Source organism: Peromyscus maniculatus, chromosome 3, assembly GCF_049852395.1.
Source record: "Peromyscus maniculatus bairdii isolate BWxNUB_F1_BW_parent chromosome 3, HU_Pman_BW_mat_3.1, whole genome shotgun sequence".
Taxonomy (NCBI): Eukaryota; Metazoa; Chordata; class Mammalia; order Rodentia; family Cricetidae; genus Peromyscus; species Peromyscus maniculatus.
Genome location: NC_134854.1, coordinates 92,213,064 through 92,285,152, shown reverse-complemented (window position 1 = coordinate 92,285,152; position 72,089 = coordinate 92,213,064). Strand labels below are relative to the sequence as shown.

At 39.4% G+C, this 72,089-nt stretch overlaps 4 pseudogenes across 3 annotated transcripts; 3 read left to right on the top strand and 1 right to left on the bottom strand.

The window, feature by feature from the left end:
- Positions 1-1,175: 1,175 nt before the first annotated feature.
- Positions 1,176-1,913, top strand: LOC143272235 (immunoglobulin kappa variable 4-1 pseudogene; annotated as a pseudogene). The gene is made up of 2 exons (XR_013049654.1): positions 1,176-1,240; positions 1,444-1,913. The product of XR_013049654.1 is annotated as an immunoglobulin kappa variable 4-1 pseudogene (transcript).
- Positions 1,914-6,671: 4,758 nt separating this feature from the next.
- Positions 6,672-7,339, top strand: LOC121826756 (immunoglobulin kappa variable 4-1 pseudogene; annotated as a pseudogene).
- A 46,017-nt stretch (positions 7,340-53,356) lies between these two features.
- Positions 53,357-54,052, top strand: LOC102926201 (immunoglobulin kappa variable 4-1 pseudogene; annotated as a pseudogene). Its single transcript, XR_013049653.1, has 2 exons — positions 53,357-53,415; positions 53,616-54,052. The product of XR_013049653.1 is annotated as an immunoglobulin kappa variable 4-1 pseudogene (transcript).
- A 14,491-nt stretch (positions 54,053-68,543) lies between these two features.
- Positions 68,544-69,235, bottom strand: LOC143272234 (immunoglobulin kappa variable 4-1 pseudogene; annotated as a pseudogene). The gene is made up of 2 exons (XR_013049652.1): positions 69,169-69,235; positions 68,544-68,968 (listed from the first exon to the last, which is right to left on the bottom strand). The product of XR_013049652.1 is annotated as an immunoglobulin kappa variable 4-1 pseudogene (transcript).
- Between the last annotated feature and the right edge of the window lie 2,854 nt (positions 69,236-72,089).

Genomic DNA, 72,089 nt, shown 5'->3' with positions numbered 1-72,089 from the left:
AGTACCTTTATGTAATGTGTTTAGCATGTTGTTGGTCCAGGAGATGTTTGCCTGAGAATCTGACCTATCACCATTACAGGTGACTGTAATGGATATTAGTTTGCACTCAGTGTATGCCCACATGGCAGTTGCTAGTTAGAAGCCGCAATGCTAATCTCATTTAGGACACTGTCATCTGCAATGGCTTCTTTCTGTGTAGGAGTCCTCATTTGCTCAAACACAGATCCTGGGTTGCTTTTGGGTGAGCAAAGGGAAGCTGTCAGACATGGAGAAGCCCGGCTGCTGACAGAACCAGCTCTCCACCAAACCTGGCCATCTGGGCCCACCTTGAAGCACAGCCTGGAGCAGTGAACTGTCGCAGCTCACACCCCGGGCCCCTGGCTCCCCAGTTGCCCATGATGAATGGGAACCCGAGTCCATGCTGCGCGGCTTGAGGGATGGGGTGGGCGAAATCTTGTGTCTTTCATTCCCCTTCCATTCCCCCCAATTTAGATCTATCTTTTTTTCCTGAGTTTCTGTAGGGTTTACCTTTGCTTTGAGATAAAAGTTCCTCGGATTTCGTGTTTAAATTAATGTCCTCAGGATTTCTACAAAGAGATCAGGGCCTTCTCTTTGCATCTCTGTTCAATTATTGGCCCAGAAACTGGAGCACAAATAACTGAGGCACTGTTCATTATCCTTACTATAAGAATTGCTTCGGAGATGGGAGATAATGAAAATAATTAGCATTAATTCTCTCGATTTTGGCTTTCTTCTTTTCTTCCTTCCATCCTTCCTTTCAATAATTGCACATTTTCTTTACTGTATGTTTCCTAATTTGTTGTTGTAATTTTTTGAATGTATCATTTCCCTAGAACTGTCAATCTACAATAGCTCTCCTAATGTCTCTGCATAAGTCACCTGAATTAAATATGTCTTAGATTTAAACCAAAGCATCTATTAGAGATCCCAGTAGATTTCTGTTGGAGAGCTGCAAGCCAATATCTTTCAGTGATTTCTTATGCTCTCTGTTATGGTATTTTTGGCTGTTGATTGACAGCAGCCTCTCTCACACACACTGCCCAGGCATCTGCCTTTGTATTTGCTGACTGCTTTGCATGAGATCCTCCAGCCTAGACCAGCTGCTCAGAATGTATAAACCAGGCCTTTTCAGTGAGAACAGAGCTGCATCAGACAAGCAGGGGGAGCAGGATGGACTCACGGACCCAGGTCCTCATGTCCCTGCTGCTCTGGGTGTCTGGTGAGAAATTTTAAAATATTACCATCTTTTCAGAATCACTTCTTTGAATATAAGAAATTTATAATGTGAGCCAGGGTTTAATGTTTTATTATTCAATAATACTCTGACAATATGGCACTACAAGGACTTTAAATGACAAATTTCATATGTATTGAGTTCTGTATTTTCTTGTTATACGTGATCTTTGCTCTTCCATATTGCAGGAGCCTGTGCAGATATTGTGATGACCCAGTCTCCATCCTCCCTGGCTGTGTCAGCAGGAGAGAAGGTCACCATCAGCTGCAAGTCCAGTCAGAGTCTCACTTCAGGCTCCAGTCACTACTTGGCCTGGTACCAGCAGAAAACAGGGCAGTTTCCTAAACTGCTGATCTACTTAGCATCCACTCGGAACACTGGGGTCCCTGATCGCTTCACAGGCAGTGGATCTGGGACAGATTACACTCTCACCATCAGCAGTGTCCAGGATGAAGACCTGGCAGATTACTACTGTCAGCAGGGTTATAGTAATCCTCCCACAGTGCTTCAGCCTCCAACAAAAACCTCCTCTGAGATTCACCAGCTGCCTGCACTACACATAGCCCTGGACATGCACACTTCCACTTCCCCCTTTAGGCTGAGAGCCAATGTGCCTGAAATATTGATGAAAATGTTTACAGAGCCCAGCAAAATATAATGGTTTTAATGTCTCTTATGTCTTTTGGTATGAAAAACCTTTAATAAAAATGAGCAGGAGAACTCAGCATTATCTTTCTATTTTTTCTGTAACCTATTACCCCAAACTCTGTTGCTTGACTATGAAGGATTTATCTTTTATAGTTCTGGAATTTGGTGTCCATCTTAAGAGTTTATGGAATGAAGTCATAATGATGATGATGGCAAATTGCATATCTGTTGGAGGCTGTGGAAAGAATGTTTCCTGCTCTTTCTAGATTCTGGATTTCTTACTTCCTGCTTCCTTACTGGTGCCATTTTTTTTTTTTTGGTTTTTCAAGACAGGATTTCTGTTTGTAGCTTTGCGCCTTTCCTGGAACTCGATTTGTAGACCAGGCTGTCCTTGGACTCACAAAGGTCTGCCTCCCAAGTGCTGGCATTAAAAGCGTGCATCACCATCACCTGGCTTTTTTTTTTCTTTTCCTTTTCTTAAATTCTTTTAACTTTTATTACACTTCATTAATAAATTACCTCTGTGTGTATGTGTGTGCATGTTTCTAGGTGCACATGTGACATGGCATAGCTGTGGAAATCAGAGGACATTTAGATTTGTGGGTTTTTTTTAATCTTTTATTCTTTGGTCTTTGGGGGACCAAAGAATACAAGAATACATGGAAGCTGATTTGTGCTTATGAATGCCTAGCTTTAGCCTAGCTTCTTTCTAACCAGCTTAATTATCCTGTTTATCTTTTGCCTCTGGACTTTTATCTTTCTCTGTTTCTGTATACCTTTTCTTTAAACTTCTTTCTCCATGGCTTGTTGTGTAGCTGCGTGGCTGGCCCCTGGAGTCTTCCTCTCCCCCTCTCTCTTATTTCTCTATCTTCTCCCAGATTTCTTCTCCTATTTATTCTCTCTGCATGCCAGCAACACGTATCTTTTCTCCTACCTCACTATTGGCCATTCAGGTCTTTATTAGACTAACAAGGTGTTTTAGACAGGCAAAGTAACATAGCTTTACAGAGTCAAACAGTCAAACAAATGCAACATAAAAGAATGCACCACATCTTTGTGTCATTAAAGAAATACTCCACAGCATAAACAAATGTAACACATCTTTAATTAATATCCTACAGCAGACTTTTCTCTTTGTCATTTGGATTCTGAGGATCAAACTCAGTTTTGACATCAAGCTTGGTGGCAAGTGTCTTTGTCTTCAGATCCATCTTTCTTCCCTTTAAAATATTTTATTGATATAAATTCATTGGATACAATTTTCTTAAAAGCAATGTTTTCCCAGTATATCATATATTTTGATCATATGTACTACCCTTCCCTGTTTCTCCTTTTCTCTCCTGCTACCTTTTCTTCCCTAGTCTCTCTTCTTCTTTTATCTGTATTTCTCATACACACCCACACCCACCCATCCAACACATACATATACATAAACATATATGCACATATGCATCATATATATATATATATACATATATAGATACATGCATATCAACGTACATACACATATATACGCAATCAATTCATATATACACACATGAACTTATATACACATACATACACACATGATCCTTATATATTTAAAATCTGCAAAGGCAGGAAAATGTGATCATTCTTGCCCTTGTTTCTGGGGTCACATCTCCCTCTGAAATCTCTGTATCCAATTTCCAATTGTGGAAACTGAAAAATATCCCTCCATTCTAATGGTGGATATAATTCTGTGTCAGCAGATGCTTCCTTCCAGTCTTTATATTTAATATCAATTAATAAAGCTTAATGTTTTTAGAGGAGACTATTTTGTGATCCTGTGTAAAAATATGCTAACTAATCATGTTCATATTCTATTTAATATGGTATATGTTCATATATAAGTAGACATTAGCCACTAAACAAATGATAACCAAGCTACAATCTAAGAAAGTAGCTAAAAAGTAGAGGTCTAGGGTGAGTACATGGATCTCTTTGGTAGTGGGAAATAGAGTGAATTCTATGGGCAGATGGGCAAGTGGGGACAGGAGCAGGGGAGTCAATTGTGGCAGAGATGAGGTGAAGGGAGAGATGGTGGGGAGACATAGCTGGGATTGGGGGCCACTTTGGGATTGTTGAAAACCTACTACAGTGGAAACTTCCTGGAATCTATGGAGGTGAGACTAATGAGGACTGTTGTATTGGGGGATATGTCCATCACTTGCAGCCAAGTGAGGCTTCCAGTGGTAGGACTAGGTTGCATTCAATCGAGCTTTTGGCCAAGGGGTTCCCATGGAAATCCCACCCCTCCCAACCCTGGCTGTTGATAAAGCAAGATTTTGCTCTCTGCAATCTCACAGAAGGGCCCCATTGCAGAGGCTCTGTAGCTGGAAGTTTCTCAGGTCTAGCCCAGCCCTGTAGTTGGGATGAATCTCTCCCACCCACATCCCACAGCTGCTTGGTCCCAAGTAAACATACAGAGGCTTATATTATTTACAAACTGTATGACCTAAGGTTCAGGCTTTTTGTTAGCTAGATCTTATAACTTAACTCAACCCATTTCTATTAATCTATATATATTTTGCCACATGGTCATGGAGTTACTGGTCTTCTGGTATCTTGTTTTTCTTTGGGTGGCAGGCCAGCATCTCCCTCACCTTCCCCCTTCTTTGTCTCATCTTCAGTTTGAATGTACCACCTAATCTTATCCTGCCCTGCCATAGGCCAATGCAGCTTCATTTATCAACCAATCAGAGCAACACACATTCACAGCATACAGAAAGGCATCCTTCAGCACTTCCCTTTTCTGCCTAATCAAAAAAGGTTTTAATTTTAATATAGTAAAATTGTATATAATAAAACAGTTATCAAGAAAATTATAGTTATAATATCTCATCTATTTTTACTTGGCAAAATTAAAGAAAATATTTTATCATCTATCCTATATTTGTGAGTCTAAAGTTTTATATATAATTTATCTTTGGTCATAACCAAAAAAAAATTAGAGCTATCTAGTTTTCAAGTACACCAAATACCTCAGAAGGATATAATATTACCTGAATAAACAGGAAGTACATTGCAAGCAACTTCCATCATTTTAGAAATTACAGAGACATTTGGCTGCCTGGACAGTCATTCAAGTTTCCTCTGTAATGTTGGGACATCTATCTTTAGCCTATATGCCTAGACTCTCCGGCATAATTTTCAGTGAATTTCAGGAAATTTTAAGGGCTCTTCCACCCATTCTGGCAAAGTTCATCTGTCACTTCTCCCTGTGTCATGTAAAATGTCTGGCAGTTTCTTTTGCAAAGCAGAAACCTGAAGGATTATCTTGCCTTGCAAAGTTCAGTGGTCACCTTCCTATGGGTCCTGCATGTCCACTTTTTATGACATACTGTCAAGCAATCCAGGGAAGAGCAGATTATCATAAAGGAAGCAAACTTCAAATGGAGTTTCTTTGATGTGCATCATCTTATCTGAAGTAGATTGGTACTACCTGGAACAGACATATCTCAATGTCCAGAAAAGTTGAAGTTCTTAAAACATTTTAAATGCCATATTTGAAGAGTTTGAGGATTATCTATCTATCTTTCTATCTATCTATCTATCTATCTATCTATCTATCTATCTATCTATCTATCTATCTATCTATCTATCTACCACCTATCTATTTATTTACTCTTCTGGTTTTCTTTTGTGCTTTATATATAATACTGTCTTTACAATTGTCTTCTTACATATACTTTCTGTGTCCACTAAACTGAAATCCAAGCAGGTTCTGTGATTTCTGTTATTATTACTGATTTTCACTTACTCTCAAACACTTTTTTCCTTTGGATGGCAATGATCTCTGATGGTGAGGTTTATTGGTGTCTGTAAAATTGTTACTTGATTTAAGATGTCTGTGCCCCCTTCTGGGAATGATTTTTTTTCCTATTCACTGTGTCAGCAAGACCATCTTAATCCAGTTCCAATGCTGCTAATGTCTAGATTAATCTAGAATAATCATTTCTGGAATAAACAGCCATGACTTCTTGAAGAAATCTTGTTTATTTCATTCCCTGTCCATTTCCTCCAATTTAGAGCCATCTTGTTCCTGAAGTTGTAGGGAAGATACGTGTTAGTTTCTGTAGGGTTTACCTTTGCTTTGAGATAAAAGTTCCTTTGATTTCAGTTTAAATTAATGTCCTCATGATTTCTACAAAGCAATCAGGGTCTTCTTTTTGCATCTCTGTTCAAGTTTTGGCCCAGAAACTGGAGCCCAAATAACTGAGGCACTGTTCATTGTCTTTACTATAAAAATTGCTTTGGAGATGGGAGATAATGAAAATAATTAGTATTAATTCTCTCGCTTTTGGCTTTCCTCTTTTCTTCATTCCATCCTTCCTTTCATTAATTGCACATTTTCGTTACTGTATGTTTCCTAATTTGTTGTTTTAATTTTTTGAACATATCATTTCCCTAGGTCAGTCAATCTGAGATAGCTCTCCTAATGTTTCTGCACAAGTCATCTGATTTAAATATGTCTTGGATTTTAACCAAAGCATCTATTGAGATCCTAGTAGATTTCTGTTGGAGAGCTGTGAGCCAATATCTTTCAGTGATTTCTTATGCTGTCTGTTATGGTATTGTTGGCTGTTGATTGACAGCAGCCACTGTCACACACACTGCCCAGGCATCCGCCTTTGTATTTGCTGACTGCTTTGCATGGGCTCCTCCAGCCTAGACCAGCTGCTCAGAATGTATAAACCAGGCCTTTTCAGTGAGAACAGAGGTGCATCAGACAAGCAGTGGGAGCAAGATGGAGTCACAGATACAGGCCCTCATGTCCCTGCTGTTATGGGTGTCTGGTGAGAAATTTTAAAGTATTATAACCTTTTTAGAGTCACTTTTTGTATAAAAAATTTACTATGTGTGTCAGGATGTAATAATATTTATGCAATTATACTCTGACAATATAGTATTATGAGTACATTAAATGAAAAATTTAATTTGTATTGAATTCTGTAGTTTTTTTTTAATTATGCATGATCATTGATATTCCTGATTGCAGGAGCCTGTGCAGATATTGTGATGACCCAGTCTCCATCCTCCCTGGCTGTGTCAGCAGGAGAGAAGGTCACCATCAGCTGCAAGTCCAGTCATAGTCTCATTTTCAGCTCCAATCACTACTTGGCCTGGTACCAGCAGAAACCAGGACAGGCTCCTAAACTGCTGATCTACTTAGCATCCACTCGGTACACTGGGGTCCCTGATCGCTTCACAGGCAGTGGGTCTGGGACATATTACACTCTCACCATCAGCAGTGTCCAGGCTGAAGACCTGGCAGATTATTACTGTCAGCAGTATCGCAGTGATCCTCCCACAGTGCTTCAACCTCCAACAAAAACCTCCTCTGACAGTCTCACCAGCTGCCTGCACCACACACAGCCCTGGAGCTGCACTCTTCCACTTCCCCCTTTTGGCTGAGAGCCAGTGTCTCTGAAACACTGATGAACAAGTTTGCCAAGCCCAGCAAAATATAATGGTTTTAATGTCTCTTATGTCTTGTTATATGAAAATTCTTTATATGGCAATGCAAAGGAGAATGCAGTATTATCTTGCAATTCCTTCTGTAACACATTAGCAAAAACTCTGTTGCTTGACTATGAGGGATTTATCTTTTTATAGTTCTGGAATTTGGTGTCCAACATAAGAGTCTATGGGCTGAAGTGATGATTATGGCAAACTGTATTTCTGTTGGAGGAAAGAGTATTTCCTGCTCTTTCTAGAATCTGGAGTGCTTTCTTACTTCCTCACTGATGCCTATTTCTATTTTTTTCTTTTCCTTTCCATAAATTCTTTTAACTTTTATTATATTTTATTTAATATATATGTGAGTGTGCATGTTTCTAGGTGTACATGTGACATGGCATATTTCTAGAGCTCAGAGGATACTTGGACGTGATTGTCTCTTCATCATTTGGGTTCTGAGGTTCAAGCTCAGATTTGACATCAGGCTTGGTGTCAAGTGCCTTTGCCATCTGATCCATCATGCTGCTTCTTAAAATCTTTTATTGATGTAAAGTTATTCTACACAATTTTCTTGAAAGCTATGTTTTTCTAGTATATCAGGTACTTTCACCGTATGCACTAACCTTTCCCATTTCCCCTTCCCTTTCCTGCTGTCTTTTCTTCCCCAGCTTCTTTTACTTTTAACTCTCTGTCTCTGTCTTACATACAGACACACCCACACTCACCCATCCTACACTTTCATATACATAAACATATATGAACACCACACATATACATACATAGATACACACATATCCACATATATATATATATATATAGTCATGAACTTTACATACCCCAAATCCATATACTTAGGATTCAAAAAAGAGAGAAAATGTGATATTTCTTGCCCTAATTTCTCAGGCCACATCTCCCTCTAAAGTCTCCATATCTGATTTCCAACAGTGAAAACTGAGAAAGCTCCCTTCACACTAATGCTGGATATAATTCTGTGTCAGCAGATGCTACCTTACAGTCTTTACATTTTATATCAATTAATAAAGCTTAATGTTTCCAGAAAGGAATATTTTGTGCTTCCATGTAATATCAGTGTGGTAACTAATTGTGTCCATATTCTGAATAAGAAACTTATTGAGTACCTATTTTGGAGATATGGAAGGGAACAAATGTGTTACAGAGTATATAAAATTTCTGGAGAGTGCCAGATACCTTAAAGCTGAGTGATTCTTGGCAGTGAACCTTGAGTGTAGGTTGCTAAATGTAGAAAAGCCTCAAATAAACCAAAAGATGTGTGTAAACCAACAGATACAAATCATAACACAGAAACACATGATCCTTACAAACAAATAAAAAATGATGTTCCAAAGGACGATAATTCCCATATGGATTCAACTCAAAGATCTGAAATAGGTAAAATGTTGGGTGAAGATTTCAAAAACATACTCATAAAAATGGTGAATCACAATAAAAGATACTGTAGTTAGGTTTCCTGTACCCAGCCTGGCCCATGGTCAGAACAAAGCTCTCCCATCTGCAGTCACTCACTTGCTTATAAAATAGTCATTAAGAGTCTTAATATTAGTTACTAAATGCATGGCCTATGGCAGGATTCTTTTTTTTTTAAATTATTATTATTTTTTTTATTATTATTTTACAACACCATTCAGTTCAACATAATAGCCACAGATTCCCCTGTTCTCCCCCTCTCGCCCACCCCTCACCCCAGCCCACCCCCCATTCCCACCTCCTCCAGATCAAGGTCTCCCCCGAGGACCGGGGTTGACCTGGTAGACTCAGTCCAGGCAGGTCCATTCCCCCCTCCCAGACCAAGCCAAGTGTCCCTGCATAAGTCCCAGGATTTAAACAGCCAACTCATGCAACGAGCCCAGGACCCGGCACCAATGCACAGCTGCCTCCCAAACAGATCAAGCCAAATGACTGTCTCACCCATTCAGGGGGCCTGATCCAGTTGGGGGCCCCTCAGCCTTTGGTTCATAGATCCTGTGCTTCCATTCAGTTGGTTATTTGTCCCGGTGCTTTATCCAACCTTGGCTTCAACAATTCTCGCTCATATAAACCCTCTTCTTTCTCACTAATTAGACTCCCAGTGCTCCACGAGGGGCCCAGCCGTGGATGTCTGCCTTCAGATTCCTCAGTCCTTGGATGGGGTATATGGCACCACTATCTGGGTGTCTGGCCATCCCATCACCAGAGTAGGTCAGTTCCTGCCGTCTCGCGACCATTGCCAGCAGTCTTTTGCGGAGGTATCTTTGTGGATCTCCGTGGGCCTCCCTAGCTCTCTGCTTCCTCCCCTTCTCACCTTCTCATGTGGTCTTCATTTACCATGGTCTCCTATTCCTTGTTCTACCTCTCTTTTCTTGATCCAGTTAGGATCTCCCACTCTCTTTCACTCGACTGTTGCCCTTCATTGTTCCCACTCATGACCAGGCTGTTCATGTAGATCTCATCCATTTCTCCGTGTCTTTTTTTGGGGTCCCGTTTTCCAGGTAGCCTCACTGGTGATGTGAGTAGCAGTCCAGTCATCCTTGTTCCACATCTAGCATCTTCCTATGAGTGAATACATACTATATTTGTCTTTCTGAGTCTGGGTTACTCACTTAGGATGATTTTTTCTAGATCCATCCATTTCCCTGCAAACCGTGTGATGTCATTGTTTTTCTCTGCTGAGTAGTATTCCATTGTGTATATGTGCCACAATTTATTTATCCATTCTTCAGTTGAAGGGCATCTAGGTTGTTTCCAAGTTTTGGCTATTACAAACAATGCTGATATGAACATAGCTGAGCAAGTGCTCTTGTGGTATGATTGAGCATTTCTTGGGTATATGCCCAGGAGTGGTATAGCTGGATCTTGGGGGAGATTGATTCCCAATTTTCTAAGAAAGCGCCATATTGATTTCCAAAGTGATTGTACAAGCTTGCATTCCCACCAGCAGTGGAGGAGAGTTCCCCTAGTTCCACATCCTCTCCAGCATAGAGTGTCTTCAGTGTTTTTGATCTTAGCCACTCTGACAGGCATAAGGTGGTATCTCAGAGTTGTCTTGATTTGCATTTCCCTGATGATTAGGGAAGTTGAGCAATTCCTTAAATGTCTTTCAGCCATTTGGGATTCCTCTGTTGAGAATTCTCTGTTTAGTTCTAAAGCCCATTTCTCAATTGGACTGTTGGGCATTTTGATGTGTAATTTCTTGAGTTCCTTATATATTCTGGATATCAGTCCTCTGTCAGATGTGGGGTTGGTGAAGATCTTTTCCCATTCTGTATGCTGTCGCTTTGCTTTGTTGACCGTATCCTTTGCTCTACAAAAGCTTCTCAGTTTCAAGAGGTCCCATTGATTGATTGTTTGTCTCAGTGTCTGCGCTACTGGTGTTATATTTAGGAAGTGATCTCCTATGCCAAGGCGTTCAAGACTATTTCCTACTTTCTCTTCTAGCACGTTCAGAGTAGCTGGATTTATGTTGAGGTCTTTGATCCACTTGGACTTAAGTTTTGTGCACGGTGACAGATATGGATCTATTTGCAGCCTTCTACACGCTGATATCCAGTTATGCCAGCACCATTTGTTGAAGATGCTTTCTTTTTTCCATTGTACACTTTTGGCTTCTTTGTCAAAAATTATATGTCCATAGGTGTGTGGGTTAATGTCAGGGTCTTCAATTCGATTCCATTGGTCCACATGTCGGTTTTTATGCCAATACCAGGCTGTTTTTATTACTGTAGCTCTATAGTAGAGCTTGAAGTCGGGGATTGTGATACCTCCAGAAGTTGTTTTATTGTACAGGTTTCTTTTAGCTATCCTGGGTTTTTTGTTTTTCCATATGAAGTTGAGTATTGTTCTTTCCAGGTCTGTGAAGAATTGTGTTGGTATTTTGATGGGGATTGCATTGAATCTGTAAATTGCTTTTGGTTAAATTGCCATTTTTACTATGTTAACCCTGTCTATCCATGAGCATGGGAGATCTTTCCATTTTCTGAGATCTTCTTCAATTTCTTTTTTCAGGGACTTAAAGTTCTTGTCATATAGGTCCTTCACTTGCGTGGTTAGTGTTACCCCAAGGTATTTTATGTCATTTTTGGCTATTGTAATGGGTGATGTATCTCTAATTGCCTTCTCAGCTTCTTTGTCCATTGTATATAGGAGGGCTACTGATTTTTTTGAGTTGATCTTGTATCCTGCTATGTTGCTGAAGGTGTTTATAAGCTTTATCAATTCCTGGGTGGAATCTTTGGGGTCACTCAAGTATACTATCATGTCATCTGCAAATAGGGAAAACTTGACTTCTTCCTTTCCAATTTGAATCCCCTTAATCTCCTTATGTTGTCTTATTGCTCTGGCTAGAACTTCAAGTACTATATTGAATAAGTATGGGGAGAGTGGACAGCCTTGTCTCGTTCCTGATTTTAGTGGAATTGCTTTGAGTTTCTCTCCATTTAATTTGATGTGGGCTGTTGGTTTGCTGTATATTGCCTTTATTATGTTTAGGTATGTTCCCTGTATTCCTGATCGCTCCGAGACTTTTATCATGAAGGGGTGTTGCATTTTGTCAAATGCCTTTTCTGCATCTAGTGAGATGATCATGTGGTTTTTTCTTTGAGTTTGTTTATATGGTGTATTACATTGATGGACTTTCGTATGTTGAACCACCCTTGCATCCCTGGGATGAAGCCTACTTGATCATGGTGGATAATTGTTCTGATGTGTTCTTGGAGTCTGTTTGCCAGTATTTTATTGTGTATTTTTGCATCAATGTTCATGAGGGAGATCGGTCTGTAGTTCTCTTTCTTTGTTGCATCCTTGTTTGGTTTAGGAATCAGGGTAATTGTAGCCTCATAGAAGGAGTTTGGTAATGTTCCTTCTGTTTCTATTATGTGGAACAATTTAGAGAGTATTGGTATTAACACTTCTTTGAAGATCTGGTAGAATTCTGTGCTGAAACCATCTGGTCCTGGGCTTTTTTTCGTTGGGAGACCTTGAATGACTGTTTCTATTTCCTTAGGGGTTATTGGACTATTTAAATAGTTTATCTGGTCTTGATTAAACTTAGGTATGTGGTATCTATCCAGAAAAATGTCCATTTCTTTTAGGTTTTCCAGTTTTGTGGAGTAGAGGTTTTTGAAATATGACCTTATAATTCTCTGGATTTCCTCAATGTCTGTTGTTATGTCCCCCTTTTCATTTCTGATTTTGTTGATTTGGATTCTCTCTCTCTGTCTTTTGGTTAGTTTGGATAAGGGCTTGTCTATCTTGTTGATTTTCTCAAAGAACCAACTTTTTGTTTCATTAATTTTTTGTATTATTCTCTTAGTTTCTAATTTATTAATTTCACCTCTCACTTTGGTAATTTCTGGGCGTCTATTCTTCCTGGGAGACTTTGCTTCTTCTGGGTCTAGAGCTTTCAGGTGTGCTGTTAAGTCAGTAGTGTGAGATTTTTGCAACATCTTTATGTGGGCATTTAGTGCTATGAAATTCCCTCTTGGCATTGCTTTCATAGTGTCTCATAAGTTTGGGTATGTGGTGTCTTCATTTTCTTTGATCTCTAGGAAGTTGTTAATTTCTTTCTTTATTTCTTCCTTAGCCCATTGGTGATTCAGCTGAGCATTATTCAGTTTCCATGAGATTGTAGGTTTTCTGTAGTTTTTGTTGTTGTTGAAAACTAGCTTTAAACCATGGCGGTCTGATAGAACACAGGAGGTTATTCTGATTGTTTTGTATCTGTTGAGATTTGCTTTGTGGCCAAGTATGTGGTCGATTTTAGAGAAAGTTCCATGGGGTGCTGAGAAGAAAGTATATTCTTTCTTGTTAGGATGGAATGTTCTGTAGATATCTATTAGGTCCAATTGGGTCATGACATAAGTTAAGTCCTTTATTTCTCTGTTAAGTTTCCTTTTGGGAGATCTGTCCAGTGGTGAAAGTGGGGTGTTGAGATCTCCCACTATTTTTTTTTTAAGATTTTATTTATTATGTATACAGAAGAGGGTGCCAGATCTCATTATAGATGGTTGTGAGCCACCATGTGGTTGCTGGGAATTGAACTCAGGACCTCTGGAAGAGCAGTCAATGCTCTTAACCTCTGAGCCATCTCTCCAGCCCAAGAGATCTCCCACTATTAATGTGTGGGGTTTTATATGTGGTTTAAGCTTTAGTAATGTTTCTTTTACATATGTGGGTGCCCTTGTGTTTGGGGCATATATGTTCAGAATTGAAACTTCATCTTGGTCGTTCTTTCCTGTGACGAGGATGTAATGTCCTTCTTGATCTCTTTTGATTGATTTTAGTTTGAAGTCTATTTTGTTGGATATCAGGATGGCTACCTCTGCTTGTTTCTTAAGAAAATTTGATTGAAAAGTCTTTTCCCAGCCTTTTATTCTTAGGTAGTGTCTGTCTTTGAATTTGAGATGTGTTTCTTGTATGCAGCAGAAAGATGGGTCCTGCTTTCGTATCCATTCTGTAAGTCTATGTCTTTTTATAGGTGAATTAAGTCCGTTGATATTAAGGGATATTAATGACCAGTGATTCTTCATCCCTGTTATTTTTGGTGGTAATGTGTGTGTACTTCTCTTCTTTGAGGTTTACTGTTGTGGCTTTATCTATTGCCTGTGTTTTCAAGTGTGTATCTGACTTCCCTCGGTTGGAATTTTACTTCTAGTGCTTTCTGTAGGGCTGGGTTTGTGGATAGGTATTGTTTAAATCTGGCTTTGTCTTCGAATGTCTTGTTCCTTCCGTATATGATGATTGAAAGTTTTGCTGGGTATATTAGTCTGGGCTGACATCCATGGTCTCTTAGTGTCTGCATTACATCTGTCCAGGTCCTTCTGGCTTTCAAAGTCTCCATTGAGAAGTCGGGTGTTATTCTGATGGGTTTACCTTTATAGGTCACTTGGCCTTTTTTTTCTTGGCTGCTCTTAATATTCTTTCTTTATTCTGTACATTTAGTTGTTTAATTATTATGTGTCGATGGGACTTTTTTTGGGGGTCTAGTCTGTTTGGTTTTCTATAGGCTTCTTGTATGTTCATAGGCATTTCCTTCTTTAAGTTGGGAAAGTTTTCTTCTATAATTTTGTTGAATATATTTTCTGTGCCTTTGAGTTGGTATTCTTCACCTTCTTCTATCCCTATAATTTGTAGGTTTGGTCTTTTCATGGTGTCCCAGATTTCTTGGACATTTTGGTTCATGACTTTGTTGGCTTTAGTGTTTCCTTCGACTGATGAAACTATTTCTTCTACTGTGTCTTCAATGCCAGAAATCCTCTCTTCCATCTCTTGCATTCTGTTGGTTATACTTGCATCTGAAGTTCCCAATCTTTTACTCAGGTTTTCTATTTCCAGCATTCCCTCTGTTTGTGTCTTCTTTATTTTTTCAATTTCCCTTTTCAGTTCTTGGACTGTTTCCTTTGTTTGTTTCATTACTTTTTCATGATTTTCTTTCAGTGCTTTATTGTTTTCTTGCAGGACTTTATTGTTTTCTTCCAGGAATTTGTTGTTTTCTTGGAGTGCTTTATTGTTTTCTTGGAGGGCTTTATTGTTTTCTTCTAATTTGTTTGCCCTTTCCTCTAGTTGTTTACAGCGTTCTTCCAATTTTCTTGTCTTTTCCTCTACACAAGCCTCTACCTTCTTCATGAAGTTACTCATAAGGCTACTTTCTTCTGCTTCTTCCAATTTTTGGTGTTCAGGTCTAGATGTTGGAGGCGGGCTAGGTTCTGGTGATGCTGTATTGCTCTTCATTTTGTTGTATGTACTTCTGCATTGACGTCTGCCCATCTCCTTGTGGTTCCTTCTTGGTCTTATCAGTGTACTTGTTTCACAAAGACCTGACAGATTCAGGAAGACTCTCTCTCTTGTCCAAAAGGGAGTTCTCTTGTCCAACTCTCTGGTCCAGAAGGGAAGTCCGGGGCAGGCTCTGGTCCAGAATGGCAGTCGGGGACAGGTTGGGAGCTGGGGGCCGGTCTCTAAGTCTCAGGATGTGGCTGTGGTCTCAGGCAGATGGGCGTGGGGGCAGGGCGCGGAGATTGCAGGGGCTCCCGGGGGGCTTGGAAAAGGGGATCCCTCCCGGTGGGGCTAGAAGGGGAGCTGCCCAGTGGCCAGAACATGGTGCCAAGTTGGGCAGGTCTTCCAGGAGTGGCTGGTGCCCAGGGATGGGGTCCGGGTTGGACCCAGGTACTCACCCCTGGTCCAGAAGTGAAGTCGGGGGCAGGTTGGGAGCTGGGGGCCGGTCTCTACAACTATCTAGTTTTCAACCACATCAAAGACCAGACTCTTCACATGCTGCTTGTCCTGGCGGTGGCTGCAGTGTCTCCCCTCAGCCTTCCTATGGCAGGATTCTTACTAGCTAGCTCTTATAAAATGACCCATTTCTATTAATCTATATGTCGCCACATGGGCATGGCTTACTGGTACTTTTACAACTTGTTCCTCCTGGTGGCTCCTATCGTCTCCTTTTTCTCCTTTCTCCTCTCACTGTCTCTTTTGGGTTTTCTCACCTGACTCCATCCTGTCCTGCCATAGGCTAATGCAGCTTTATTTATCAACCAGAGTAACACATACTCACAGCATACAAAAAGACATCTCACAGCTCTTCCCCTTTTCTGTCTAATCAAAAAGGAAGGTTTTAACTTTAACATAGTAAAATTATATGTAACAAACAGATATTAAGCAAGAATTACAGTTACAATATCTGGTCTTCATATTTGTCAAAATTAAACATAATATTCTATCTATCCTATATTTGTGAGTCTAAGGTTTCATATCTAATTTATCTTTTATCATGACTAAGGAAAACTATAATTATAACTATCTAGTCTTCAACTACTCCAAAGACCCCAGAAGGTTATAATAATACCTGAGAAAACAGGAGATGAACGCAAGCAACTTTCAGGAATCTTGCTAGAGTAGACAGGGACAACAGACAGCCTGGAGAATTAAAGTTTCACAGCGTTGATGGTGCATTCAAATTGGCTATAGGCTTAGACTATCTGATAGACCATTTTTAGAAGCAGGAATTTTAAAAGATCATCTTACCCTGTCTTGGTAGAGTTCAGAAGTCACTTTTCCTTGTGTCCTGCTTGTCCAGAAAGGACAGTATTCATACTGTCAGCAGTTATGGCAAGCACAGTTCTTTGCCCAGTAGGCCATTTTGTGCCACAAATAAGACAAACTTCTAAATGGAAATGTCTCAGAAGTACAACATTCTCTCAAGATCAGATTGGTGCTGCCAGGAGCAATTGTGTCTCATGTCAAAAGAATTCTAAGTTATCAAAACATTTTAATGCCATATTCTGAAGGTCTATGACATGATTGAAGATTACCTATCCATCTGACATATGTTTCTGTAAATCTGGAGAACCTAACTAATATAACTATAGAAATGACAAGTATAGGTGACTATAAATCTGGAAGTCTTATCTGCCTAAACATCCTAAGGACTGACGTTTCACATAAACAAGGTAAACAGTCTGTAAGCAAATGTATGGTAAAAGGACAATGATCTCAAAATTGTGATAATACATAAAATAGCTCAAGCAGAGATGGGAATGTATAGTGCACTATTCAATATGACATAATCCTATATATGTATCAATATACAAAATATTCTAAATTGGTAGAACATACATACAGTATGACAAATATAATTTTTACATTTTTATCAATATACAAACATTTCAAATAAGAGCAGAGATATATAATTATTGCAACAAATATAGTTCTGTATTTGTATCAATATACAAATTATCTAGATACAAACAAAAATTTATTTAGTCAGAAAGCTAGTGATATATACAGGCAAACATAAGCTTGATAGATAAAACAATCAGTTATACAGCAGAAAAAGTGAGTAAGGGGAAAACACAATTGAAATGCAGGAAACTAAATTTTAATGCATTAAATACAACACACAGAACAGAGAACTCACCAACAGTCTCATTAAAACAGGAGAATGATATCCTAGATCAAGGTTGCAGTAGAAAAAAAACAGCATTGAATTATCATTGGTTAAAAAATTGTCATGACTATAATGTCAAAGAATTCTAGAACATGATGAAGAAAGCCATACCTAGAATCATCTGATATAGAAGAGCAGAGATAAAAACCAAAGACATAGAGAACATATTGAATGAAATGAGTACATGAGTACAGAAAATTTCATGTAAAGAGAAAAAAATGACAAACACAGAAAGGCATTTAGTTGTCTAATGAACAACACCAGAGAAACACCTCCCCATGTCATGGATTGTGTCTATAACGTAAAAAATACAAAGGAAAAAAATCCAAGTCCAATGATATAATGGACAAATGCCAACTCAACTCCAAAGACAGACACATCAGAATGACATCTGAACTCTCATTTGAAACTGTAAAGGCTAGAAAAGCATGGGACAGTATATTTCAGGTCTTGATAGTAAGTAATTGTTAAATAAGTTAGCCATGTCCAGTATAATTGCATTTTTATTTACTTTTTTAAATATACTTACCATAGTTTCCCCTCCCTCCCCTCCTCTCACTCCTTCTATCTTCCCTACCTCCCATCCACTCCTCAGAGAGTGTAAGGCTTCCCATGTGGAGTCAAAAAAGTCTGGAATATCAAGTTGAGGCAGGGCCAAGCCCCTAACCCCTGCATCAAAGCTGAGCAAGATATCCCTCATCAGGGAGTGATCTCCAAAAACCCAGTTCATGTGGTAAGGATAAATTCTGGTCCCACTGCCAGGGGCTCCACAAACAGATCAAGACACACAACTGTCACCCACATTCAGAGGACCTAGTTAGGTCCTGTGCAGGTTCCCTGGAGCTCCCACTAGCTTGGATCAGCTATCTCTGTGTATTTTCTCATCATGGTCTTGATCCCCCTTGCTCAAATAATCCCTCCTCCCTCTCTTAGACTGGACTCCAGGAGCTCAGCCCAGTGCTTAGCTGTGGATCTCTGCATCTTCTTCCATAAGTTAGTGGATGAAGTTTCTATGATGACAATTAGGTAGGGTAGCCATCAATGAGATTACATGGAAAGGGCAGTTCAGGCACCCACTCCACTACTGCTTGGAGTCTTAGGTGGAGTCATCTTTGTGGATACTTGGGAATTTCTCTAGCACCATTTTCTCCCCAATCCCATAACTCCCTCTGTCAAGATATCTCTTTCCTTGTTCTCCCTTTCTGTCCCTGCCCCAACTCAACAACCCTGTTCTCTCAAGATCTCATTTGCCATCTCTTCCACTTACCCATGCCCTCCCCACCATGCATGCTCCCAGTTTACCCAAGAGATCTTATCTCTTTTTCCCTCCCAGGGAGATTTATGCATGTCCCTCTTAGGGTACTCTTTGTTACCTAGCTCTCTGGGGTTGCAGATTGTAGCCTGGATATCCTTTGCTCTCATATCCACTTATGAGTGAGTACATACTGTGTTCATCTTTCCGGGTGTGGGTTATCTCACTCAGGATGGTTTTGTGTAGTTATGATAGCCAGAACCTGGAAACAACTCTATGAATGGATAAAGAAATGTGGTGCATTTACACAATGGAGTATTACTCAGTGGTTTTAAAAAAGCAAAATTGTATTATAAATTGAGGTTAAAATAAGGATATTGCAAGAGAATAACAAAATAATGTATTTCATGACCATGAAGACAGCACTGTGGAAGATACTATAAAATACTATGCACATAGGAGAAAGTGTTTCAATCATGAGAGCAAAGACAAACATTTGTGTCATGAGAGGGATGGATGAACAAGGGCTATCAGGAAAGGAGTCCAGTGTGTCCAACACTGTAAGCCAGAAAACTCCAATACAGTTGAGGAGGAGAAATGGAAAACAAACAATCTAATAAATAAAGTAACCCCAACAATATTATAAGAATTAATCAAACATTTCTTAATAGCCATATGTGACCACAATTTAGCAATAAAGATACAGATATTGTAGAACTAGGTTAAAAACTATATCCAACTGTCTGTTTTCTCCAGGAAACAAATCTAACTGGTAATGGCACACAGGTACTGTCACATGATGGACATAAATCTACCATGAGAATGGGGGCTCAAGCACAGCTCTGCTGTTATCTGGTACAGCAGAATCCAAACAAAGATTAATCAAATACATAAAAAAAGCAATACAGGGAATGAGTCACAGAACATATGCAACAATTCCAAATGCATGCACACCAACCTTTGGGGTTCAAATTTTATAAAACAAACCAGGATGCAATGGACATAGAAGGTCAGATATGTCTTGAGACAATAGCAAAGGGTATTAACCAGTGCACCACTCTTTGAACTCAAACTGAAAACCACCAAGGAAAGTTTAACATTAATCTGCATAAGAAAGAATGGACGAATCCGACATCTAAAATATATCTTATCTATCTTGTATATATGTATATAGTATCCATGTATATTATATACATGTATACATGATTAACATAAGGATCACCCCAATTTTTCAAATGAAATCTAGGATTAACTGATAGGTGTGTAACCTGTAACCAAGTTAGTTTCATTTCAGGGGTGAAAGATTGGTCTGCTTTCATACAAAATCACTAAATGTAGGTCAGCACAAAGTGCTTAAGAAGCTGAAGTCCTATCATCTTTTCCATGAGTGAAGAAAACTCCTCTAAACTCACAATAAAATCCCTGAAGGGATTAGTAATAGAGGATCGTTACTGTATATAATAAGGAATATAGGACATAGTTGGTGCCATCTTGAAGCTATGTTTGCGCTTCTGTTGGAAGAAGGTGGAACACTTGGTTTCCATCCAAGACAGACAAAGTTAACTGTTCATCTGCTTTCAATTTTGGAGCAAGTCGCCAAGGAGATAGATGTTCTTAGCTGCTCAAAAACTGACATTTTGCTGCACCATCTTCATTGAAAACATCAAAAAATTCTGCAAACAGTGCACAGACAGCTGATGGCTCACACTGTTCTGTGAATGATGTGGAGACACAGGAGCACTGTGATGGGTTCTTTGTTGAAATCTTTGCTGAGTTGGATGGAACAAAAGTTCTGGGATGTTGAGGAGATAGAGATTTGCAACAACAAGGGGGACCACCTTGTCAGAACATGTATGCCACATTTCTCCTTAAAGAGGATGCTGAGAAGACTGTGGTGGAGCTAAATTACCTTAGGTTTAATGAGCTGCTGATCAATAAACAGCTGTCTCAGAATGAATAATTTTTAAAAAGCCTGGTGCCTCCAGTAGGAAATGGGAGCTTGCACAAGAGAGGCTTCTGCAACTTCATGCATCTGGAACATCTTGATAGAGCTCCTAAAAGAGCTGCATGGGTGCCAGCTCAGGAAGCATAGATCTAGTTCCCCATCCCTGGAGCTACATTACTGATCCAGAAAACAGGAACCTGGTTAGGGCAGAGGTGGTAGAGCATGGGAGAGTGACAGATCTGGGCGATTCTGAGCCAAACCATTTTTACTGTGTGTCTACAAGACTGTGTTGTAGTTGGTTGACAAGCCAGTTTACAATGAGATTAATAAACAAAATCAAGGAAACAAAGTGGGTTTCTGAGTGAAATTTAGAGTGACAAAGCAAAAGAACAATAAACAAAAACAAAGATTATTAATGATAAAAATAACATTATAATTGTACTAAGTGGGCAAGTTATTATAAACCAGAAAACTGCTTCTCAAATCTGAAATGAGAAATGGATGCTCACTGTCTCACTCTTATTCAATGTAATGCTCAAATCTCAGTCACAGAAAGAAGGCAAGAGCAGAAATGAAAGAATATAAATAGTAAATGAAGAAATCAAATTACAAACATTCACACATAATATGTTCTTTACTTAGAACGTCTCTCAATACTCCCAGAACACTCATAGACCTGAAAATACTTTCAGCAAAGAGCAGGATATAAACAAAGAGCAGGATACAAAGTGAACATACAACAATCAGCAGCATTTGTATGTAATAGTAAAAAATGCTCTAAAAAAGAAATCAGGGGCAAATTCCATTTCTAACTTCAAAGCAAAATACCTAGGAACCAGTTTAAGCAAGAAAGTTTAAGCTGCCTACAATGGAATCACAGGGACATTGAATAATTAAGTTGAAGAAGAAAGAGGATGGAAAGATCTCCCCCACTCACTAATAGAGAAAGCTATGTAGGCTGTGGCACCAGTGTCACACAAGAATGTAATCTACATCAACATCATTGGAGTCATTGCTTACAGAGATGGACAAGCAAGTAAAAATCATCTCACTGATATTAATTGAAGCATGTGTGTCACATTATTCAGTTGTGCAATCACAGAAGCATCCCTTGCTCTGAATTACATTGAAAATTTGAAGCCCTCTGTGTCCATCACTAGAAGAAAATGACATAATGAACTTAACATTGGCTCAGTTGTGGAGGATCTTCGCCATGGGAGTAATGTCCTGTGTGAGTCTGTGGTGAGGCAGTCCATCAGGACAGGAGTGTGGAGCAAAGCTGAGCATCTTATAGCCAGGAAAGAGCAGGGGATCACAGGCACACACTTCCCCTCATGAGCACAGTGTTAGTGACTTCAAACCTTCCCAGTGGTGCTGTATTCATACACATTTCACCACCAAACAAAACAGAGTGGAGATGAAGGCTTTCACCACATGGGCCTTCTGGGGACAGTCAGATTGCAGTGTACTGCAATCCTTGATTGGGGAGTACTGGGCTTCACTCAGTCCCTTAAATTATAATGATACTATGTGAGGGTGTGAGGATCTACAACATTTCTCACTAACAAATACCAGGAAGGTGAAACATGGGACTGTTTCCTGTCATTTCATACAATATTCTCCCATTTTTAATGCCTCCAGTTCAGGTGCCAGTGAGAAGAGAAAAGCTTATTATGAATGAGCCTCACTGTTCAGCAAATCTGGGGTTTGTCTTACAGGCTGTGGTCCTGTGTGGAATAGACAGTGATTGTCCAGAGGGACACAAAGTCCAGTATCATTATCCTCCTTTTGTTTCATAGTAGAGACATTGCCAGGGTGTCTGTCACTCTGTCCACATACTGAGCTGGGGTTCCTAAGCTGGCTGCCGACTGACAGGAACTGTGGATTATGAAGAAGTGTAACTGGTTAGAAGGGGAAATGTCCCACCATTTGTGAAGGCTTCATGTGTACTCGGAATTGGATTTGGAGTGAGAAGATGGGGAAACCTACCTTATCCTCAGTGATGTCTGTTCATTCTACGTTAGGTTTCCAGCCACCTTCTTTATCCCATGCTCATGGCTCACTGCCTCTTCTGCTCCTGATGACATTCAGAATATAGTCTCTTAGTGGAGCCAATGCCCTTCTCATCTAAACATGACACCTTGTTCTTTTCCATCTTATTAAACCTGATTGTTTTCAACTCTTGGTGAGAAATATCACAATGCAAGGCAGGTTGTCATGACATATAAAATTTAATTTGGGGCTAGAGAGATGGCTCAGTGGTTATGAACCCTTCCTACTCTAGAAGAGGACATGGGTTCAGTTCTTAGCAACCCTATTGCAGTTCACAATCATCAGCCACACTAGTTTCAGAGGATCCATTTTCTGTTCTGGAACCCAAGGGCAACAACCACATATGTGGTGCACAGATATACATGGAGACAAAACACATATTCTCATAAATTACAAATAAAAATGTGCTTATGAAAAATTTAATTCTGGGGACTCACAGTGCTCCTTCAACTCAGATCCTTCACAGCAAGCAGAGCAGTGATAGTGCACTCCCCAGATGGAACCTCAAAATAACAGAATGTGATTCCACAAGGCTTGCCAAAAAAGTCACTTGGGATACACTTAAAATACTCTAGGGAATCTTTTGCTAATCCTAACTGCCATAGAGTGGCACAAGAGCAGGTGTCCTTTAAGCACCAAGTCAAGATTTTGTTGCTTGATTTGTAAATTGAGACAAGGCAGCTTACCAGTTCCCATGAGGCAGCCTTTATTCCAGCTCTCTGAGATTGGATCAGCCCCTCTCCTGCTATGGGTACTGCTACTCTGGGTTCTAGGTGAGAAGTTACAGTATTGGGAGCATCTCTTTTAGCCCTTGTCTTCCATGCTTTGGTGTCCTGATCATTGAAATGATCACCTTTAATTGGTTTAAAGTTTCCCTTTGATTTCATCGCTTCTCAGAGTGTAGCTCATAACTAACACAGATTCCACAAAAATGATTGTTTTACACTGGGTACGTACATCTGTGTCAGCAGCGTGTGCTTATCATTTTCAGTTCTGTTGGGGACATTGTGCTAACCCAGTCTGCAGCTTCATTGATTGTGTCTCTAGGGCAGAGAGCCACCAACTCTTGCAAAGCCAGTGAAAGCGTCAGTTTATTTGGTAATAGTTAAATGCACTGGTACCAACAGAAACCAGGACAGTCCCACAAACTCCTCATCTATGGAGCATCTAACGTAGCATCTGCAGTCCCTGCCAGGTTCAGTGGCAGTGGGTCAGGGACAGACTTCACCCTCACCATCCATCCTGTGGAGGCTGATGATGTTGTAAGTTGCTACTGTCAGCAGAGTAGGAAGTTTCCTCCTACAGTGCTCCAGGGCTAAACAAAACCCTCTCAGCGTTGCTCCTCACTGAGTCTCAGTTTTAGCTGTGTCTTTGCCAACACATCTCAACCATGTGATTTTAGAAATCTTGTTTGTACAAAGAATGAAGCTGTGAAACAGAGATTTCTTTTTTTTTTTTTTTTTTTTTTTTTTGGTTTTTCGAGACAGGGTTTCTCTGCGTAGCTTTGCGCCTTTCCTGGAGCTCACTTGGTAGCCCAGGCTGGCCTCGAACTCACAGAGATCCGCCTGGCTCTGCCTCCCGAGTGCTGGGATTAAAGGCGTGCGCCACCACCGCCCGGCTGAAACAGAGATTTCTTAAACTGATATGCCTGTTTGTCTAAACACAAATGCTTTAGAATTTTTCAATTTGCTTCCTTATTAAACATTTCCTTTTAAAAATATAGTATGTGTGTACACATATACATGTACATGCATGCATCTGTACGTGTATTTGTGTGCATCTGTGTGTGTATTTGTGTGTTCAATAGACTGAGTAGATGATCATTTTAAACTTACAGGAAACTTTCCTCATTCTCTGGAAATAATCAGAGCTTGAAAACTAAACTGAAGATTGTTAGTTGTCTTGCAGACACAAGTTGACGTTCTGACCTTAATGTCACATTTCCTCTTTTATTTTCTTGAGATTTCAAAGTCCCTCTTCAGCAGATCACACAGACAAGCTTCCTTCAGCTGATTTACTGCTTGTATTCTGTTCTGCATCTCCGTGTCAATCACAGATGCTCATCCATGATCTTAGACTCATTAGCTGTTATTTTCTCCTCATCCAATACTCACATCCTTCTCTATGATATCTTTCACAATGTGGTCACATTCTCTTCTTGCCTAATTCACTTTTTGCTGTCTTCTAATGTTGGAGGAGTGATATATATATATATATATATAGTGTGCACAGCCATATTCATTGAAGGTTTACTTTATACACAATCTCCACTTATACATGAGCCTTCTTTAGGCTTCTGCATCCTCCCCACGTGGAGTGAGAAAGCTCAGTGGAATGATCCCTAGCAATTTTTCTGAGACACGGGACTCTGAGTTTTTCAAGTTTATAGTGATATATATATATATATATCTCACTAGCTGACCTGGAAATTTTTATTTAGTGCCTAGTGACCCTAAACCTGCAACCCAACTGCCCTTTTTCCCTGACTGCTGGATAACATGTCACCATGTCCAGTTCCTTTTCATTTTATAAATCTACCATTGCAGACACATGAACTCTAGAGGCCCAAGTGTGCACAGCCATGGTCATTGAAGGTTTACTTTATACACACTCTCCACTTCTACATGAGCCTTCTTTGGGCTTCTGCATCCTCCCCACATGGAGTGAGAAAGCTCAATGGAATGATCCCTAGCAATTTTTCTGAGACACGAGTCTCTGAGTTTTTCAAGTTTATAGTCCTAGTTCAGGATAGTGAGACCGTGTTGTGTTAGTCCTAGTGATGCACAATAAATTAGCACAAACATAGTGACTACAATCCTAACAGGTATATTCTAGGCTACAGATAAGGTGTTGTCAAGACTGCATTCTCATGTAGGTACACAAAATAATCTCCTTCTGGGCGAGTGAGGATGATGGCACAACTTTTTTTCTTTTAATTTTGAAAGAGATTTTCACAAAGTTTCCCAAGATTATCTTGAGTTTGCAAATATTCTCACTCAACCCCTCACGTACCAGGATAGAATCCTGATCCATCTGAGTGTCACAGTGGCTTTCACAGTTACTGATATACATCCAGTAAGGAAATCATGAAGGAGGTAGAAGATTTTAAGATTACTACTAATCAGCCTCGATGAGGAGGGGTTGCATGAACTTTATCCCTAAACATAGGAAAACATATATATTTTATTCAAATTCACAAGGAGCCTTTCATGAAACAAACCCATATAGTGAATCACAGAGCAAAAGTTGTCATTGAATGCAAAAAGAAATAAAAAGTAAAGGAAAGGACATGACTACTCCTCCATATGATGGAGGGGAGTTTATTGTAGATAAGATCGAAAGCTTTGGTAGAGGATGGACAGGGACATCTGGGAGAGTTCTGAGCAGATTTGAACAAACTGAGCTGGGTCATGTGGAGAGGGGAGAGAGGGGAACCAGGTGCAGCATCCAGGAGGTCAAAGGTACAAAAAAATGGCAGGTACCCCAAATGTCTGGATTATATAGGGAAAATCCTCTGGGGGAAGGGCAGCCCTGACTCTGGGCTGGAGAGGTCAGGGTAGAGAGTATTGCATTCCAGCCATACCCTGTAACAGGTAGGGAATGAGGGATGCTGGGAGAATCTGGAGGCCAGGTCTGCTTTGATATGTTGTATGTCAGCCATTTGTCCCAGGTTTGAAACTTAACAGTCACATTTATATGATCTCTACTTTTACTATGGCTGAATAATATTCCTTGAACATATGTACCACTATTTTTTTAAATCAGTTCATCTGTTGATATCCAGTAGGTTTATTTAAATTCTTACCACTGTGAGTAGTACAGCAATGAACATGGGTGTGGGGGTTGATCTATTTAATAATGATTAGAGTTGTTCAGGAAATTATCTAGTGTAGGAGTAGCTGAATCATATGGTAGTTCCACGTTTTCTTGAGGACCCTCCACGCTGTTGTCCTTGGTTATTGTATCAGGTTGCAGTCCTTTCAGCAGCCTTTATGTCTTACTCTTCTGTTCAGCCCTCCCACCATTTCTATTCCTTTTCATGATTTCCTTTTTATTAATTTTTCATGTAGAGTGATTTTTGTGTGTTTGTGTTGGTTTCTATCTCACTATCAAAATGAGAAGACTCTACAAGCCACAAGGGTCATCTATAAATTACTAACAATTTTCAGAAGAACACAGGTTATTGGTACACTGGAACTCCCGTTACCTTCAATTATATATAATTATTTAGAAGAAATTTGGGTAATGTTTCTTTTTCTGCTTGGTATTGCCATGTTGAGTATGAAGTATCTGAATGCCCCACTAAAACTTTTTCTGGATGAAGATATATTTCCCATGGGGCACAGAACACATCTTTAACTTGTTGATATGTTCTTCCTCTCAGTCCAGTTCATGCAATCTTCTATGATGTTCCAAAGACAAGTAACACATATTGGCAGTTGGTCTACCTAAGTAGGGACGTTTTCATTTTAGGTTATAGCACTATATGAGGAGATTGTGTGCCTTTTATACTGTAGTAAATGACAACATCCTCTGCCTTCGTTCTGCTGATTTTAAGTATGAAATGAGTATGTGCCTTTACCCAGTGCCACAGAGCCTGTCAAGAACCCCAGAATCAAGTTTCAAAATATTATAAATTGGTAGCTATGGCCAGTTTCTTGTCTTGTATACAATCCATTTCAGGTAGGTTAGTTTTTAGAATACTCTGATTTGACCTGCAAGAGATGGAGGTAAGGTCTCTAATGATGACAGCCAGAGATGACAAAGTCTGAGTCATCTCAGCGTCTTCAGAGGATCCTGAAAGAATGAGAGACAAGTATGAGGTCACGCAAAATCATTAGCCATTTAAATATTTAAGTATTATTATCTGACATTTTATACTAACTACCATGTGATTTTGTTTTATACATCCTCAATATCCAATCTGAATACATACTTCAGTATTTTCATCCAATAAAATGCCCTCAGAGATTTCCTCACAGCATTTTACTCTTTGCAAATGACAATCATCACCAGAGTAGGTGCCTGTTCTTTGTGGATGCTTTCTATGACAAATGCAAAATCCCTGTCCCACTTTGCATGACGAATACTGCTCATCTCTCTTGTGCACAGAAAGCACACAGGAAGCAATGTGACCTTAGATCTCATCCTGTGCTGCTTTGCTTTCTCATCTCTGACTTCATCTGTGATCCTGAGCATTAGTACCTAAGCTATAGAGAAAGATCTTCATTCTGCAAACTCATCTAGTGGAGCCAAGCAGAACTGAGATGTCTCCCAATACTTGAATAGAAAAGTCTCCCTGGAGAGCCATATGTAAACTGCTATTGGGTAATGTGATATGGAAAGAGCTAAGAAAATGGTGGGCAGTCTATCTGGTAAGCCACTGGCATAAATTTCGTTCTATCTTTGGAAGAAAACCAAAAAAGTTCATGCTACCCACAGCAGTGAACAGAGTCAGCTCTGAAAATCTGTCCCCTTTTGAAGGACATGATGAACATGATTCTCAATGCTAATAGAGTATTAGAGACCTTGGAAATGCATATGCCGGTTTATCTCTTAAAAGGGAAAACCTAACACAGACAAAGGAAAAGCTGATATTTACAGGAACTTAAGAGTTTCTGTCATTCATACCATAGATTTCAGCTTCTTCAAGATCTGCTGCTACCAAGTAAAATAAAATAATAATGCCAAGAGATGTTAAAAGTAGTCTTTTTCTGAACATAGTGGATTAAAATTTATAAAAGCATGTTGGTGAGATTTCATGGATACAGCTTTTGATATACGAAGATACACAATCTGACAGGAAACTTCCTGATCATCTGGTCTTACAAGCTATCTTCTCCCTGTTTCTCGGTGTTTCTTGAGCCTGAGATGTGAGATTGTTTTGTAGATATATCTACTGGGGCTGGGTTCCACACATCTCTATATAGATTGGAATGGCTTTGTATAATGGTTTCCATCTGTTGCAATGAGAGTTTTCTTTGATGAGGGGTGAAGATAACCATTATATGTGGTAACAGGACAAATTATTTGCATGCAGTTATGGATTATGCAGGTTTAGTGAGATAGTTCAGAGACTCCTCCAAGACGCATGGCTATACTAGCCCTGGATAGTTGGCTAGGTTTCAAGTATATGGCATGATTTCCCCCTTGTTAAGTAAGGCTTAAGTTCAATTAGAAAGCTGTTGCTTACCATCAAGGTATACATGTCTGTACTGCCCACTTAGGTATATAGTACAATACCTATTGTTCCTTGTGGTTCATAGGTGTCATAACTGGGTAGAGCTGCTGGTTGCTTCCTTCTATTGGAAGCATGCATGGAAACTTACAGCATGGAGAATGCTAGTCATCAGGGAGAATGCATTCAGTTCCAGCTCAGAGGCCTCTGAATCCTGTCACATTTGTCTGAAGTGCAATATCATTTGTGAAATATTTACTACAACCTTAGGCATACAAGCTACATATTAGGTATAGAAGACAAAGAGTGACTGATAATAAATCATGGGGAAAAATATTTTAAAATACCTTTGGTATTATATAACTTTACTGTTTATTAAAGATGAAAGCTAATTTGTGTATTAGTGATGTTGTGTGCTGCTTATTATGACAAAGGAAGTTAATCTGTTCTAATGTTTGATTTCATATTATGTAGTACAGTATCAACATACAGCAAAGTATGTAGATAATGTAATTTATAATCATCAATGCTCAGAGTCCCAGCAGAAAATGTCAGAAATGTGTTTAGAGGCAATTCAGGAATTTTGGGAAATTTTATCACAACCAAAGCTATAATTCTTTTAACCACTTTTCATGTGACTCAAATCAGGACCTCAAACAGGAACATCTGTAGTTCAGCACTGTAATGGTATACAACCCAAAGATATAGGAAACTGATACTTATACAGTAAGGAATAATTGTTGGTAACTAAATTATTATTTTTTATGAGAGCAAAAAACCTTGTATGTATGGTGAGAACAATTCTGTGCATAACCTAATAGTCTAAAATCCAAGAAAAGACTTCATTCGCAGTGTTACATGGTATGTCGGCATGCATAATGCAAAGTGTGCATGTTGTGTGTTCAGGACCAAGGCTACAGTGAAGTCCTATGATACAAAACAGCTAAGCAACGCCAGAAACATCTCCAATTCCTTCTGCATTAGCTTTCCAATTGCTCATGGTTGATGTGCATTCAGAACTTTTATTTTTGCCAATGTTTGTTGACCTATGGGATCAGTTACATGACCCACAGATTTAGCTCTAGGACATGCATATCTCCAGTAAAGCAAACTTTGTCAGTGGTGGGCTTCAGTGTCAGATTACAACATGACTTCCAGAGGAATTCCTGCTTTTTCACTCTCTCCCTCCATTTCCTATTTTTGATAGCACATTTTCAGTCTCTAGCATTTGGAAGGGTAGTGTCAAGATTCTGTTTGGTTTATGTTTACAATGACATTAAACCCTTATCACCCTATAATTAAATGAGGATGACACATAAATCCATGGAGTGAACTCTGGGTTTGTCTTTGCTCTCTGATGGATGATCAGCTTGGAAACTGTAGTTCTGGAGTATGTAGTGTTCTCCGTTCACAGCAGGATGTAAATAACTGTGGAGCTGGGAAATTTTGCATCAGTGTTACACAAAATTCGTCCAAAATATGTCACCTTACCTTCTGCTTTTTATTTTTTACTTCTCCTGATTCTTTATCCCATTTTCTCCTTTCTCCTCCCTTGCATCACTGAATTTCCTTTTTTTTCTTTTCCTTCTCTCTCCTGCACTTTCCCTCCCTCCTTTCTTCTGTCTTTTCCTCCTTCTCTTCCCTTTCTTCTTTTTGTCCTTCAGCCTTCATTCATTTTCACTTCCTTTTCCTCCACTTCCTATTCCTCCACTTCCTTTTCCTCTACTTCCCCTTTGTTGTTTTCTGTTGTTACCCACAATGTTAATTATTTCCCAGGGATTTCTATTCTGAGTTAGCTCTACCATCATGTCTGTGAACTAATATAAGCGTGTCATTGACTGTGAATGGAAGCCTGTCATTGGAGCTTCTAGATGTTTGTGGGTGGAGAGCTCTAAGTTGGACAATTAGCTTCTATGTTGATTTCCACCCCAGTGATTGCTTATTCCCTCTGATAGTATTGGCTGTTGATTTCTTCTGTCTCTCTCACACAGACTGCCATGCTGTTTGCTTCCTCATTTGCTGACCACTTTGCATGGGCTCCTGCAGGACATGCCACCTTCTCAGGTTTTATAAAACAGGCTTTTCCAGTGAGAATTGAGCTGCATCTGACAAGCATAGGTTACAAGATGGAATCAGAGACCCAGGTATTCATGTCTCTGCCCCTCTGAGTGTCTGGTAACAAATTTAAAATTATTATAATCTTTTCAGAGTAATGCTTTTGCAGAGAAAGACCAAGCAAGCATACAATAACTAGGAGAAAAATCTGTTCTGGAACTCACTTTGTTAACCAGACTGCCCTCAAACTCACAGAAGTCCTCCTGCCTCTGCCTCCCAAGTGCAGGGATTAAAGGTGTGTAATACTATACTTGCTTAGAAAAGATATTTTTAATATCAATGTTTGTGTTACAAAGTCCTTGAATGTGAATACATGACATTTTTCTCTCATCAATTGCAGATGCCTATGGGGGCATCATGATGACCCAGTTTCCATCCTCTATGGCTGTGTGTCAGCTGGAGAGAGGGCTTCATTAATGGTAAGTCTGGCCAGAGTCTGTTTGGCAGCTATATCCAGAAGAACCCCTTTGCCTGTTTATCAGCAGAAATCAGGGCAGGTTCCTAAAGTGTGGATCTCCTGGGCATCCACTTGGAACTCTGTGGTCCCTGATGGCTTCATAGAATGCTGATCTGGGACAGATTTCACTCTCACCATCAGCAGCATCCAGGCTGAGCATTACTGCATGCAGCATTACTGCTCTCCTCCCATAGTGTTTCAGTCTCCAACACAAAACTCCTCTCTGAGTCTCACCAGCGTCCTGAACTACATGCAGGCATGGACACTTCCCTAACAGCCATTGTGCCTGGCACAGTGCTGAGAAAACTTATAAAATGTAGCAGAGAATTAATTAGCACAGTGTGTCCCATAACTTTGGAGCAAAACGCACTTAAGTTCTCTGTGTAAGTTTGGCTTGAACAAAAAAGAAATCATCATTTGGTAGTTCTAGAATCTAGAATTTCCAAACAGAACTCATTTGCCTTAAGTAAAGATTTTAGCTGCCTAATTAATTGATTAATTCAGTTGTTTTTATAAAAATGTGTGTTCTGCCCATGTGTAGGCTGTGAATCTTGTGCATGCAGCACCCACAGATGCTGGAAGATGACATTGGTTCCCCTGGAACTGGATTACAGATGGTAGTTAACTGCCATGTGGGTGTCAGGAATGGATTTTGTGTCCTCTGGAAGAGTATAACCAGTGCCCTTAACCACTGAGTCATCACTTCAGTACCTACCTTCTCATGTTTTGAGAATATGGTATACCTTTGTTTATTACAACTCCTGGAGGTTTATTACATTCTGCTGGTTAATTATTGCCTGTATACTTTTTAAAAAGTTAATATTGATTCTCTGTGGATTTCACATCATGCATCTTAATCCCAATCATCTCCAGCCCCTTCACATCTGCCCTCTGATCCCCACAGGATAAGACAAAGTAAAATTTGTCCCCCCCAACAGGATTGCTCCCCCCACAGGATAAGACAAAGTAAAATTTAAAAGAAAAGAAAAAGAAAAAAAGAAAAATCTCATCGTGGAAGCTATAGTGTGACACAATGAGTCAGACAGTATATCCTTTTGCATGTGTTCATTGCAATGAGTCATTGGTCTGGGTTAAGACCTTTGGTTTATGCTACACTATCAATACTGGGGCCTCAGTTGAAATCATCTTGGCTTATCCTCAGTGATGCCTGTTTGTTCTAAGTTTAGTTTTCCTGCCTCCTTCTTTGTCCTATGTTCACTGCTCACTGTCTCATCTGCTCCTGATGACATTTAGATTACAGCCTCTCAGAGGACTTCCCCTTCTAATCTGAACCAAGCCACCTTGTTTTTTTCTTTATCTCATTATATCCAAGTATTTTCTGTTTGTGAGAAGTATTACAGTGCAAAACACTTTGTTGTCATGAGATTTAAAAAATCAGTTAGAGGCTGGAGGGATGGCTCAGTGGTTAAGAGTCCTTCTTGCTCTTACAGATGACATGGGTTCTGATTCCAGCATTCATGTGGAGTCACAGCCATCTGTAACTGTGTTCTAGTGGATCCTTTGCCCTCTTCAGGAATTCAACCAGACCAATGAATCTTTGCAATAAATTCTTACAAGTAAAGATATATGGACTAAAGGATATACTATGTGACTCATCGGACCACACTACAGTTTCCCTGTCAAGATTTTTTTCTTTTCTTTTTCCTTTTTTTTTGTTTTTGAATCTTGGGTTTTACTTTTAAATTTTATTTTGGGGGGAGGCTGTAAGGACAGGAGGAAGCAAGGGAATGGGGATATGGATAGGATTGGGAGGCATGATGTGAAATCCACAAAGAATCAATAAAAAGATTAAAAAAATTCTGAGGGATAAAAGTGCTTCTGCATACAATATCCTCTACAGCAGAGCAGTGAGAGTGCACTCCCCACATGGAAGCTCAAAATAACAGAACGTGATTCCACAGGGCCAGCCACAAATCACTTGGGATGCACTTACAATACCCTAGGGAAATCTTTGCTAATCCTAACTGCCATAGGGTGACACAAGAGCAGGTGTCCTTTGAGCACCAAGTTAAGCTTTTCTGAGCTGATTTGCATATTGAGACTTTAGCCACAGTGCAGAATGTCCAAAGCATCTTTAAAGGCAGCTTGCCTATGCCTAAGACACAGCCTCTATTCCAGCTCACAGAGATGGAGTCAGCTTTTCTCCTGCTGTGGGTACTGTTGCTCTGGGTTCCAGGTGAGAGTTTGCATTGCTAGGAGCATCTTCTTGGCCATCATTGTTTTGTAGGCCTTGGTGTCCTCCTGATCATTGAAATTTTATTGGTTTTAATCTTCCTTTTTATTTTGTTTTTCTCAGGGTATATATCTTGATTGCTGTAACACATTTCATATATATGATTTCTTTTCCATGGGTATTTGCAGTATATCTGTGACAGCAATGTGTGCTCATCATTGCAGGTTCTGCTGGTGACATTGTGCTGACTCAGACTCCACCTTCATTGACTGTGTCTCTAGGGCAAAGGGCCACCATGTCCTGTAGGTCCAGCCAGAGTGTCACTATACGTACATTTCATTTTATGCACTGGTATCAACAGAAACCGGGACAGCCCCCCAAACTCCTCATCTATGGAGCATCTAACCTAGAATCTGGGGTCCCTGCCAGGTTCAGTGGCAGTAGGTCTGGGACAGACTTCACCCTCACCATCAATCCTGTGGAAGCTGATGATGCTGCAACCTATTACTGTCAGCAGAGTAGGGAGCTTCCTCCCACAGTGCTCCAGGGCTGAACAAAAACCTCCCAGGGTTGCTGTTCACTGAAGCTCTGTCTGAGCTGTTTTTCCCCAGTCATGCCAGCTGTGTAATTATAGAAATCTTGTTTGTAAAGACAGTGATGCTCTGATACAGATTTTTTAAAAAATAATATGTGTTTGTCCCACCATTTATGCTTTATAATTCATTTGTTTGCTTACTTAATAAAGACCTTCTTGATGCAATTTAGTGTGTTATTTGCAATAATTTTTGTTGTTGTTCAATAAACCAAGTAGACAATTATTTTAAACAAGGAACTTTCCTCAGTTGCCCAAAAGTAATCAGAGGTTGAACTTTGAAGACTGTTGTCTTGCAGACACAAGCTTACATTTTCAACCTAATGCTATATTTCCCCTTCTATTTGCTTAAAATTTCTTAAGTCCTTCTTCACAGGATCACACACAAGCTTCTCGTGGCTGATTTATTGCTCAACTTCTGATCCGCATCTGGGGCCATCATAGATCCTCAACCATAATCTTATATTCATTAGCTTTTCTTTTCTCCTTATCCAATACTCACATCTTTCTCTACAATATCTTCCATAACATGGCTACATTCTCCTCCTTCCTTCTTTCACTTTTTGCTGCCTCCTTATGTGAAGGAGTACAAAGTCACACTATATAATCGAAGCTGACCTGGAAATCACTATCTAGTTCCCAGTGACCCTGAACTTTCAGTCCACCTATCCCTTCCCAATGACTGCTCAATTGCATGACACCACACTCAACTCCTTTTCTATTTGTAGTTCTTCTACCATTGCAGGTACATGAACTCTAGAGGCCCAAGGGTGCACAGCCATGATCATGGAAGTTTTTCTTCCTAGATATCCTCCACTTGTACATGAGCCTTTTTTTGGGGGGGGGGCAGGTTTCTGCATCCTCCCTGTGTGGAGCACGAAAGCTCAACAGCATGATCCATAGCAACTTTTCAAGATGCAGGACTCTGAGATTTTCAAGTTTATAGACCTAGATCACAATATAGAATCAGTATTGTGTTAATATCTTACTGCTACACAGTAAGCTAACACAAACTCAAGGACTTACAACCACAAGAACTGTAATCTTGGCAGGGTGTATCTGGGTACTCTGTGCAGGGCTTAGAGGCTCCAATCAAGATGTTGTCAGGGCTGCACTCTCATCTGGATACTCAGAGAATCTTTTTCCAAGGCAAGTAAGGATGTTTCCAGCATCTCCTTTAGATGTGTCTTTCTGAAAAAAGGGAAGCCAGGAAACACATGGAGCTGAACACTACCTATTGTACCTACTCTGTGAGTTCTCACATCTTTCTTCTCTTTGACATTTACCTGTTACTTTGCCTCAGCTTTGACCTCTTTTCTGTTGCTGTAATTTCATACAGGAAACCAGGGATCTAACACAGAAAATACATCTATTAATTACAGCTCTGGGCTTGAGCATGTTGCCATGATTGGACCACATCTCCAAGGGCTTCTTTGGTGTTTCATAACATGGTGAAAGACATCACGTGCTTTTTTTTTCATGATCAACAGTGTGCCAGATCTTCTATTTTAGCCTCTAATTATAAGGCTAATAGTGCCTTTATGGTGCTTTTCCCCTTATGACCTCATATAACCCAATCTACTTTCCAAACCTAGTACCATCAGATTCTTTGATTCTAATTTGAGATTTGAGTTTCTACTACTTAAGTTTGTCATATTGCATTCCCTCAGATAGAGTCTTCATCTTCCTCAACCTTCTACAGTGTTGAGGCACAGATTGTGCCTTGTTCAGGTTCTGCTTTTCTACTAGTTTCTGTTGCTTTTGGTACCTTTTAGCCAGACTTTTCTTTTCCACCTACCAGTTCCTAAATAACTGACATAGAAACTCAATATTAATTACAAATATTTGGCCACTATCTCAGTCTTGTTTCTAGCCAACTTCTAAATTTAAATTAACACATATTTCTTATCTGTTCCTTGCCATGTGGTTTGGTACCTTTTCTCAGTACAGCATGCCTATCTTATTTTTCTCTGCATCTGCTCTGCTCACTACTCCATGATATTAATAGGTCTGGGTAGTTGGTGAGGCTTCTCCCTCCTACGGAGTAGATCTTCAAGTCCAGTTAGAAACCTATTGGTTATCATCTAGGCATATATACTGTTCATGCCTTCTTAGGATTATCGTGCAGTACTGCTCCTTGGGTTCACAGGTGTCATAGCTAGGTGGGACTGTTGGTTGCTTCTCTCCTTTGGATATTTGCATGATATCTTCTGTATATCATGAAATATTTTTCTCATGGAGGAGACATTCAATTAAAATCCAGTACAGAGTCCTCTGGGAAATGCGTCTCTAGTTGCGTGGTGTAATATCACCTTTGGAAGTTTTAGTGCAACATCAGGCATATAGGTTTATAAAGTAGGTATAGAAGACAAACATTAACTGATAAAAAATTATGAGAAAATACGTTTAAAAACCATTTTGTTACACTATAATATTGTTTATTAGTGATAAAATAAAATCTAGTTGTTAGTGACATGGGTGTGCTTGCTTATTTTTACAAATGAAATTGATCTTGTCTGAATATTTGATTTCATACTATGTAGCACAATTTCAACATATTTCAGAGTCAGTAGATATTGTGATTTTTATAGTCATCGGTGTTGAGATTCCCACTTCACATGAATACATTAGAGAAAGAGGCAGAAGTACACTCAGGGGCATTTTAGGAATTTTTTGTAATTCTTTTCTAATCCCAAACTAAACCATTTAACCAGTTTTCATGTAAGTCAAATCATCAACTCAAACAGCAACCGGTAGAGTTAAACATTTTAACATCATAGAACCCAAAGATGTATGAAATTGATACTTTCATGGTTAGGAATAATGGTAGGCGACTAAATTACTCTTTTTATCAGGGCAGAAAGTCTCGTATGTTCAGTGAAAAGACTGCAATGACCAGGACAACATGCAGTGGTCTGAAATCTGTGCCAGTGTCTCAATTGCAGTGTCACATGATATGTTCATGTGCATAGCATAAGTGTGCATGTTTTGTGTCCAGAATCAAGGCTACATGAAGTCCAATTATGTAACAGAGGTCTACACTGCCAGAAACATCTCAAAATCATCCTTCTTATTTTAAGTAACATTTGGTTGACATGCTTTCATAATCTTTTATCATAGGAAATATTTTATGGTCTACAAATTCAGTTACATGAACCACCAGTTTAGTACCTGAGTTCAAGGATGTGAACTCTTAGAAAAAGTGAAGAATTTGTCAGTGTTGGGCTTCACTGTTGCACTACAACATGGCTTCCTGAGGAAATCTTGCTTTTTTACTCTCTCTTCACATTTTCTATTTATCATACCATTCTTTTCAGCCTGTAACATTTGGAAGAGTAGTGTCAAGTTTCTATTTGTCTTATATTTGCAATGATATTAAAAAGTAGATATATAAATCCATGGAATGAATTCTAGGCCTGTCTTTGCCTCCTTTTTCAATGCCCAGCATAGAAACTGCAGCTCAGTAGTTTGCAGTCATTTTCAAAGCCTTGGAAAAGAAGAAATTTCAATGCTTGCAATTTTGATCGAGTGCAGTAAATAATTGGACCAAATTTTTTTACTTTTGCCTACTGATTTTCCTTTGTTATCCCTCCCTTTATTCATCCACTCTCTTCTTTCTGCTCTCTTCTCATTCTTAAATTTCCTTTTTCTCCTTTACTTCCCTCTGCTTCTTTTCTCTCTCTCCTTTCCATTTTCCTTCCTTTCTTCCAACCCTCCCCTTTCTCCTCTGTCCTTTGTCCTTTATTCCATTTTAATTTCTTTCACTTTGCTCTTTTCTGTTTTTACTCAACACGTTTATTGTTTCCCAAGGACTATTATTCTGAGGTAGTTCTACCATCACATCTGTGAACGGATATAAACATGTCTTTGGTTGTGAAATGAAGCTTGTCATTAGAGCATCTAGACATTTGTGACTTGGATGCTCATAGTTGGACCTTGAGCTTCTATGTTGCCTTTTCCCCCCCAGTGAGCACTAACACTTTCTGATGGTATTGGCTGTTGAATGACATCAGGCATTCTCACATGCAGCCATTCAGTTTGCTTCCTCATTTGCTGACAGCTTTGTGTGGGCCCCCACAGGACAGCCTTGCTACTTAGGTTTTATAAACCAGTTCTTTCCTGTGAGAACTGAGCTGCATTGGAAAGGCAGGGACACCTCAAGATGGAATCACGGGCGTAGATCCTCATATTCTTGTTGAGCTGGGTGTTTGGTGACAAATTTAAGAGTTTTACAATCTGTTCAGAACAATAGGTTTAAAATTTTTTCATTATTAAGAAATTATTTATTTATTTTACATACCAATCACATATTGTCCTCTCTTTCCTTCTCCCACTCCCCCCTAACCCACTCTCTGTTCCCTCCTCCAAAAACATAAGGCCTCCCATGGACTTTTGCATCAATGCTCATGAGGGAGATAATTCTGTAATTCTCATTCCGAGTTGTATCTTTGTGTGGTTTGAATATCAGGGTAACTGTAGTGTCATAAATAGAATTTGCCTGGCTGTGGATCTCTGCATATGTCTCCAGGCAAATGGGGATGTGGGGTGGCTTGGGAGGGAGGGCTGGCTGATGGGAGGAGGGAAGGAATTGGGATCTGTGGGTGGTATGTAGAGTGAGTAGAAAATTTCTTAATAATGAAAATTAAAAAAAAGAATTTGCCTATGTTCCTTCTGTTTCTCTTGTGTGGAACAATCTCAGGAGTATTAGTATTAGCTCTTCTTGGAAATTCTGGTAGAATTCTGTCCTGATACCATCTAATCCTGGGCTGTTTTTGGTTGTGAGTCTTTTAATGACTATTTCTATTTTCTTAGGGGTTATATGTTTATTTAAATTGTTTATCTGGTATGGATTTCACTTGATATGTGGAACCTATACAGAAAATTATCCATTTTTTTTAGATTTTCCAATTTTGTGGTGTACAGTTTTTGAAGTGTGACCTGATGATTATTTGGATTTTCTCATTGTCTGTTTATGTCTCCCTTTTCATTTCTGATTTTGTTAATTTGAATGTTCTCTCCGTCCTTTGGTTAGATTGGATAAGGTTTTGTCTATCTTGTTGATTTTCTCAAAGAACCAACTCTTTGTTTCATTGATTCTTTGTGTTGTCCTCTTTGTTTCTATTTTATTGATTTCAGCCCTCAATTTGATTATTTCCTGGCATCTACTCCTCCCTGGTGATTTTGCTTCTTGTTCTAGAGCTTTCAGGTGTGCTGTTAAGTCACTAGTGTGAAATATCTACAACTTCTTCATGTGAGTATTTAGTGCTATTAATTTTCCCCTTAGGACTGCTGTCATCATGTCCCATAAGTTTGGGTATGTGGTGTCTTCATTTTCATTGATCTCTAGGAAGTCTTTAATTTCTTTCTTTATTTCTTCCTTGATTCACTGGTAATTCAGCTGAGCATTATTCAGTTTCCATGAGTTTGTAGGCTTTCTGTAACTTGTGTTGTTATTAAATTCTAACGTTAAGCCATGGTGATCTGATAAGATACAGGGAGTTATTCCAATTTTTTGTATCTGTTGAGATTTGCTTTGTGATTAAGTTTGTTGTCAGTTTAAGAGAAGGTTCCATGTTGTGCTGAGAAGAAGGTATATTCTTTTGTATTGGGTGAAGTGTTCTATAGATATCTGTTATGTTGATTTGAATAATAACATCTCTTAGTTCCCTTATTTCTGTCAACTTTCTGTCTGGCAGACATGTCCATTGATGGGAATTGGTTGTTGATGTTTCCCACAATTAGTGTGTGGGCCTTTAAATATAATTTAAGCTATAGTAATGTTTCTTTTATGTATGTATTGCCCTTGTATTTGGGTCATAGATGTTCAGAATTGAGACTTCATCTTGATGGATTTTCCTGTGATGAATAATTAATATCCTTCTTGATCTCTTTTGATTAATTTTAGTTTGAAGTCTATTTTGTTAGATATTAGGATAGCTACACCATCTTTCTAGGTACATTTGGTTGGAAAGTCTTTTCCCAACCCTTTACTCTGAGATAATGTCTGTCTTTGAAGTTGAGGTATGTTTCTCGTATGCAGCAGAAGGATGGATCCTGTTTTCTTATCCATTTTACTATTCTATGTCTTTTTATATGCAAATTGAGTCCATTGATATTAATGGATATTAATGACCGGTGATTGTTAATTCCTATTATATTTTTGTGGTAGTATGTGTGTATTTCTCTTCTTTGGGATTTTGTGCTCTGGCTTTATCTATTCTCTGTGTTTTTGTGGGTGCATCTAACTTCCTTAGGTTGGAATTTTCCATCTTGTGCTTTCTGTGAGCTGGATTTTGGACAGGTATTGTATAATCTGGTTTTGTATTGAAATATCTTGTGTATTCCATCTATGGTGATTGAAATTTTTGCTTGGTATAATACTGTCTCCCCAGTTCTGGGAGTACAGATGTGAATCTCAACTCCTTATCATGATATATTACTTATTTTTTTCTTGTACTTTACACCGAATACTGGGTCTATAATGTACTCCTTATATATACTTTCATAATTCAGTACTCTGAATCTTGGAAGGTTCTTTGATTTCTGTTATTCCTATTGGTTTTCATCCATACACATGTTGTTGTGGTCTATTGGTCTTTGTAAAATTATTACTTGATTTGGGATGGCTATGCCCCCTTCTGGCAAGGTTTTTATCTGTTCACTTTGTCAGCAAGACCAACTTGACCCATTTCTATATAGTTAATTTCTAAATTACCATAGAATATGCATTTCTGGAATACACACTCTTGGCAATAGTTGTCTACAGCCATGACTTGTTGGAGAAATTTGGTTTCTTTTTTTTTTAAGGAGATGACACAATTTTTATTCATACCACCTGTTTCCCACTCCCATAATGCATTTGGTTTCTTTTTTTTCCCTTCCATTTCCCCAAGTATAGAGGCATCTTTCAGTTACTGAAGTTGTGGGGATGACACTTGCTAGCTTTTGCTGGGTTTATCTTTGCTTCAACATTAAAACTTCTCTGGTCATTGTCCTCAGTATAAAATGACTGTGCAGATAGATGATAACTAATTTTGACCCAGTTTTCCCCATCCCCTGTCTCTCTCCCTTTCTTTTATTGCATGTCTTCTTACTCTGTTTCCTAATTTGTTGTTGCAATTTTTGAGAGCATATCTTATGATTTCCCTAGGACTGACAATCTGAGATACCTCTCCTCACATTTCTGCAAAAGTCACCTGATTTAACTATGTTTTGGATTTTAACCCACAGCTGCTATTAGAGCACCTAGCAGATTTTTCTTGGAAATGCTGTAAATGGATCCCTATCAGTGATTGCTCATGCTCTCTGTGAAGGTATGTTTGTCTGTTGATTGACACCAGCCAATCTCACACAAACTGCCCAGTCATTTGCCTTTGTATTTGCTGATTGCTTTGCATGGGCACCTCCAGCCCATCCCAGTTGCTCAGAATTTATAAACAGGGGCTTTCCAGTGAGAACTGCATCATACAGCAGGGGAAGCAAGATGGAGTCACAGACCCAAGTTCTCATGTCCCTGCTGCTCTGGGTGTCTGGTAAGAAATTCAAAAATATTATAAATATTTCAGAGTCAGGGAATAATATTTCTTACATAATAATACTTTGACAATATGACATTATAAGGATATTAAATGACAAATTAACTGTCATAATGTGTGTTTGTGTTTCTGTGCATGTTCATTGCAATTTCATGATCACAGGTATCTTTGGGGACATCTTGATGACCCAGTCTCCATCCTCCCTGACTGTGTCAGCAGGAGAGAAGGTCACCATCAGCTGCAAGTCCAGTCAGAGTCTGTTTGGCAGCAATAGCAAGAAGAACCACTTAGCCTGGTACCAGCACAAACCTGGGCAGGCTCCTAAACGTCTGATCTCCTGGGCATCCACTCTGGACACTGGGGTTCCTGATCGCTTCACAGGCAGTGGGTCTGGGACAGATTTCACTCTCACTATCAGCAGTGTCCAGGTTGAAGATCTGGCAGATTATTACTGTATGCAGCATCACAGTTATCCTCCCACAGTGTTTCAGCCTCTAACACAAACCTCCTCTGAGAGTCTCACCAGCTGCCTGCACCACATATAGCCCTGGACCTGCACACTTCCCCCTTCTGTCTGAGAGCCAGTGTGCCTAAAACACTGATGTAAAAGTTTGCAGAACCCAGCTAAATATAATGAGTTCAATGTCTCTTATGTGTTTTGGTATGAAAAACGTATATATGGAAATGCAGGAAAGAACCCAGTATTAACTTTCTGTCTTTCTGAAACTCATTACAACAAATTCTGTTGCTTCAGTATTAGAGATTTATATTTTTATGGTTCTGGAGTTCTGGTGTCTAACATATGACTCCCTGGACTGAAGTGATAATGTAGGCAATCATCACTTCAGCTTGCTGCTCTAGGAAAGTTTCTTTCTTTTTCTAGTTTCTAGAGGACTTTCTTACTCCTTTACTGCTGAATATTTCTCAAGTTTTCTGTTTCTTTTTCATAAATTCTTTTCTTTTAAATTACATTTTATTTAATTTCATTTTTTGTGCATGAATGCATGCATACATGTATGTGTACATGTATGTAGGTGCACAAGTGCAGTCAAAGGACAACTTGGACGTAAGCCTTTCTTTTTTGTGATATGTTTCTGCGGATAAAACTTAGGTCTGAGGTCAACCTCTGTGGCAAGTGTCTTTGCCCTCTGAGCAATCTTGCTTCACATTAAGTTTATTAATATTTATTCATTGCATAAAATGTCATCAATCAATGTCTTTCAAGTATATAATATATTTTGACCACACATCAACTAACCTTTCTCATTTTTCCCTTCTCTTTTCTGATGTTATTCATTTTTACATTATCCATTAATCTCTTGTGTTTTTACAACAGACATATACATATATTCATACGTCATACACACATTTGTACACACATACCACACACATATGCATGTACACAAATGCACACATATACATGATCATGAACGCATGAAGAGATACACATACTTACACATATACACATGTACATACACAAACATAGCACACAACATATTTAGGGTTCACAAAGGAATGAAAATGTGATATTTGTTGCCCATATTTCTGGGGCTACATCTCCCCCTGAAGACCCCTCATCTGATTTCCAACTGTGGAGACCAAGAATCTTCTCTTCACTCTATTGTTGGATGTAATCCTGTGTTAGCATTTGCTGCTCTCCAGTCTTTCCATCACATATCCATTAGTAGGATTTAGAGTTTTTAGAGGGAAATCATTTGTGCACCTGTGTGAAGTATATGCAAATTAGTCTTATCAATATTTTGCTTAAGAAACATATCAAGCACCTATTTTGGAGATATAGCAGTGAACAAGTGTGTTATATACTACATAAAATTGCTGGAGATCTCTAAATACCTTAAAGCTATTTGCTTGGGAATCAGTGTGTCCAAAGTTGCATGTTGTGGTTGTGCCTGGAAACACAGCTGTGCCAGGTGTTTCCCCAGGAAAATCTTGAAGTGATGTGGACTGTGCTGAGTTTAGAGTTTTCTTCACTGTGACAAAATGTCTGAGGAAAACAACTTAAAGGGCAAAGATTTCTTCAGCTCACAGTTTCTGTTTCAGACCAAGGTAGGTTAGCATTGTTGCTGTGGACCCAAATGAGTTTGAATATCATGGAGGAAGGACATGACAAGGGAAAGATGCTTACCTCATAGCAGCTGAGAAACAAAGGGAGGCAGGATGAAGGCAGGGACTTGACCCAGTCTTTAGAAGCATTCCCCTAGTTCCACAGTTAGTACTGACTTTATACTTTCCACCACCTCCCAATAATGTCATTTAGTCAAGAATCAGCAATAGATTAATCCAGATATTGAGTCAGAGCATTCATGATCCATTCACTTTTAATAGTTGGATCCATAAGCTGGGAACCAAATATTTCACATAGGAGCCTATTGAGTTACACTGCAGAAATAAACTATAATATCAAAAAAGGACAAAAGGACAGTGGAATGAAATGTAAGTGGATTCATGATTGGAATATAGGTAGAAGTGGAGAGTAAGAATCTCCAACATGAATCATAAGAGAGATGGAAAACATACTTTACCTTAGATTAAGATAACAATCTGAACATTTTGTTGACCCACATCAAGGAAGTATCTCACTTGGGAGCTTGAAATGTTGGTAGCCTTAACCATAGGTGCAGGCATCTATGAGGTTAGGTCCACTTAGGTTGTTATTTGTTATCTCCTGTCCTTGCTCAGAGCTCTTTCAGTGGTCATGGAACATGGCCAAGAAATCAGAAGGGGCAGATCATGTTCCTACTTGTATTTTGTAGAAGAGAATTCTTTAGAGATTGGTACTATTTGAAATCTTAGGAGATGTGGCCTTGTTGGAAGAAGTATGTTGTTTTGGGTGCTTTTCCAGATTTCAAAAAGCACATTCCAAGCCCAGAATCTCTCTCTTCCTGCTGTCTGCAAATCTGGATGTAGAACTATGTCCTACTCCCCCAGCACTGTGTCTGCCTGAATCCCTCAATACTCACTGCCATGATGACCATATACTAAAGCTCTAAAATTGTAAGGAAGCCCAATTAGATGCTTTCCTTTGTAAGAGTTACCAAGGTCATGGTGTCTCTTCACAGCAATGGCACATTGATGAATACTTCTACTTTATGCTAATTTACATTTGTTGAGGAATATACCTAGTGAAGGATTAGCTGAATTGTATGTTAGTTCCATGTTTTCTTGAGGACCCTCAATAATGAATGAAGTTCACAGTGCTTGTACCAGAGTGCAGTCCCTTCAGCAGGAGATACTGCTTGCTCTTTCTGTACAGTCTTGCCTTCATTTATAGTTATTATCATGATTTCTTTTTAATTGTTAGTTAGGTGAAGTGATTTTATATTTTTTCTTTTCTTTCTATCCCACTGACAAAAAATTTGAAGAATCCACATACCACAAAAATCATGTAGAAGTCACTAACCATCTCCAGAAGAACCCAAATTATTGATATCCTGGATCATGCTTTACCTTCAATCATATGTATTTATTCAGATGTGATTTGATAATGTTTACTCTTCTGCTCCATATTGACATGCTTAGAAAGGTGGAGCTGAAAGTAATATTAAGACTTTGCCTGAATGAAGCTGTGTTTCCCATGGGATAAAGAGCTCAGCTGTAACTGGTTGACCTGTTTTCTCCCTCTCATACAAGTTTAATAATTTCCTATCATTTTTCCAAAGACAAGTGAAACATGATGGCAGTTGGACCATCTAAATAGGAGGGATTTCATTTTATGCTATAGCACTGTATGAGGATACTGTGTGCCTTGTACACAGTAATAAATAACATCATCCTCATGCTCCATTCTGCTGAATCAGGTTTGAATGTTCTGATTTTAACAACCATATTCCAGAATTAGAAACCTGATCTACACTGCATAATAACTTTATCAGTTATTGACAGAATATGTGTAGCGGGATGAAGACACAGAAGCTTCCAGTCTGAGGAAACAGGATCAGCTGAGGAACTGTCAAGGTGAGGAAGCTGTGGCTTGTTCTGCTTCTCTGATCTTCCAGCATTCACTCCAATAACTGGATTTAGGTTTGATTTTATTAATAAGACCTTTTAAGTCTCATGCTACAAATATGCACTTAGAAAGTTGTTTCATCTTCAGTCAAGACCCATTGCCACCGAGCCTGTCAGGCCCCTGAGGTTCCTGTTTGGAAATCTTATAAATCAGTAGCTTTTGGCACTATTCTGGCTTATGTCTTATCTATTTCAAGTAGGTGTTTATATCACTTAGTAGGAAGCAATGATTTCACCTATAAGAGATGGAGGTCTGGTCTCTACTGATGATGGCCAGAGATAGGAGTTTGAGTCATCTCAACATCTCCAGAGGATTTTGAGAGTATGACAGATTAGCATGAGTTTATTGGTGAAATTATTAAGGCCACTCCACGTAGTTAAATGGGAGATTTATTAATGGTGCAATTTACAAATGAAGGAATAGGTAGGTTGCAGGTTCTGTGAAGGATGCAGCGCAGTCCTGCTGTGTTGTCTGGAGAACTCCCCTCAGTCCACCTCTAGCATCCAGTCCCAGCAGGAAGAGAGGACGGCACATTCCAATCTCGGCTCTTCAAGGCCCTGCCTTGGCCCCGCCTTGTAGGCGTGATAGTTGCCGAAGCCTCAGTGGGTGTTGGAACTCCCAGAACAATGCTGGAATGGCTACCCACTACATCTCCCCCTTTTTGTCTAAATGAGAAGGTTCTAACTTAATACAAGACTATATGCAAAGGAATGGTTATCAAATATTGTCCAGGAATAATGAAGGATAATGACCTAGATAAGATGGAACTACAATCAGTGCAAACAATATCAAGCAAGAAACACATACTAAAATCCAGAGAAGTCTAGAGCATAGGTTTCAAAGATCATTCCAAAAGGTGTCCTATCCTAAAGAACCTGAATCTAATACTTAATATGTTTTGTCTAAGATATTATGTATATATACTGAGTTGTAAATATAACTGCTAGTCTTCAATCCCATCAAAGACCTGAGAAGGAATATAATGGTACCTGAGAAGTGGTAGATGGATGCAAGCAACTTTTGGGAATCTTACAAGAGTAGACCGAGACAGCTGGCAACCTGGATAGTCACCTAATGTTTCTCAGCATTGTTGGTGCATTCAAATTGGCTACAGGCCTAGAGTATCTGACAGACCATTTTCAGAATCAGGAATTCTGAAAGACCATCTTACACTGTCTTGGCAGAGTACAGTGATCGCTTTCCTTGTGTCCCATTTGTCCAGAAAGGACAGCATCCATACTGTCAGCAGTCGAGGCAGGGGCAGTTCTTTGCCCAGTAGGCCATTTTGTGCCAAGAAGACAAATTTCCAAATGGAAATATCTTAGAAGCCCAACATTCTCTAGGGATCAAATTGGTGCTGCCAGGAGCAATTGTGTCTCTCACGTTAACAGAATTCTAAGTTATTTAAATGCCACATTCTCTAGGTCTATGAAGTGTTTGAAGATTATTTGTCCATCTGATCTATGTGTCTGTAAATCTGGATATCCTAACTAATGTAACTATAGAGATGACAAGCATAGGTGACTATAAATCTGTAAGTCTTATCTACCGAAATAACCTAAGGACTAAGGCTTCATGTAAACAAGGTAAACAGTCTATAAGCAAATGTACAGTAAAGGGTGATGACTTCAAAATTGTGACAATACACAAGGTATTTGTAACAGAGGTAAAAATGTATAGTGCGATATGCAATATGACAATAATCTTAAATATATATCAATATACAGAATATCCTAAACAGAAGTAGAACATACATACAGTATGAGAGATATAAATTTTCATTTGTATCAATATACAAATATTTCAAATAAGTGTAGAAATATATGTACATTATAACAAATATAATTCTGTATTTGTATCAATATACAAATTCTCTTAAACAGGAATATAAAAATAGTTTACATTTGTGTCAACATATAAGAATCTATAACAGTGCTAATGGGAACTCCGGGGCAGGATGGAAGCTCTTATCTGGACTGGAAGTCTGGGGCAGGATGGGAGCTTTTGTCCAGATAAGAAGTCCAGGTCAGGATGTGAGCTCTTGTCCAGAAGGGAAGTCCAGGGCAAGATGGGAGCCCTCTCTTGTCCAGGAGGGAAGTCAGGGGCAGGATGGGAGTTGGGGGCTGGTCTCTAAGTCTCAGGAAGTGGCTGGGGTCTCGTGCAGATGGGTGTGGGGGCAGGGTGTGGAGATTGCAGGGGCTGCTGGAGGGGGGCTTGGAGAAGGGGATCCTTCCTGGTGGGGCTAGAAGGGGACCTGCCCAGTGGCCTGAACCTGGGGCCAAGTAGGGTAGGTCTTCTCGGAGTGGCTGGCGCCCAGGGATGGGGTCCGGGTTGGGCCCGGATACTCACCTTTGGTCCAGAAGGGAAGTCGGGGGCAGGATGTCCCATTTTGACAAGAGAGCTCCCATCTCGACAAGAGAGAGAGACTTCCTGAATCTGTCAGCTCTTTCTGAACACTGATAAGACTAAGAACAAAACACAAGGAGATGGGCAGACGTCAAGGCAGAAGTACATACAAAAAAATGAAGAGCAATACAGCATCACCAGAACCTAGCATCACCAGAACCTAGCCCGCCTCCAACATCTAGACCTGAACATCAAAAATTGGAAGAAGTAGAAGAAAGTAGCCTTATCAGTAACATCATGAAGAAGGTAGAGGCTTGTGTAGAGGAAAAGACAAGAAAATTGGAAGAACGCTGTAAACAACTAGAGGAAAGGGCAAACAAATTAGAAGAAAACAATAAAGTCCTGCAAGAAAACAATAAAGTACTGAAAGAAAATCATGAAAAAGCAATGAAACAAATAAAGGAAACAGTCCAAGACCTGAAAAGGGAAATTGAAAAAATAAAGAAGACACAAACAGAGGAAATGCTGGAAATAGAAAACCTGAGTAAAAGATTGGGAACTTCAGATGCAAGTATAACCAACAGAATGCAAGAGATGGAAGAGAGGATCTCTGGCATTGAAGATACAATAGAAGATATAGTTTCATCAGTCGAAGGAAACAGTAAAGCCAACAAAGTCATGAACCAAAATGTCCAAGAAATTTGGGACACCATGAAAAGACCAAACCTACGAATTATAGGGATAGAAGAAGGTGAAGAATACCAACTCAAAGGCACAGAAAATATATTCAACAAAATTATAGAAGAAAACTTTCCCAACTTAAAGAAGGAAATGCCTATGAAGATACAAGAAGCCTATAGAACACCAAACAGACTTGCGTGGGAGCAATGAAGGGCGAGGGTCGAGGGAAAGAGAGCAGGAGATCCTAGCTGGATCAAGAAAAGAGAGGGAGAACAAGGAATAGGAGACCATGGTAAATGAAGACCACATGAGAAAGGGAAGAAACAAAGAGCTAAAGAGGCCCACAGAAACCCACAAAGATACCCCCACAAAAGACTGCTGACAATGGTTGAGTGACAGCCGGGACTGACCTACTCTGGTGATGCAATGGCCAAACACCCTAATAGTTGGGCCAGAAACCCCATCCAAGAACTGAGGAATCTGGATGCAGACATCCACGGCTAGGCCCCGGGTGTAGCGCTGGGAGTCTTAATTAGTGAGAAAGGAGGGTTTATATGAGCGAGAATTGTTGAAACCAAGGTTGGATAAAGCACAGGGACAAATAACCAAATGAATGGAAACACATGAACTATGAACCAAAGGCTGAGGGGCCCCCAACTGGATCAGGCCCTCTCAATAGGTGAGACAGTTGATTGGCTTGATCTGTTTGGGAGGCATCTAGGCAGTGGTACAATGTCCTGGGCTCGTTGCATGAGTTAGCTGTTTGAAACCTGGGACTTATGCAGGGATGCTTGACTCAATCTGGGAGGAGGGGACTGGACCTGCCTGGACTGAGTCTATCAGGTCGATCCCAGTCCTTGGGGGAGACCTTTATCTGGAGGAGGTGGGAATGGGGGGTGGGCTGGCGGGAAGGGGAGGGGGGCAGGAAGGGAGAGAACAATGGAATCTGTGGCTATTATGTAGAACTGAATAGTATTGTAAAATAAAATTTAAAAAAAATTAAAAAAACAAGAATCCATAACAGTGCAAATTACAGTGCAAATTATCTAAGGCTGCTATTTTACTAAATTTGTTTCCTAGTACTTACAATAATCTACCATAATGTCTTATACCTATCCATTCCATTTCTTCTTTTCCCCCCTTTTTTAGAGTACCGAGTCTAATATATTTTTCCCCAACCCTATAACCATAATTCATAACCCTGAGAAATATGAAACCTTAATGAGGTCATATGAATTTATTAGCCAATCAAATATTTGTGCATTTTCTGACATTCCATACTGGGTGCTGGGTGGTTTTGTTTTGCACACCCACAATATCCAATTTCAAATATAACCCAACTTTTTTATGCAATAAAAGGTCTCCCAGGATTTTCAAATACCATTTCACCCTTTGTATATGATCACCATCACTAGAGTCCAGATCCCTGTTCTTTGTTGACTCTTTCTCTCAAAATTGCAATATCCCTGTCTTGCTCATAAATGACAAATCCTGCTCGTCTCTCATGACACAGGGTAAGTAGCATGGCCCTAAAGCTCACTCAATGCTACTTTTCTTTCTTATCTCTGAACTCACATGGGATCCTGAACTTTAGTACCCCAAGTTTGCAGAAGGAACCTCAATCTGAGAACTCAAACATTAAGCCAAGAGAAGAACTGAGATTTCTCCTAATTCTTGAAGAGAAGGCCTCCGTGGGAAGTCATATTCAAATTACCTGATGGGTGAAGTGATATGGAAAGAACTAAGGAGTGGGTATACATTTTATTAGGGGAGCCACTGGAACATCTGCTTTCTATCATTGGATCAGGAGCAATGGAATCCATGCTACCCACAGCAGTGGATAGAAGTCCATTCTGAAATTCTTGATTTGTTTGAAGGACATAATACCCACAACACTCAATTGTAACACAATATCAGATGCAGGTATCCATGTTAGAGGAGCAGCAGGTGGCAATTGAATTTCAAGGTGTCAGCTCACCAGGAGGTAAATTTCTGATGATGGACTCTGGGTCTCCATAAGCAGGGCAGATTTTGTTCATGGAATTCACCCTGTATAGAGACTTCCTAAACCTCGAATGCAGTAATAAACGCTCACATTCTCAGGTACCACCCCGCTGATATTTGCCCTGGCCTATTACCACTGAACAAGTCAGGGACTGCAGCTGGAAGCCTCATAGATCAGGATTTGGAAGACTAGACTGGTTTATATAGAAGCCAAGTTAAATAGTGGTTCCATCACTGTGTAAGGGGTTCTGACTAGAGTTGAGGACATGGAGACTGGCTCTCCAAAGATGGTCTGACAGAGTGTAGTTTGGGTCATCTCAAGATCTCCTGTGGGTCTTAAATAAGTAGGAAATAAGTTCATTGGGAAAGAAATTCAAGGTCATATGCAATATGGCAATCTATTTCATAATTTAACATTTACTGTGACTTATGAACTAAAAGTGTTCAATTTTTAAAAAGGACCAATATCTGTAAACCATTTGTTAGAATTTGCTCCTAACATCACACTCCTCCTATTTGACAATCTTCATCAGATTACAGGTCCTTCTTGTCAAATCTCTCTGAATATCACAGTTCTAAATTCCATAAGCCCTGAATTTGCATATGTTGTATGTGAACTGAACACACATGGGTGGGAGCAGCATCCCACAGATCACCATGAATCCCCATTCACTTTATTTCTCTCCTTTATCGTCAGAGATCCAGAGCATCAACAACCCCAGGAGTTGAGTAGGGAACCTTATTTGAGAAGCTGAACTAAGAATTCCAGGCCCTTCCTGTATTCCCTCCCTTGCCCCTCTCTTTCATCCCTTACATATCTCATTAAATATAAAGAAATTGCACTGGTGCCTAACCATAGCCCATTCCCCCACTGACTAGTGTTCATGGTGCTGAAAGATAATCTGCATTCTACCAGAGGAGAAAGGTGACTACTAACCCAGCCATAAACCTTGTGATCTAGAATGATTGTGGGAGTAACCAACTGCTAGGTAATTGGATTTAAGGCCCATTTCACAAAATGCAACCCATACCTGACACTGTTCTGGTGGCCAAGAACCTGAGCCATAGGCCATGGACCTACAGGAAACCCAGATACTATTGTTCTGCTAAAGGAACACAACAATGAAATGACTCCTAATGACATTCTGTTATACCCATAGGTCAGTGTCCTACTCAGCTGTTGTCATTGAAACTTCTTCCTGCAGTAGATAAGAACTAGTACAGGCTCACAAGTGGGTAAGTTTCAGAGAATGAGAAACCTTAGAACATTCGGTCCTAAAGAAAATGTTTTCATCAAACTCTTTCCTGAGGGCTTAGAGATCTCTGTGGAAGAGGAGGGGGAAAGATTGTGAGAGCCAGAAGGATAGATGACATCAAGGAAACAGTGTCTTCCAGACACAACAGAACTGACTAACATAGGAAATAACAGAGACTGACCTAGAACTTGCTATGTACCCCAGGCTATCTTTAATCTTTATGACCCTCTTGCTGCTGTCTCCCCAGTTCTGGGATTACAGATGTGAATCTCAACTCCTTGTCATGATTTTTTTTTTGTTTTTGTTTTTTGTACTTTACACATAATATTGGGTTTATAATGTACTTCTTACATATAATTTCATGATTCTTTGATTTCTGTTATAGCCATTGATTTTTATTCATACTCATTTTTTTCCTTTGGATGGCAAAAAATCTATGATGTTGTGGTCTATTGGTCTTTGTAAAATTATTGCTTGATTAGGGATGGCTGTGCCCCCTTCTGGCAAGGGTTTTATCTGTTCACTATGTTACCAAGACCAGCTACACCCACTTTAAATATATTTAATTTCTAAATTACCATAGAATATGAATTTCTGGAATGAACACTCTTGGCAGTGTTTGTCTATAGCCATGTCTTCTTGAAGAAATTTGGTTTTTTTTAATTCCTCTTCCATTTTCCCAAATTTAGAGCCATCTCTCAGCTATCAAAGTTGTGGGGATGATACTTGCTAGTTTCTGCTGAGATTATCTTTGCTTCCATATTAAAATTTCTCTGATACCAGTCTTAAATTCACGACCCCCGTGACTTCCATAGAGCAAATTCTGGGCTACTCTTTGCATCTCTGTCCCATGCTTATCCTGAGACTGGAGGCAAAATGTCTGAAACACTGTTCATTGTCTTCTGTGTAAGAGTGGCTTTGCAGATGGGTGATAACAAATTTTGACCCACTTTCTTTCTCTCTCTCTCTCTCTCTCTCTCTCTCTCTCTCTCTCTCTCTCTCTCTCTCTCTCTCTCTCTCTTCTTTTTTTAATTGCATGTTTTCTTACTCTGTTTCCTAATTTGTTGTTGCAAGTTTTGAGAATATCTTATGATTTCCCTAAGACTGTCAGTCTGAGATAGCTCTCTTCACATTTCTAGCTGCTATTAGAGCACCTAGTAGCTATCTCTTGGAAAGCTATAAATGGATCCCTTTCAGTGAAAGCTCATGCTCTCTGTGAAGGTATGTTTGTCTGTTGATTGACACCAGCCACTTTCACACAAACTGCTCAGGCATTTGGCTTTGTATTTGCTGACGGCTTTGCATGAGCTCCTCCAGCCAGCCCAGCTGCTCAGAATTTATAAACCAGGGCTTTCCCATGAGAACTGCATCATACAGCAGGGGAAGCAAGATGGAGTCACAGACCCAAGTTTTCATGTCACTGCTGCTCTGGGTGTCTGGTGAGCAACTCAAAACTATTATAATCATACCAGAGTCACTTCTTTGTATAAAAGAAATTTGCAAGGTGTCTCAGGGCATAATATTTCTTACATAATAATACTTTGACAATATGACATTATAAGGATATTAACTGACAATTTAACTGTTATAATGTGTGTTTGTGTTTCTGTGCATGTTCATTGTCATTTCATGGTCACAGGTATCTGTGGGGACATCTTGATGACCCAGTCTCCATCCTCCCTGGCTGTGTCAGCAGGAGAGAAGGTCACCATCAGCTGCAAGTCCAGCCAGAGTCTGTTTGGCAGCACTAGCAAGAAGAACCGCTTAATCTGGCTCCAGCAGAAACCAGGGCAGGCTCCTAAACTGTTGATCTACTATGCATCCACTCTGGACACTGGGGTCCCTGATCGCTTCATAGGTAGTGGGTCTGGGACAGATTACACTCTCACCATCAGCAGTGTTCAGGCTGAAGATGTGGCAGATTATTACTGTATGCAGGAGCATACTACTCCTCCCACAGTGTTTCAACCTCCAACAAAAACCTCCTTTGAGAGTCTCAGCAGCTGCTGCACCACATACAGCCCAGGACCTGCACACTTCCACTTCCCTCTTCTGCCTGAGAGCTGGTGTGCCTAAAACACTGATGTAAAAGTTTGCAGAGCCCAGCAAAATGAAATGGGTTCAATGTCTCTTATGTCTTTCAGTACAAAGAACATAGATATGGAAATGCAGGAAAGAACCCAGTATTATCTTTCTGTCCTGTGATACATTACCACAAATTCTGTTGCTTCAGTTTTAGAGATTTATATTTTTATGGATCTGGAGTTCTGGTGTCTACCATATGATGACTCTATAGGCTGAAGTGATGATGTAGGCAAAAATCATTTCAGTTTGCTGCTCTAGGAAAATTTCTTTCTTTTTCTAGCTGCTAGAGGACTTTCTTACTTCCTTACTGCTGAATATTTCTCAAGTTTTTTCTTTCCGTTTTTATAAATTATTTTAATTTTAAATTACATTTTAGTTAATTACATATTTTGTGCATGCAAGCATGCATGTTCATATGTGTGTAGGTGCACAAGTGCAGTCAGAGGACAACTTTGACATGAGTCTTTCTTTTTGTGATATGGGTTCTGGGGATAAATCTTAGGTCTGACATAAAGCTTTGTGGCAAGAGTCTTTGCCCTCTGAGCAATCTTGCTTCACATTAAATTTCTTTATTAATGTATTTCATTGCATACAAACACCATAAAAGCAGTAACTTTCAGGTGTATAATATATTATGACCACATCCACTGATCTTCCTCATTTCCTCTTCCCTTTCCTGCTGTTACTCATTTTTACATTATCCATGTAATGTGTTGTATTTTTATCAGAGACATACATATACACATAAGTACATACACAAATTTGTACAAACATACCACACAAATATCCACATATACAAATACACCCAAACATACACATAAAGAGATACACATACCTACACACTTACATACGTGTGCACATACAAACTTAGCACACAAAATATTTAGAATCCACAAAGAAATGTAAATGTGATATTTGATGCCTATGTTTCTGGAGCCACATCTCCCTCTGAAGACCCCTCATCTGCTGTGGAGACCAGGAACCCTCTCTGTATTCCAATGTTGGATGTAATTTTGTGTTAGCATGTGCTGCTCTCCAGTCTTTCCATCACATATCAACTAACAGAATTTAATATTTTTAGAGTGCAATCATTTGTGTGCTTGTCTAAAGAATAAGCAGACCAATCTCATCAGTGTTCTGATTGAGAAACTTATTGAGCAACAATAGCAGGGAACAAGTGTGTTACAGACTACATAAAATTGCTGGAGATCTGCAAATACCTTAAAGATATGTACTTGGGAATTAATGTGTCCAAACTTGCATAATATGATTGTGCCTAGAAACACAGCTATGCCAGGTTGAGGTTGAATGTCATGGCAGAAGGGCATGAGAGGGGAAAGATGCTTATTTCATGGCAGATGAGAAGCAAAGCGATGTAGGAGGAAGCCAGGGACTCAACACAGTCTTTAGAAGCACTCCCCTAGTTCCTCAGTTAGCACTAACTTCTTACTTTTCACAAGCTCCCAATAATTCCATTTAATTATGACACAGCAATGGATAAATATAGTAATTGAGTCAGAGCACTCATGATTCATTCACTTTCAATCCTGGGAGACATAAGTTGGGAACCAAGTATTTATTTCAGATGGGAAGCTTTTGAGTCACACTGTGGAAATGAACTATAATATCAAATAAATAAATAAATAAATAAATAAATAAATAAGAAAAACAGTGGAATGACATGCAAGTGGATTCATGATTGGAATATAGGTAGAACTGGAGAGTAAGACTCTCCAACATGAATTATAGGAGAGATGGAAAGTGTACCTTAGAATAAGATAACAACCTGAACATTTTGTTGACCCACATCAAAGGAAATGTGTGTTTTGGGAGCTTGAAATGTTGCTGTCTTAACCATGGGTGCAGGCCGCTCATCTATGAGATTAGGTCCATTTAGATTGCTATTGGTCTTCTCCTGTCCTTGCTCAGAGCTCCTTCAGTGGTTATGGAACATGGTCAAGAAGTCAGAAGGGACAGATCATGGCCTTCCAATTAGTTCCTACTTGTGTTTTGTAGAATAACATTCAACACTGATCATTTGACTATGGATGCTTTTAGGAAAATTCCTGTGGCAGAAAAAATACAGAGGCATGTGTGATTCAGCTTAAGTTAAAAGGTTCAGTATCACCCTGGCAGCGAGCTCAGTGGGGAAGGTGATGGCTGTATAGATCTCCGAGTTTCTCATGACACTGATGCATTTGTATTTTTATTACCAACTAATGAATTTTTATCATTGCAACAGCTCATTTACTCATGAGTCCATGCCTGAGATCTCCTGGAGTAGCATGAGAAGGTCCTCTCATGTTTAGACAGAGAAAACCTAAATGGAGTCCCCTTTATCTCCAGACCAGCATCAAAGACATTCCTTATGAGTATCTCCAATTTTCTCCCACCCTTCCCACATACCTCTCTTGGTCTCTTTAAAATTCATGATCTCTTTGAATTGTTAAATATGTACTCATTTGTATACATATATAAATATATTTCAAAATATAATATATAAATACAGCCCAATCCATCCATATAATATGACTTGTATGCATACATTTTCAGGGTTAGCTATTTGATATTGGATAACCAGTTAGTGTACTCTTCCCTGAGGAGACTATTTCTCCTAATCTCAGCATTCCTTAGTTACCCATAGTTCTATGTTAGGGTTAATGCCTCCTGAGCTCTCCTTTTCACATTAGTGTCTATTGGAGTCATTCTTGTTCAGTTCATGTTTAGACAGACATGTTGGTGAGGCTTCATGTGTGTAGCTTCTGACATTTATAGCAGACACAACCTCACAGAAAACTTGCTGTTTTTTTGACTCATACAATCTTTTCAACTCCTCTTCCTAAATGATCCCCAAACCTTAGGTAAGAGTTATGTTTTACGACGCTGAGATACCACCTTACACCTGTCAGAATGGCTACGATCAAAAACACCAATGACAGTCAATGTTGGAGAGGATGTGGAGCAAAGGGAACACTCATCCACTGTTGGTGGGAATGTAAACTTGTACAACCACTGTGGAAATCAGTATGGCGGTTTCTCAGAAAATTAGGAATCGAAATACCTCAAGACCCAGCCATCCCACTCTTAGGCATATACCCAAGGAATGCTGATTCATACCATAAAGATACATGCTCAACTATGTTCATAGCAGTACTATTTGTAATAGCCAGAACCTGGAAACAACCTAGATGCCCATCAACGGAAGAATGGATGGAAAAATGTGGTACATATACACAATGGAGTATTACTCAGCAGAGAAAAACAATGAAAGCATGAAATTTTCAGGCAAATGGATGAAACTTGAAAAAAATCATCCTGAGTGAGGTAACCCAAACCCAGAAAGACAGTCATGGTATGTACTCACTCATAAGTGGAATCTAGATATAAAATAAAGAACAATCATACCACAACCCATAGAACCATGGAGGCTATATATATAGCATGGAGGTCCCTAGGGTGACTGTGGCTTATAATAAATTTCGGTTTTACTCAATTATTGAAAAAAATAGCCAAATGAATGGAAACACATGAACTATGAACCAAAGGCTGAGGGGCCCCCAGCTGGATCAGGCCCTCTGAATAGGTGAGACAGTTGATTGGCTTGATCAGTTTGGGAGGCAACTAGGCAGTGGGACCAGGTCCTGTGCTCATTGCATGAGTTGGCTGTTTGAAACCTGGAGCTTTTGCAGGGACACTTGGCTCAGTCTGGGAGGAAGGGACTGGACCTGCCTGGACTGAGTCTACCAGGTTGATCGCAGTCCTCGGGGGAGGATTTGCCCTGGAGGAGGTGGGAATGGGGCTGGGCTGGGGGTAAGGGGAGGGGGTGGGAGGGGGGGAGAATAGGGGAACCCGTGGCTGATATGTAGAACTGAATGGTATTGTAAAATAAAATAAAATCAAAAAATAATAAATAAATAAATAAATAAATAAATAAATAAATAAATAAATAAAATAAGAAGAAAGAAAGAAGGAAAAAGAAAAAAAGAGTTGTGTTTTAGGTGTATCAATTGTCACTAAACTCCTCAAGTCTGTATTTTGATCAATTGTGATATTCTGTATTAATCTTCATGTTTCAAAGAGACGTTTCCTTGATGAGGAGTGAGAACTGTGCTGATCTTTGGGTATAAGGACAAATAATAATGTAGTTAGAGATTATGCTGCCTTAGTAAAGTGATAGTTGTAGGTTCTCCTCCAGTACCTCTGACTTCACTAGCCCGAGGTAGTTGGAATGGATTTCCAGTACCAGGGACAATGTTTTTCTTGTTGAACAGGCTTTAAGTTTGGTCAGAAAACTATTGGTTACTCTCAGGATATGTGTACAATTACTGTAATTGTAGGGTGATTGTGCCATGGTTGTCATTACTGTGGTTCATAGGCATCATAGCTGGGAAGGATTATTGGTTGCTTTCCTTCTTTGGAAGCTTCTATGTTGCCTAAAGCTAGTCTTCAGAGAGTGTGCATACATGCCCTATAAAGCTTGGGTCCTCTGGGTCTTGTGTCCAAAGTATAATAGGGACTTACCTTTTTCTGCCTCTGGGTGGAGATCAAGGGCAACAGCAATAGCCTAAAAGTTTTAGGAGCCTCTTGAACAACTCTGAGCAACAACTCAAAAGACAGTGTTTCATGGCTGATATTTTTCTTTTTTTCTTTTTTCTTTCTTTGCTAGTCAATGGCTCTTGAGGAGAACATTGTCAGCATAAATGAGAAATTTCATTAAAATATTATATATGTATGTATATGGTCTATACATATGTAGAGTTATAAGTACTATAGGAATTTTCAGTTAAATAGTTAATAATATGATTGCCTACAAATTTCAGACATCTATACTGTTACTTTACTCTTCAGTCTCCTTTTTCTATATTTCTCCCACTTTCTAATTACAGCACCTATTTTCCACTTCAAATCACTTATACCCTTCCCTTTCCTTATCTATTGCTTCTCTTCCCCACAATGATTTCTTTTATATGTTTCTGGTTTTTGCAGTTATTCCAGGTTATATACTTGAATGTGGATTTGGAGCTAGAGGTTTTTGATGTTTGTCTCTCAGGGTCACCCAATATGATCTTTTCTACTTCCATCTATTATGTTCAAATGACATTTTTCTTTATAGTTGTATAATATTCCATAATGTATATATGCAACATTTAATTATCCATTCATCCATTTTGGGACTCTTAGGTTGTTTCCAATGAACATGACTGACTGAGCGAGTATCTGTGGAGTAGGCTGTTGATTGAGTCTTTGGGGCATGTGGAAGAAATGGAGTAGTTTTGTCATATTTATTTTGTAGTTTTATTTGATTCTCTACATAGATTTCTGGAGTGACTAGACTGGTTTACAGTTCCCCCAACAGAGAATGAGATTTATCTTTTCTTCTCATCCTTTCTAGCATTTCTTTCAGTTTTTCCATTGATCTTTGCCATTCTCACTGGGGTAATATGAAATCTCAAAGTTATTTTAATTCTATCACTAATTACTAAGAATGACAAATTATTAAAGATATATCTCAGTTATTTTTATTTCTGTTCTATTTTGTGATCTCTTTTCAGATCACAAGCTAATTTTTTGAATGAACTATGCTGTTTGTTTGCTTTATCTTTATTCTTTGTTTTTTGAGCTCTTTGTATATTCTGGATATTATTTCTCTCTTACATATTACCTGGCAAATATTCATCCTAATGTTTGGGTTTCCTATTAACCCATTTGATTGTCAATAACTATATGAGAGATTTTTATTTATTATGAAATTCCACTTGTTAATAATTGGTTTTGATTTTTGGGTAAATGAATTTTTATTTAGAAGTTTTTTTTTCCTGTGCTGATACCATGTAGAAATCTGCCTATATTTTCTTGGATAAGTTTCTGTTTTTGAATTTTTGAATTTAGGTCTTTGATCTATTTGAAGTTACTTTTGTGGAAGGTAATAAATATGGGTCTAATTTCATTTTTATAAACACACAACACATACACACACATACACATACACCCACATGTTGAAGGAAAAAGGCAAAGTCTTGGGCATTAATTTGGGTCCACATTAGTCAAAGTCATTTTGTGTAATTTACTTTCTTCCTTCAGAGATCTTGCCTAGAATTTTGTTCACTTCAAAAAGATATAATTTTGTAAAATCAAAATATATATAAATAAGTATATGACAATACATAATGTCATATGCAACTAATAGGCCAATTATTGTAGTTATAATAGTTTTCAAAATATTTATTACTTCTTTTGTTTTTGGAGATTATAATGTAGTTACATCATTCTACTTTCCTCATTTTCTCCCTCTAGCCCTTCCCATATACCACTCCTTGCTCTGTTTCAAATTCATGGCATCTCTTTCACTAATGGTTGTTGTATACATATATGTATATTTGTATACACATATATTTCTAAATACAACCTGTTCAGTCTGTGTAGTGTTATTGTATGTATGTTTTCAGAGTGAGCTTTGGGTGTTGGATGGTCCTCCTTAAAAGACTCTTCCACACTCTGCACTCCTGAGTTGCCTCTAGTTCTTTGTATAGGACTGAGGTCTTATGATCTTTCCTTATTCATTTTAGCATGTCTATTGCTGTCCTTGTTCAGTTTATGTTTAGGCAGTTATGCTGGGAAGACTTTATAGGCATGTTTTCTGACCACACTAGGAGACACAGTCTCATAGCAAACTTCCTGAACCTCTGGCACTTACAATCACTCTGACCACTCTTAGTCTAGGGTGAGGGATTTGTTTTGTAGGTGTATCCATTGGGACTGGGCTTGACAACTCAGCATTTCAACTGGTTATAATTTTCTACTATGGTTTCTGTCTGTTGCAAAGACTATAATATTTGTGAAACTTTTATGACAGTTGATGTGTTTGTTCATGACCATAAAGTAGACTGTTTCACTAGATTTTTCAGTTGACTCTTTATATTTTTAACTACAAAGATATTTTACAATAATAGTTTTGACTTGATATTTCAAAACCAATATAACATTAGTTAGTAATCACTCCCGTCTCTTAGAGACATTAGAACTTTTGAAAGAATAACCTAGGTTCATCAGTTTCAACTTCCAGTGATGAGAACAGAAAAAGTGGTAGTTGGGTGACTAGCTGCTCCCCACCCTGAATATGTTCCAGTTAGGGTATCTTGTTGGCTCGGAATTGGATTTTGGACTAGTATATGGGGAGAACCTGCTTATTCATGATGATCTGCATTCCATGCTCATATGTCTCAGTGTCTTAGCTCTTGATGACATTTATAATTTGGCTTAGGTTCAACCCCATATGTGGTTGAGTATGTGACTTTTGGATGAAGAGAAAAGAGCAGCTAATGTGTCCAAGCACGTGTATGAGCATCAGGGATGGGCACGGAGATGCAGATCAGAAGCTAAGCAGTAAAGCAGCTGCAGGAGGCTTGAGTGTGTGATCCTCTGAAGAAGGACTTTGAAATTTCAAGCATATAGAAGTGGAAATGTGATATTAGGGTACGAAAGTTAGCTTGTGTCTACAACACAAGGAACAACCTTCAGTATTCAAGCTCTGATTATTTTGAGAGACTGAAAAAAGTTTCCTGTAAGTTTAAAATGATTGTCTACTCAATCTATTGAACAAAACACACATACACACTCAGGTGCATGTGCACACACTAACATGCACACATACACACACACTGCGCACACATGCCCGTACACACACAAAGATGATATTTTTTTTTTTTTTTTTTTTTGGTTTTTTGAGACAGGGTTTCTCTGCGTAGTTTTGCGCCTTTCCTGGAGCTCACTTGGTAGCCCAGGCTGGCCTCGAACTCACAGCGATCCGCCTGGCTCTGCCTCCCGAGTGCTGGGATTAAAGGCGTGCGCCACCACCGCCCGGCGAGATGATATTTTTTAAAGGAAGTCTTTAATAAATAAGTAAACTGATAAATTATGAAGCATACATGTAGCTAGAGTTTTCTTGCCTTGCCCACAGTCAGAACAAATTTCTATCACCCGCCAGTCCCACAGCTGCTCAGAGCCAACCAAGTAAACACAGAGACTTATATTGCTTACAAACTGTATGGCCATGGCAGGCTTCTTGCTAGCTGTTCTTATAGCTTAAATTAATCCATTTTCATAAATCCATTCCTTGCCACATGGCTTGTGGTTTACCGGTGTCTTTATCTGCTTCTTGTCATGGCAGAGGCTGGCAGTGTCTCCTCCTGCCTTCCTGTTCTTTCTCTTCTCCTCTCTGTTAGTCCTGCCTATACTTCTTGCCTAGCCACTGTCCAATCAGTGTTTTATTTATTGACGAATCAGAGTAATTTGACATAAGACCTTCCCACAGCACTTCCCCTTTTCTTTTCTTTTTTTTTAAAGAGGAAGGTTTTAACTTTTACACATCTCCAAAGCCAGCTTGGTATATTTGGGAATTTGGGTGTAGCTTCTCTTACTACTTCCTGCTGGAGGGGGGGCACTGTATCTTATGGGGACACAAAGAAAATTTTAGGATTATGGAGTAGTCCGTGAGGGTGTATCATCTGAGCCAGTTGCCTTGAAATGGTTTTGGATGTTGGATCATCTGGGCCTTGGTTTCATCAGAGACCTTTCAGGGGGTTTTGGCTGGTCAAACCTGATGTATCTTAATCTGGAACAAATCCATAGCTTCTGGCTTTCTGTGGAAACAAAAACAGAGCCTCCTTTCCAACGCAACAAAACCTTACATCCAAATTTTGAAGTCAAGGTACCTTTAAAGTATACCTTTTGGCATACTCAACAGCTTTTGCAATCAAATGTTTTTTTTCAGTTACGAATATCAAAGAGAACATAATTCCGATTCTCTATGTGGTAGCCATCTTTATGTGGCTTATTTTTTATCTTACCTTGAGCCTATTGCTTTAAATTGCAGCCTTCTAAGACTGAAACGGCACTGTGGCTGTTGGTTTCACCCACTTCAGGTTCCCAATATGGCCGTGGTATGTTTAACACCAGCTCTGGGAGCCATCTGGGGTCTATGCTTCTATCAAAGCAGTGTGTAGCTCAGAAACCTCTTTTTGTTTTGTACTAGCAAAGGCTAAATTCACCACTCAGTTTAATGTGCCACTTGCAGAGGCCTCATTCCCGCCATACTGCAGGTGGAGCACACATGCCAGGAACCTGCCATAGTATCTCAAACACACAGGCTGCTGCTAACTTGAGAGAAACAACAAGGAACTGTTTTTAGCTCCGTTTTAGAATCCTTTTACTCAGGTTTTAGGTGGAAACTCTTGCCAACACCTTGGGTGCCATTTGTAGCTAGAGTTTTCCTGCCTTGCCCACAGTCAGGACAAATCTCTATTACCTGCCAGTCCCACAGCTGCTCAGAGCCAACCAAGTAAACACACAGACTTATATTGCTTACAAACTGTATGGCCGTGGCAGACTTCTTGCTAACTGTTCTTATAGCTTAAATTAATCCATTTTCATAAATCCATACCTTGCCACATGGCTTGTGGCTTACCGGCATTTCACATGCTTCTTGTCATGGCAGAGGCTGGCAGTGAGTTCCCACCTTTTCTCCTCACTGTTAGTCCCGCCTATACTTCCTGCCTAGCCACTGGCCAATCAGTGTTTTATTTATTGACCAATCAGAGTAATTTGACATACAGACCATCCCACAGCACATACATAGTGAAAGGACTAAGCAGACACCATAACAGGCTGCTCAGTCTTTTCTCAGAGATCAGTCCTCAAATTCAGTTTCCTGAGACTTGAGCAAGCAGTTTCTGGAAGGGCCATGAACAAAAGACATAGTCCTTGCCCTAGTTCCCTTTCTTCATGTACTCTGACCATTCAAGGCTCAGTCAACTGTTTACTGTCTGGGACCCCTCACCAACTTAGAGCTACGTGCATGGGTCACTGTGAACATGCAAGGCCAGCCTGTCTCCATGGCAGCTCAAGGACAAAGCCTGGGACTTGTCCAGATATGCCCAAAAATGATAACTGTAACCCACCCCCAAAGGGTAAATTCAAAGGTTACATACCCTCACCCAATCACATGATGCAAATACTTGTACCACCCTATTTTCAGTATTTCCATTTAAAAACCCATCACTGTAAAAGCTCAGGGCCATCCTCCTCCACCCACTCAGTCAGAGGGTTGGACAGGGACCAATCCCAGGAGTGCTTTTTATCAATAAACCCTTGTGTGTTTTACATCAGATATGGTCATGCTCAGGGGTCTTGCAATGTGGGCACAACAGTAGAACAAACACACATATTAGTTTAAGAAATCTCTGTTTCACAGCTTTTCCCTTTTTACAAACGAGATTTCTAAAATCACAGGGTTGAGATGTCTGGTGAGAAATAGCTCAAAGACTGAACGTCAGTGAGCAGCAAACCTAGGAGGATTTTGTTTAGCCTGGAGCACTGTGGGAGGAAGCTTCCTACTCTGTTGACAGTAATAGGTTGCAGCATCATCAGCCTCCACAGGATGGATGGTGAGGGTGAAGTCTGTTCCAGACCCACTGCCACTGAACCTGGCAGGAACCCCAGATGCTAAGTCAGATGTTCCATAGATGAGGAGTTTGGGAGGCTGTCCTGGTTCCTTTTGGCATTAGTGTGCATAAAATGAGTAACAGCTGCACTGATACTTACACTGGCCCTGCAGTAGATAGCTGCCCTCTACCTAGAGACATAGGCAATGAAGCTGAAGACTGGGTCAAGACAATGTCACCAGTGCAACCTGGAATGATAAACACACCTTACTATCACAGATTTACTGATTTCGCCCCAGTATTAAACCATCACATATGTGGAATCTGTGTTAGTTATGAGCTAAACTCTGAGAAGCCATAAAATAAAAGAAAAACTTAAAGCCAATTAAATGACATCATTTCAATGATCAGGACACTAACGCATGGAAAAGAACAAGGGCTGCAAGGGATGTTCCCAACACTGCACCCTCTCTCCTGGAACCCAGAGCAACAGTACCACAGCAGGGGAGCAACTGACACCATCTCTGTGAGCTGGACTAGAGGCTGCTTCATGCGCATTGGCAAGCTGCTTTAAAGATGATTTCAGGAATCTGCACTGTAGTTAATGTCTCCATATGCAAATCAGCTCAGAAAGGCTTGATTCTGCTCAAAGGACACCTGCTCTTGTGTCACTCTGGGGCAGTTAGAATTAAGAAAGTATTCCCTAGAGTATGTTAAGTGTATCCCAAGTGATTTTTGTGGCTGGCTTTGTGAAATCATCACATTCTGTTATTTTGAAGTTCCAAGTGGGGAGGGCATTGCCACTGCTCTGTTTGTTGAAAAGAATGTGAACTATAGGAGCACTGTGATTACTCAGAATTAAACTTTTCAGATGGAAGTCTTTATTTGTAGTTTATGTGTATATGTGTTTTGTCTTTGTGTATGTCTGTGCACCACATGTGTGCTCATTACCCTCAGATTCCAAAAGAGGACATTGGATCCCCTGAAACTAGTGGGGCAGATGGTTGGGAACTACCATAGGAATGCTGGGAACTGAACCTATGTCCTCTGCAAGACCAGGAAGGGCTCTTATCCACTGATCCATCTCCTCTAGCTTAAACTAAGTTTTGTATATCATAACAACATGTCTTGCATTGTGATACTTCTCACCAAGAGAAAACAATTGGGTTTAATAAGATGGAGAAAGAACAAGGTATCATGGTTAGAGGAGAAGGGGATGTTGGCCCTACTAAGTAACTTTAATCTAAATGTCATCAGGAGCAGAAGAGGCAGTGTGAGCTGTGAGCATGGGATAAAGAAGGAGGCTGGAAACCTAACTTAGAGTGGACAGACATCACTGAGGATAAGGCAGGTCTCTCCATCTTCCCAATCCAAAGCCAATTCTCAGACCACATGAAGCCTTTACAAATGGGGGGGGGGAATTTACCCTGTAGCCAGTAACAGTACCTCAGAATTCACAATTTCTGTCAGTCACCATCCAGTTTAGGAGTCCCAGCTTGGTCTATGGACAGAGGGACAGATATGCTGGCAACGTCTCTATTCTGACACAGGAGTATAATGATGCTGGGTTTTGTGAACCTCTGTACAATCACCATCAGTTCCACACAGGACCACAGCCTTTAAGAAAAATCCCAGATTACCTGAGCAGTGAGGCTCTTTCATAATGAGCATTTCTCTTCTAAATGGCACCTGAACTGGAGGCATTAAAAATGGGAAAATATTGTATACAATGACAACCTTTCACCCCTGACTCAAAACCAACTTGGTTATAGTGCACACAACTCTCAATATACTCCTAGATTTCATTTGCAAGAATTGGGGTGGTCCTTATGTTAATCATGTATACATATATACAGTGTACATGTATACATGCTAAATGAGATATATTTTAGATGTCTGACTCATCCATTCTTTTTCATGTTGTCTAATTCTAAAGTTTCTCTGATGGTTTTCAGTGTGAATCCAAAGAGTGGTGCACTGAAAATACCCTCTGTTATTGTATCAGGACATATCTGACCTTCTATGTCGATTGCATCCTGGTTTATTTTATAAAATTTGAGTCCCAACATTTGCTGTGTATACATTTGGAATTGTTATATACCTTCAATGACTCGATTCTTGTATTGCTTTCCTTATGTGTTTGATTATGTTTTGTTTAGATTCTACTGTACCAGATATCAGCAGAGCTGTGCTTGAGCCCCCATTCTCAAGGTAGATTTATTGCCAGTATTTGACTCTCAGCACATGTTTGTGTCAGTACCACTTAGGTGTGCTTCCTAAATGAAGTAGATTGTTGGATGTAATTCTTTAACCTATTCCAACAATATTTGTATCTTGATTGCTGAATTGTAGTCACATAAGGTTATTAAGAATTTTTTTTTTTTTTGGTTTTTCGAGACAGGGTTTCTCTGTGTAGCTTTGCGCCTTTCCTGGAACTCGCTTTGTAGACCAGGCTGGCCTCGAACTCGCAGAGATCCGCCTGCCTCTGCCTCCCGAGTGCTGGGATTAAAGGCTTTCACCCACACCGCCCGGCAAGAAAATTTTTTAATGTCTATAATTTTGTTGAGGTTTCCTGATTTATTAGGTTGTTTTCCATTTTCCCTAGTCCTCAACTATATTGGAGTTTCTGGCTTACAGTGTTAAACACACTGGATACTTTCCTGATAGCCATTGTTCTTCTGTTCCTCTCATGACACCAACATTTGTCTGTGCTCTCATGATGGAAACACTCTTTCTCCTGTGTGCACAGTATTTTATAGTATCTTCTGCAGTGCTGTCTTCATGGTCATGAAATGCCTTAGTTTGTGATTGTCTTGTAATGTCCTTATTTCTCCCTTAATTTAAGTACAATTTTGCTGGAGATGGTTAACTTATTTAACAGTTACTTACTATCAGTCCCTGAAATATATTGTTCTATGCTTTTCTGGCCTTTACAGTTTCAAATGATAGTTCTGATGTGTTTATATTGGAGGTGAGTTGGCATTTTTCAATTATATCATAGGACATGGGTTTTTTACTTTGTATTTTTTACATTATAGACACAATCCGTGGTATGGGGAGGTCCTTCTCTGGTGTCATCCATTAGACAACTAAATGCCTTTCTGTGTTTGTCACTTTTTTCTCTTTTATGAAATATTCTGTTTTCATTTCATTCAATATGTTCCCTATGTCTTTGGTTTTTATCTCAGCTCTTCTATATCTTATGATTCTTGGTATAGGTCTCTTCATCACAGGATAGAATTCTTTGACATTATAGTCAAGATAATTTTCTTTTACAATACTGTTTCTACTTCAAACTTGATCCAGGATATTCTTTCTTCAGTTTTATTGAAATTGTTAATTTCTTTGTTCCAAAGGTTGTATTTGATACATTGTAATTTTTTTTTGAGACAGGGTTTCTCAGTGTAGCTCTGTGCCTTTCCTGGATCTCGCTCTGTAGACCAGGCTGGCCTCAAACTCACAAAGATCCTCCTGCCTCTGCCTCCGGAGTGAGGGATTAATGCTGTGCGCCACCACCGCCTGGCGATACATTGTAATTTTAATTCCCACCATTTCAATTGTGTTTTTTCCTTTATTCATCTTTTCTGCAACAAGAAACATGTGCACACGGACACAGACACACAAACACACACTCATGTGAAGACAGAGAGGTATTTAATTAACTAAAATGTAAGAAAATGTAACAGAATTTATGGAAAGGAAAGGAAAAAACAGAAAAAACAACAGAAATAAGGAAGTAATAAGGCCCTCGAGAATCTACAAAAAGCAGGAAACACTCTTTCCACAGCCTCCACATCAACATACAGTTTGTCATTGTTGTCACTTCAGCCCATAGACTCTTATGATGGACACCAAAGCTCCAGAACTATGAAAAGATAAATCCCTTATATTCAAGACACAGAGTTTGGGGTAATAGGTTACAGAAAGAGTAGGAAAATAATACTGAGTTCTCTTTTGCATTATCACATAAAGGTTTTTCATACCAAAAGACGTAAGAGACATTAAACCCATTATATTTATCTGGGCTCTGCAAACTATCTCCATCAATGTTTCATCCACACCGGCTCTAAAGCAGAAGTGTGCAGGTCCAGGGCTGTGTGTGGTGCAGGCAGCTGGTGAATCTCAGAGGAGGTTTTTGTTGGAGGTTGAAGCACTGTGGGAGGAGTACTGTCATACTGCTGACAGTAATAATCAGCCAGGTCTTCAGGCTGGACACTGCTGATGGTGAGAGTGAAATCTGTCCCAGACCCACTGCCTGTGAACCTATCAGGGACCCCAGTATACTGAGTGGATGCCCAGTAGATCAGCAGTTTAGGAGCATGCCCTGGTTTCTGCTGGTACCAGGCTAAGTAGTTCTTGTTATTGTATAAAAGACTCTGACTGGACTTGCAGCTGATGGTGACCTTCTCTCCTGCTGACACAGCCAGGGAGGATGGAGACTGGGTCATCACGATGTCTGCACAGGCACCTGCAATCAGGAATATCAAAAATCATGCATAATAAAAAACTACAGAATTCAATACAGATTAAATTTTTCATTTAATGTCCTGGTAATGCTATATTGTCAGAGTATTATTGCATAAATATTATTATAGCCTGACACACATTGTAAATTTTTATATACAAAGAAATGACTCTAAAAAGGTTATAATATTTAAAATTTCTCACCAGACACCCAGAACAGCAGGGACATGAGGACCTGGGTTAGTGACTCCATCCTGATCCCCCTGCTTGTCTGATGCAGCTCTGTTCTCACTGAAAAGGCCTGGTTTATAAATTCTGAGCAGCTGTTCTAGGCTGGAGGAGCTGATGCAAAGCAGTCAGCAGATACAAAACCAAATGCCTGGGCAGTGTGTGTGAGAGTGGCTGGTGTCAAACAACAGGCAAATGTACCATCACAAAGAGCATGAGCAATCACTGAAAGATATTGGCTTACAGTTCTCCAGCAGAAATCTACTAGGATCTCTAATAGATGCTTTGGTTAAAATCCAAGACATATTTAAATCAGGTGACTTGTGCAGAAACATTAGGAGAGCTATCTCAGATTGACTGTCCTAGGGAAATGATATGTTCAAACAATTACAACAACAAATTAGGAAACATACAGTGAGGAAAATGTGCAATTAGTGAAAGGAAGGATGGAAGGAAGAAAAGAGGAAAGTCAAAAACGAGAGAATTAATACTAATTATTTTCATTATCTCCCATCTCCGGAGCAATTTTTATAGTAAAGACAATGAACAGTGCCTCGGTTATTTGGGCTCTAGTTTCCAGGCCAAAAATTGAACAGAGATGCAAAAAGAAGCCCCTGATCGCTTTGTAGAAATCCTGAGGACATTAATTTCACCCTGAAATCAGAGGAACTTTTATCTCAAAGCAAAGGTAAACCCTACAGAAAGTAACACATATCCTCCCTACAACTTCAGGAAACAAAGATGGCTCTAAATTGGAGTGAATGGACGGGGAATGAAAGAAACAAGATTTCTTCAAGAAGTCATGGCTGTAGACCAACACTGTACATTCCAGAAATGCATATTCTAGAGTAATCTAGAAATTAACAGCATTGGAACTGGGTTAAGATGGTCTTGCTGACACTGGGAATAGTGAAAAACCATTCCCAGAAGGGGGTAAAGTCATCTTAAATCAAGTAACAATTTTACAGACACCAATAGACTTCACCATCAGAGATCATTGCCATCCAAAGGAAAAAAATGTTTGAGAATGAATGAAAATCAGTAATAATAACAGAAATCATAGAACCTGCTTGGATTTCAGTTTAGTGGAAACTGAAAGTATATGTAAGAAGACAATTGTAAAGACAGTATTATGTATAAAGTACAAAAAAACCCAGAAGAATAAAAAATAAATAAATAAATAAATAAATAAATAAATAAATAAATAAATAAATAAAAGATCATGGCAAGGAGTCAAGATTCCAGAACTGCAGAAACAGGAGCAGGAACATCATGAGTTTGAGGCCAGCCTCGGGTACATAGCAAGTTCTAGCCCAGTCTAATCTATGCATGGAGACAATCTCCCCTAGACTTGTCCACACCTAGCCTCCAGCAAATCATTAAAACACTTCAGGTTCTTCTTCTCTTCCCTGCTTCCAAAGGAGAATTACATCTTGTTATCTTGTGATTTTCTGTAACAGCCTGTGTCTGTAATCTCGGGGAGTGGCTTCCTCCTTTCTCCTATGGGTCTAAACAGAGTTGATGATTTTACAGTTTGTTCAGTTTCTTCCTTTTTGTTAAAATGGAGTGGCCTCTTCTAGGAACCTCACATGAAGAACTAGAAGTTTCAAGGCTCTGTTCCATTAACTTTTCTGTATTACATGTACTACCTGATTGATTTCTCAAACCAGGTTTGGAATATATGGCTGTCTGTACTCTGTAGGTGTGTTTATGTGTTTTGTGTGAGATTAGTTGTTCCCATGGTTGCTGGACACTCAGAGTAAGGATACGACACAGTGCCTGATTTTCATGAGGCATTCAGAATCTTAAAAAAAAAGAAAACTTCTGAGTGTTGTATGATGTTTTGTTTCTGTTCTGACAATTAAAACTTGCTTGGAGAGCAGAGAGCAGAGCTGGCCACAAGATAACCATAGAGGTCAGGCAGTGGTGGTACACACCTTTAATCCCAACACTTGGGAGGAGGAATTAGGAAGATCAGGATATCAACACCACACTGGGGTGCACAGGATTGAACCAGTCTAAAAGAGAAACAGAGTGAGGTGGTGGTGGCACAGACCTTTAATCCCAGAACTCAGAACTGAGGAGGTGGAGACAAGAATACAAGGCAGATAGAGGCAGGAATATAAGGTGGCTAGAGACAGGATCTTGCCCATTCAGTCTGAGGATTCATAGAAGAGGGATGCCATTTATGTCTGAGATTTGATAGAGGAAAGAAATTTCTGGTGGCTGACTGTTCACACTCAGAAGCTCAAGCCTGGCCAGTGTTGACACATTCACTTCCTGATGCCTGCAGAACCAGATGTAGAACACTTAGCTACCTCTCCAGCACCATGTATGCTTGAGTGGCATTATGCTTTCCACCGTGTTGACAATGGACTACGGCTCTGAACTGTTAGCCAGCTCCAATTAAATTTTTTCCTTTATAAGGGTTGGTGTGGTCATGGTGTCTCTTCACAGCAGTAAAACTCTAAACATGGAGGTTTTCAATTTATGATAACACCCATTTTTCAAATCTTTTTGTTGTTGCTGTTGTTGTTTAAGGACCAAAATCTCTCCATATGTGTCACAGTTAATTTATAATAAACCTACCATTGAACTGAAAAAAAAAACTTCCATTGGCACTTGAGTGTTAGATTTAATTTTAAGCACCAATATCACTTTCAGCTGATTTTTTTCTTTTTTAATATAAAAACAATTGTCTGTCCTCTTTGTTACATGCAAAACATGTGAGAGGACCTACATATTCCTACATAATTAAATTCTTGACTTCTAGTAGAATCATATCCTATTTTATGTAAAAGTAACCTCAATTTGCTTCTTGAATTTATCATTTTCCTATAAAGAATGATGTTTTAATGGACACATTTGTCTAGTGATATCTTCCATGACATAACCAA